General features: G+C 28.5%; 3 protein-coding genes across 4 annotated transcripts in view; 2 read left to right on the forward strand and 1 right to left on the reverse strand.

The window, feature by feature from the left end:
- Positions 1–9,227: 9,227 nt before the first annotated feature.
- LOC112682425 (sodium-dependent noradrenaline transporter-like) lies at positions 9,228–37,098 on the forward strand. Of its 2 annotated transcripts, XM_025553029.1 has the most exons (15): positions 9,228–9,381; positions 21,371–21,821; positions 21,900–22,151; positions 22,223–22,357; positions 30,571–30,898; positions 32,605–32,738; positions 32,863–33,002; positions 33,103–33,206; positions 33,309–33,433; positions 33,561–33,673; positions 33,811–33,951; positions 34,056–34,155; positions 34,213–34,313; positions 35,675–35,842; positions 35,974–36,075. In XM_025553029.1, the coding sequence occupies exons 2-15, from the start codon at positions 21,383–21,385 to the stop codon at positions 36,073–36,075; spliced, it is 2,382 nt and encodes a 793-aa protein (XP_025408814.1). In that variant the 5' UTR covers positions 9,228–9,381; positions 21,371–21,382. The 2 variants fall into 2 exon arrangements, with proteins under 2 accessions (XP_025408814.1, XP_025408820.1); XM_025553035.1 differs by lacking the exon at positions 9,228–9,381 and having other exon boundaries at positions 21,383–21,821; positions 35,974–37,098.
- A 4,574-nt stretch (positions 37,099–41,672) lies between these two features.
- On the forward strand, positions 41,673–46,230 carry LOC112682715. Its single transcript, XM_025553406.1, has 6 exons — positions 41,673–41,754; positions 43,459–43,584; positions 43,685–45,203; positions 45,278–45,358; positions 45,729–45,799; positions 45,874–46,230. Exons 1-3 carry the CDS (start codon positions 41,673–41,675, stop codon positions 44,455–44,457), a joined length of 981 nt encoding a protein of 326 aa, XP_025409191.1. The 3' UTR covers positions 44,458–45,203; positions 45,278–45,358; positions 45,729–45,799; positions 45,874–46,230.
- Positions 46,231–63,247: 17,017 nt separating this feature from the next.
- LOC112682726 overlaps positions 63,248–72,089 on the reverse strand; it is a 50,189-nt gene continuing 41,347 nt past the window's right edge. The window contains exons 11-22 of the mRNA XM_025553416.1: positions 70,441–70,791; positions 70,179–70,344; positions 69,799–70,007; positions 69,351–69,725; positions 68,579–69,073; positions 67,847–68,035; positions 67,488–67,593; positions 66,625–67,193; positions 65,964–66,085; positions 65,122–65,757; positions 63,611–64,846; positions 63,248–63,364 (exon numbers count right to left, since the gene is read on the reverse strand). Of these exons, the coding sequence (XP_025409201.1) occupies positions 63,248–63,364; positions 63,611–64,846; positions 65,122–65,757; positions 65,964–66,085; positions 66,625–67,193; positions 67,488–67,593; positions 67,847–68,035; positions 68,579–69,073; positions 69,351–69,725; positions 69,799–70,007; positions 70,179–70,344; positions 70,441–70,791 (4,571 nt within the window). The remainder of the gene's footprint in view (positions 63,365–63,610; positions 64,847–65,121; positions 65,758–65,963; positions 66,086–66,624; positions 67,194–67,487; positions 67,594–67,846; positions 68,036–68,578; positions 69,074–69,350; positions 69,726–69,798; positions 70,008–70,178; positions 70,345–70,440; positions 70,792–72,089) is intronic.

The following is a 72,089-nucleotide window of genomic DNA, read 5'->3' on the forward strand; positions in this document are numbered from 1 at the left end:
ATGCATCATCAACTCCCTTTTTCATATTAGCGCCATTATCACTAAAAACAACAATTATTTACTAGGATAATTTTTATTTTTCAATAATAAATATTAAATATCAGAGTTATCATTTATCACTGGTAATTAGTTATTACTTAGGGCCTAGTATTAGGCAAAGGATGCCATGCCCTAAGAAATTACTAAATAAGGGAAATATAAATAATAAATATGAATTTAAAACTGAAACTTTTTAATTATTGTATCCATTAGGTACTCACTCAATTGTACAGAAATAAATAAATAAACAATATTTAAATATTATGTAATAAATTATATTACATAATATTTAAATATTATAAATAATAGTTAATACTACCAAAGTATCAAACCTACAATTACTACAATTATCAAAACTAGTGTCTTATATTTAAGGTACAATGCTGTTGTTTAAAATCTTCAGAGATCCAGTGACTTGTAAAACTAATAAAACTTTCGTTGTTATAGCTATATGTCCAAATATCAGAAGTAAGTGACACAGCAGTAAACGTTTCCAGTATATTTATTACTTTTGTCTTCAACTTAGTATACATTTGAGGAATAACAGTTTCTGTGAAATATTTTCGACCTGGCATCAAAACATTTTAATTAATTTATTATTTATTAAATAATTTAGGTAATACCTAACTAATAAGTAATAATTAATATTTAATAACAATGACACTTTTCTAATATGGTATCATTGGTGTCCAAAAGTGACCAAGTCAGAATATTGGTATATTACATTAGTAAACTTAAGTAAGGTAGATATTAAACTAAGCTAACTAGGGTCATAATAATTAATATTTACTTTACTTTACCCATACCTTGTACTATGGTTTGACAAATGACATAAGTTTATTGAATCCTGAACGTTCAACCATATTGAATGGTTCATTGTCTACACAAATCATTTCACCAATAATTTTGTGAATCTCTTTTGACTGAGCATCATTAATATCCCAGAAATTCTTTTTGTTTATTCTCATAAAGAGACAACTGACGTTTTTCGCTTTGAATATTATCCTTGGCTTTAGTTTCTTTTTTTAATTCTCTAAAAAAATTAATAAGATAAACAAATAATACAATTAATTATGTCGTAGAACTTATAATATATGTTATAATTATGAATTATTAGCTAAAAATACTTACAACATATATATGTCATACAGATAAATTAGGCTGTAGGTATTAAGTAATAGGCATTTTTTTTTATTTTGAACCTACTTCAGACGTTAACAATTGGTCAAACAACTTTTTATGTTTGAACTTTAAATGTTTCCTCATTGATGAAGTAGTTGCTTTTTTTTCCAAGTCCTTTGTAAACCTTTTGTTTACAATGATTACATGTAGCTTAATTAAGTTCGTTACGATTTTCAAAAGAATCCCAAATTAAACTCGACTTGTTACTATTTGACGTTTGTAATGGCTCCATATAAGTATTATAATAATATATTAGTATGTAATAATTTATTATTAATTAATATTATTCAGTCCTGTAAAGTATTTGAGTAAAAGTATTCAAATACTTTTTTTAGACGATGAAAGATGTGAATCTGAGTAAACTTCATAAGCGATTTGAAAATGTAATAAAAAAATGAGAACCTTATTCTAGCAACATTTTTGGACCTACGATTTAAGTTAATGTTTTTTAAACCTGAAAAAAGACCACCAGTGAAGAAAAAAATTTTAAATACTATTTCAAACTTCAACAATCTTAGTTTAATAGTCACACCTGATAATATTCCTATTGATATTTCTTCAACAACAAATAACAACAATCAAACGGTTGTAAAATCATTATGGGAATTTTACAGTGATATAGCGAAACAGCACCATCGAATAATTCTATCCTAACGGTGTCCAATAATTTTACCGATTTAGATGACTATACTAATTTCAACAAAGATTTAGTAGCTAAATATGAAAAATACTGTAGTTTAGAGTCCATTTCCATTAATGGTGATCTATTAGGTTGGTAGAGTAGCCAAAATGACAAATATTCATGAATTGGAAACAGGCAGCTACTCAAAAAATATTTGTCTGCTCCTGCAACAAGTGTTTATTCAGAAAGGTCATTTTCAGAGGCCGGGTTAGTTTATGAAGCTAAATGAAGTACACTCCATTCTGAGAAGTCAGAGAAAATTTTATTCTTACATCATAACATCAATAAATTTTAAATATTAAATTATTTATCAATGGTTATGTTTTAATTTTTAATTTTATTTGAAAAAATTAAAACAATTAGTAATTATACAGGTTACAGACTTGCTGTTTATTTTTTTATTGAATATCTATAGTGAATTATCATTGTATTATAAAACTTGATGGTTAAAAAATTATGTGTGTTTGTATCTGGGATTTTTACAATAATTCAGTTTTTAGGTGAGTTATGAGCATTTTTAATTTATGCTATTACATATTATGCAAAACTTTCTAAAAAATTTAACCATCGTAAAAAAAACACCCATACAAACAGTTAATAGATAATTTCCATTAAGTTTCGACTAGGTTTTATCTTTTAACAGACATTATTATGTATTACTCAACCAGTACCTGAGACTCAGTTTAAACAAAAATTATTACTCGACCAGTAATCGAAACTGTTTTAGCAAAAATTATTACTCGACCAGTACTCGAGATTAGGTTTTAATAAAAATTATTGCTCGATTAGTACCCTGGACTCGGTTTTAACGGAAATTAGTACTCGGCCAATACTCGGTACCCGGTTTTTTTGGTAAAAAATCTACCCGAAACACTTCTATTTGAAACACCGACGCCAAAATGTGTATACCACTCTGTAAATTCGTCTATGATTAAGCAGTTGTAGATTTTTTGATGTAATGTAAATACTGTATAGATATATTTATATTCATATGAAATATGCCGACATATGGGTAACCGTAGCGTTCTCAGTTGAAAACATTAATTTTTTAAATATTAAAATCAAATATCATGATGATGATGATGATATATGATTGTATTATTACTGCAGTCGTTATCATGATCTCATCCATTTTTTATATTCTAATCCATCCGGATATTTATTTATGTGTTCACAATTCTCGCATACCTGCACATGTCTATTTTAATATAAATTTAAGAAGTATGTACGGTTAGGATACAGATAAATGATAATTTGGTGTTGTGCATTCTATAAACTCCCTATATTCGATTCGCTCGATTTACCTGAGCACGGCGAGCCAAGTATTTTAATATAAGTACGAAAGCGTTGACATCAATGAATTCGAAAAAAATTCCAAAGACAGTTTAGTCCGACCATAAATTATTAACGATTTGTTAAGACTATTGTGCTAAAATTTAAAGCTTATAGGTTTTCTTTTGTTGTGCATTTCTAAGCTAACTTTTTTCAACGATCGATTTTGTTTATATTATTTATAGTATACTTAAGTTACACGAAACTTTTACTTTTTGTTATCAATATGCAGTAACAGAATAGATTTCTTAATTATTGGATTGAATATAAAATTGGTGCAAATGAGTGCAATAAAAAAAAGAAAAATATTTAAAAAGTATATATATGTTTAAGCCTCCGCATTATAATGTTTGAAAAATCGTTTTAGTTAATTTTTATAAAATTATATTATGTTTTTTTTAAGTTATCGAAATTACTAGAAATTACCTTTTTCAAATAAAAAACATGTCTCTATAAATCGAATACAGCTTCAATTTCAAAATTAAAACAGTTAAGAAGTTATTCATAAATATTTAGAAATTATAAATACATAAAATAAAAATATCTGTTATATGATTAGTATCAAAATCCAAAGGTTTATTCCGTACTTCATTTATCAATTAAACATTTATTTTCTAAAATGTTATGTTAAAATTGTAATTTTATTTTTGTATCAACTATTATTAATATAACGTCAACATATATTATTTTACATGATAAACGGTAATTACAATATTTGATGATAAGGAAAATATAATTTTGTAATTTTCCATGTAATTACGTTGCCTATTATATTATTCTATTAAACAATAAATAATTTTCTATGAGTAAAAGAGCAATTTTCAAGTTCTAAGTTGTTTCTTAGCTGTTATTAATAAAAAATATTTTAGGTTTAAGACGGCTTTTTTTCAAAGACCTTATTTCATAATTTTTACTAACGTAGTTATGTGTATAAATATATATATACTATATAATTATATAATAATATATTTATATATATATATATAAACCTAAAATAGCATTAACTAGTACTTCAAATTTCTTTGGTTTTTAAAATGTCATTTTTCTCAAAAAACTTTTATGAGTAGCTAGTTAATATTTATAGCTCAAAAATAAAACTACAAAAATTTTATTATTCAGTAGGTTAAAATATTTTGGTTTTAATTAGATTTAAATAACTATCAATTTTATTTCTATATATTTCTAAATAAATATATTAAATCCATAATTAGATTCTTGGAATAATATTACATGGTTTCACTATAGTGAATAAAGAGAAAATACTCGTTTATTATCCGTACGTCTATGCCGGAGGGTGGAATAATAATACATCGAATTCATATTTGCAGTATTAATTTATTTTAAAAGGTTTCAGTGAGAAAATGTTTTCAAATAATAACAATAGCAATAATAATAATAATAATAATAATAATTAATAGAAGTCTATAGTTGTATAAAATAATTCACAAATAAATGATTGTATACAAATGTTATACTTATTATATTACATTTTAATAGATTCTAAATGCAATTTTGTTTTTAAGTAATAGATTAACTCGGGTAAATTGTATTTTGTATTCAGATTGGGGTATCTAAAGCTCAAGGGTTTTAGTAATACTTGATATAAGGCTTATTTTAATAATATACCTATGACCTATGTAATAGCTTGTCTAAGGCTCAATATTTTACGTATTATTTTTTTTTCTGAATAGCACTTGAATAATATGTAAGGTAAGTACAAAATATTTTTTATATTCTAGTAAATTAAAATCCAAAAGTTTTTAGTGTATAGCTTTACATGTTTTGACGTTATTTTTTCATTGAGATTAACTTTATGTAAGCAAATTGTATCTATGCAATTCTAAACGTTGTACAATGTGTTTATTCATTATTTAATATTTATAATTTTACGTAGGTAATATTAATAAAATTGGAAATAATAACAATTAACTATATTTTGTATATAATTTATTGTTACATTATATATCTTTATATTATACAATTATCTATTAATTCTATTTATTGACGGATTATCTATATAATCATTTGTAAATAGATATTTTTTTACATAGTCAATTTCGATTTATTTATCAATATCGAAGTATCAAATATATTATATATTTATAGTTCAATTAAAAATATATTGAATCAAAAAATTCAAAAAACTCTTCAAATATGTTCTGGCCTTTCAAACATTAAATAATGACAAATAATATATGACTTAACCTTATAAATGATATATGATAAATATTAACATTTAATTAAACAATAAATGTATAAAATAAAATGTTTGTACGACTTGAGGTACATTATTTTATTATTATACATTATTATTAGACAAAAATAAAAATTATAAATGTTATATACATGTTGATTTTATTTAAACAGGGTATTTTATTTTATTTTTTTATTAGAGTTTCTAGTAAAACTATTAAGCTCGACAAATGGTGTTTTTTATAGACTTAAGTCTAAATGGTTGCACACGTTTGCAGATTTACAGTAATCCAATCAATAATCGCGGATCCTTCATTTTTAGAGTCTATCTTTGAATATTAGATGTATACAATTATCCTTAAGATTATCTATATGTACTGTTGTAAATTTATTGTACTTAATTTACTTTATTACTTGTAAAAGGGCCCATGCCCGTATATTCTATAAAAATAAAAATAAAATGAAAATAATGAAAAGTGTTTTAAATGTTATTTTTTATCGAATTAATTATAAAATTATAAAAATTATGAAGTCCAATAAATGTTTTATTCACAATCACGTCTTCTATATATATATATTCATAATGAAAGTTTTTTACTGAAATAATTTGCAATCAAATATTTTTTTTGTCCATTTAAATTTTTTACAATATTCAAAATTTAGCAGTTTTGCAATAAGTAATAATATTACTGAAGTAGAAAACGCTGTCAATTATAAACAGGAAACGAATAATAAAAATTAAAAAAATATTATTTTTACGTAGGTATATGTTATGTTCTTCAGATTTCTAATGAAACTATATTAAATTTAAGAATTTAAACTCATTTACGTTTCAAAGTAAATTTTTTTTCGATCTTTGGAGACTTAAGTCAGTAATAATTTATTTGCTATATCTTATGAAAATATATAAAAATGTAATTTTATATTTCCGAACTAGAATAAATTTAATTATATTTACTAGGATTTCATGTGGCAGTCATTAAAGATTTTCTTATAATGCATCGTCACTTATTATTGCCAATTTAATGTTGAATATCTTATTTGTTCCATGTTTAGCAACCCAATAATATTTTTTCACAAAAATTCCTAACCATAGACTTAAAAAAATATTTTATGAGAGCGTTTTGTATTTTATTGCTTAAGGGAACATATTATTTTCTGTGCACTTGAAATATTTAATTTTTTTCTCGTATTAATTAAAGTATTATTCCTAATTAAATTTAATCATAAATTATGTCTCTTATATTGAAATAAATGGTAATAAAATCTTTTTTTCAAGTAAATAAATGTCGATTAAAAATTTGACGTTTAAAAAAATAACATATTTATCTTGTGTTTATTTTGTATTTCATAAATGTATTGTATTTCTATCTATCTAGTACATCTATAATGTATAATGTTCTGATATATTTGATACACGAATCTATTATATAAGTTATTCTTATTGATTTCATTATTATAAAAAAAAAAATTAATACGTTAGGTAATTAATTTGTATAATATTGATTTTATAATACGAGTATACAGTTACGCCATCCCATTGTTGGTAATGTTCACGCGGACGCAACCACTAAACATTGCTTTAATTGTTTGCATTGGTAAAAACAGGTTCTCAACAATTAAAACAGAAGAGAAAGTTCACCGTTATTGAAAACCTATTTCTAGGAAGTTGAATGGTAAATAGCGACGTCTAGCGGCTGCGTCCGTGTATGCACTACCAATTATAACAACATATTGGTTTGTCTGTATATTATAAAATCAAAGGACAAAAACTTATTTTTTATAAGTAAGGGCTCGGGACTTATTGAATTTGAATATTTTTATTGAATAGTTCAAAAAATTGCCAAGTAAGACAGAAATTTGTTTCAAGTTGTAACGAATTTAAAAAAAAAAAAAATTATATTTTTGCATATATTACAATTTTTATGAAAACATGAATACTTTTATGATAAATACATTTTTTTATGCATGTTATACCCTATATTAAGTACGACGTAGAATATATTGTGGATAATATGGACGCTTCTATTTTTCATTTAAGAAAAATAAAATAAAATAAGAGTAGTATGATTTTTCTTTTACATTCCGAGCAGCTGGAAAAATGTAATTATTCCACAATTTGTCAATTATTTGATAGATCAAAGAACTTACTTTGGTCTAACGGTATTCAGTACGATAAAGTATTAATGTTTCTAAGCGATGCTGCCTCATATATGGTAAAAACTGAGGAAGCAATTATATTATTTTATCCAAAAATTATACACGTTACGTGTTCGGCTCAAACATTTCATAGGATCGCAGAAACTGTACGAGCAGGATATCCAAAAGTTGACAAACTTATCGTAAATGTAAAAAAGGTTTTCCGCAAAGCACCTTCCCGCATTCAATATTTTAAATCAATAGCCCCATCATTATCACTACCACCTGAACCAATTTTGACAAGATGGGGTACTTGGATTAAGGCAGTTAGTTATTAATGTGAAAATTTTGAGCAAATAAAATTAATCATCAATTATTTTGATGACATTGGTGCAGTTTCAATAAAAAATTCAAAAAAGTAGAATCTATTTTATCAAAAAATAAAGGGTATCAAGCAGTTTTCAAAATATATATTAAATAGAAAAAAAGAAAACACATCTGGTTTACCTGAAGATTTTAATTTAAATTATCTCACATATTTTAAAAACTGTACAATAACATCAGTTGACGTAGAATGTTCGTTCTCAATGTACAAACATTTACTCACTTTCAATCCATCCAAGTTCGAAAATATCAAAAAATCTTTAATTATTCAATGTAATTTCCAAGGTAAAATAATTTGTAAAATAATTAGTAAAAATAATAAGTAAAGGAATTATTTTTATTTTTACAGAGCCATTAAAAGAAAACCTTGAAAAAAATTGACGACCACTTTTAATAATATAATTACAATTTTTTTAAGATTTTTAAAATTTTTATAAAAGAATAAATTATTTTCACCAATTTTTATTATACATTTAAAATAAAAAAAAGAATTGCATATTTGAGTGCATAAAACATTTTTTTGCATATTCTTTTGCATTTTTGATGATAATCTAATGCATTTTTGCATGCATATTTTCATAGATTTCCATGCAATAAGTTCTGAGCCCTAGTTATAAGTTTAATTATATTGATTTATGATAAATGTTATTTAATACATTTCTTTACCAAGCAAAAACAAAAATCAGTCAATAATTTTTTATTTTGTCATATTAATTGTTTGAACAATGAACATATTATCATTAGGTATGAAGTTAAATTATTTTAAGCTTTATTTTAAGTATTTTGTAATCAACATACTTTTTCTAGACAACATTTTAAAATACAAATAAATTTGTAATTTTCATGCTTAATTTAATATTAAACAATTCTGTCTGAAAAGTAAGTTAAAATTTCACTTTGACACTATTTGCATGGTTGTGATGATGTATAACTGTACATACATATTATGACGTCATTATAAAAAAAAAACAACAAAGGAGACTAACACAGGTGATTCTAATGTTTAAAAGGTTATTAATGTCGATAAGGTTTCAATATAAATTCAATAAAAACATGTTTTTCGTTAATGTAAAAAATTGAGTTTTTTTTAAAATCATAATAATAAATTTAAACCGTGTAAGCAGTTTTTATCATTTTTTTTTTTTTTTGTAAATTTGGAAGGCATTATAATAGTATGTACTTATGCAAGTAGTCGAGAGTCGATATAGTGGTGGCGCGTTTTTCCTCTTTTTCGACTGTTAGGGGCGCCAAGTAAACTTGGTTGCTACTGGATGGTAGGGTGTTCTTTCCGTCGCTGTGGCTCGTACGAGGCGGTCGTCTCTGGAATAATGCACTTTAATAGAAGTTTTAATTATAGTGGTGCTTATAACTTTGATTATTTTTTTTAAAAGGTGCAAAACCATTGAGAGATATTGATAACTTTCGATTAGGTAAGTTGAAACACAAACAATTATATCATTTATTTAAATGAAAGTTAACACCTGTTTTATGAAAATACATTTAAGAATTTTTAAGTGAAGCGTTTATGTATTTTTTTTTTTTTTGTTCATTGAGAGTGATAAAATTACAACCAAACAAAAAAAATATATACTCAGTTACTCAAATACGCGGTAATTAATTTTAATTGTTTTAAAACATTTAATTTCAGTTATTTAAAATAAGAAATTAATTATTTTAATCCAGGTATTATATTTAGACTTTGAAAAATTATAATTTTATTCTTTTTGAGTGTGTGATTAATTTCTTCTAAAATATTTAATGCTCTGAAATATATTTTATACTTAGGAAATAGAAATACATAAATATGCACAATTATTTTGAAATAAATATACTAAGGTAGTTGTAAATTAAAAAACTATTATATTTAATATTTTTAACAGTACATTTTTGAAGTTTTTTTTATAATTAAAGGGATACAATGTTTTGATACGTATGTCACCTTTTTTTATTTTAATGTAAAAAAAAAATATATATATATATAAATATTTATTACAAAAAGTACATTTATTTTTATTTTTTAAAAATGTCAAAAATTATTTTAATAAATTATTTTATAAAATTTAAGTAGTGCATTTATTTATTAATTTTTTTTATTAACACTTAACGTTTAAAATAAGTTTAGACAAAAGACGTATTATGAATACAATAATTCATAACTATTGTAAATAATATTAAAAACAATATAACCAGTCGCGTATTTTCAATTTTTTCTGGGGGGGGGATCCACAGTTTATACATAACTAATATAAACTATATATTATATTGTAATAGTTACATCCTTATGCAGTTTTTTGGAGGAAGTTTAACTAAATATATAATGTAATAATCGTATAGTCTTATGTAATATTATTTATATATATACCTATATATTGTATTTACATTATATATTATAAAGTATTGTTATTAAATAAATTCTAGTTGTCTCGATTTTTTTGGCCAACTCCTCTATCACTTCATCAATAGTAATTTCAACTTCCCTGTGAATTTTTAACATAGCCAATTCTGCAAATATGTAAACATTTTATTTTATTTTTTGGATAGGTTCTGGGGGGATCCAGTACTCCTGGACCCCCTCCCCGTAAATACGCCACTGAATATAACAACATTGCACTTAAAATACTTGTACTAATAGGGATAAACTTAAATAAATATTCAGTTTTTATAGTCTTCACTGAATCAATGTATATTCCCGCCAATTTTATGTATGTGTTATATCTTACAGATTTTTTTTTCATCAGAATTTTAAATAAAATGCTCTCCGTTAGTAATATTAGCTAATAATCTAATTTTCAGTAAATTAAATAAACAGGTATTATTTATTTAAAAAATGTTAAGTTTTATTGAAATTATAATGAAAATAAAATTGTATTTTATAAAAGGCATTTTACTTGTTACGTGTGGTACAAAATTGATATTTTTTGCAATTTATAGAATGCTTGGTCATAATATGAGTTAAAGTTCTTTGTAACTTTTGAATGATCAATTGGAATAGAAGTAGGAAATTATTAAAACAAATGTGAACAAATAGTGTATTAAATCACGTAAACATGTTATCTATTGCAGTTGTATTTTATCATTACCAATTTAAGTATTTAAAATATTCTACGTTATTGACACATCAAATATATTGTACTTTTAGTATGCTATATTTTGCATTTAATAAAATATTACGTAAGAGATCCCCAAACGGAAAGAGGTCAAGGGGTATTTGGACCTCAAGTATAAGTATAATAGGGTTCGGATACAGTATTATTAAATGTTTTTGTTGAAATAAGATGAAAATAAAAAAGAAGAGTGTCGACTCCATGACGGATGATTTACAATAACACAGTTGAACTATGTTAGTTTATAACTATTATGAAATGTTTGTGAATAACTATGATAGGCGTATTCGTGTATTATTATTCCGGTTATTTTAATTAAAGTTGCTGACACTCATCACACCTCCACCCCATGGTCAGTTAATCACCAATTACTGTGCACTTTACGCATTCCACTGTAGTAGGCAATAAATAATAATAATCATACCGTATGCTTGTTGGTATAACTACCTGTAATTAGTTCCAATAGGTAATCATATTTAACTATTGAAATTTGATTTGATTTAATTTTTATTTTCATAATACACCTAACTCACGGAATTATTGAATGTTTTGTGATTTGTTAGTTTTCTGGTTTATTGTCGGTTTTTTCCACCCTAAAAATGGGTCAAATCATTGTTATGATAAAACAATATAAGTGCATTTGTTTGTTTTTATAAATGGATTGGTTCATTATAAATTATTAAAAAATTTTTTTCAAAGTTATAAAACATGAATATTAACCGAATATTATGCATTACATTTAAACGACGTCCTTTCATTTCTGAAGTAAACAGATTCTTGTACTTTAGTAACCGGATATAACCTTAGTTCTTTGAAAATGTACGTTATATTGCAATGATAAATAGATACTTATTATGCACTTTATACATTATTCACTCACATAGATGCGGATGGACACGATTTCCGGTCTTGTTTATAATTATTTTGGTCTCAATCATACATTTTCTGTAAAAGTTTGTAAATATTATAAAAATTATATTTTGACACCATTTTGTTTCAATAAACTGAAAAACGTATTATTTCCGTAAATATAAATCAAATAATTTATTATTTTTTTTTTTACGTTTTAGTGCTTTAAAATTAAAAAGTCAATTTTTATTATTTAACTTTTTTTTTTGTATAATACCTTAGCTATGAAAATGTCGGTAGAATTAATCCCCTTTTCCCGGTAAATGCACATATAAATAAACGTCCTGAAAAAAATATCTAATGCAGCCTAGGCATAATCAGCTCATAAACCATTCATGCGTCTTTGTATATTGTGCTCTAGTTGGATGCTGCAGGTATCAGTTTAGATACTACCTATGTTGTCGACTATTTTACTCTTAGACAACATTAAACTGGATATTGATTAGCTGCTTGCAAATTCGGTTTGTATTCGATAAAAAAATATATAAAATTAATAATTTTAACATCAATTCAAATAATATTAATAATAATAATCGTGTAACCCACAAAACGCATTTTCCGTGCGTGGTAGTATATATGTTTTGTGAGTATTGTTTGAAAATCATTCACGGTTAGATTTTATATGATAGTATAAACCGTCATTTTATCTTTTGTATATAGTCCGGTCTGATTATTGAAATACTACAACCACTACCATAGGTAGTTACTACTGGTCTGTTGTAATAGCATGTTTGTAATTATATACCCTACGGTTGTTTTCGATTATACACGCCACCGGCGATCATGGGCTGGTGGCGGTTTATGCGAATAGCAACGCGAATAATTCGACCCGATCGTGCGTGTATGACGTATGCATACAAGTATATATTCTGATCACTGCATGTTTTATTCTACAATAATGATAATAATAATACTAATAATATGTAACAACACCCCGATGGATATAAAGTTTGTGTGTTTCATAAAATCAACCGAGTAGCACAAAATAACGTATTAATTCGTACATTTCGTACACTACGTGTATTGTTATAACTGGGAAGATAATTAAAAAAAAAAAAAAAAAAAACGATTTGTCATCTTACCCCTGCAGTTTGTAATGCGTTGTTTGATCGATATAATACGATATATATATATATATATATATATATATATAAATACGTCATAAAGGTGACAATTTAATGTAGGATAATTTTAATAATGTGTTCTTAAATGCATATCGACATATGTACAATATTTATAGTATATACACGATATATGTATGTATTTGTATTCATAAACATACACACACACAATCACATACATATATAGTTGTATGTTGTCTGCTGGTTAGTATTGTGTACTAATAACAGCGCAGTAAGTAAACGTGCTTGAATATGATTTAATAATACCTAATTTTTTTTTTTTTATTGTATAGTGAATAGAAATCATCAAATTATGACTTAAATGCTTAAACTGACTAATTGTGATTGCGCTGGAAAAAGACATAATTATTTAATCAAACATGATAAATTCTAATTAAGTTATTTGCTTTCATGTTATAGAAAAATCTAATCAATACAATATATTAGTTAATAAGTTCTATATTATATACGCTGGTAATACAATAATAACTGATATTATTGTTATAAGATTTCATGGTGGTTTTTATTATTCAGATTTCACAATTGATAAATTAAAGTTTTCTGTATTATTTCATAAATTTTCATAAATTAGTGTTAGTTAATTATTGTAAACTACAAATTTTTATTTTTAAATTTTTAATCATAATCAAATTATTTATTACGGAATTTTTTGTATGTTTTTTAATTACAATATACTTAGTGTACTGCATTTTCAGAAGTCTTTCATATCTCAGGAATCAAAAACGTATTATAAACTATCAAATCATTTCTATGTTATTGTATTTGATAATTATGTTCAGTTGAATAACATATAGTTAAATGTTGTTTTTTATGTTAAATAGCATATAATGTTATATTATATAGTTATTATATTATATAATATTACTTTATAATTGCAAAACACTACAAGTTATCAAAAAATGATTTAATACACATTATGTTTCAGTTACCTATGCATTATTTTTAATTATATTTTAAAATGTATGCAGGGGTTTCAATTCATATATATTTTTATATAATAAGTGATTAAATATGTTTGTCATTTCATTAAGTTGCAATAACAAATTATAAATGACAACAATTGTTCTACATATGTAGACGTGCGACTATTTGTGTGATATTAAACAAAGTGACTGATGCAGGGTTACTAAAATCTATACGTGTATCATTTTGAGATATTTACAAAGTATTTTTAATACTTTTGAAAAGATACATTTTTCCCGGGGGCACAATTTCTACTTTTTATATAGTAGTGTAATTAGCTCAACTTAGCTAACTATATTAAGTTAAGAAAACATAAAATATATTAATTTTTTTAAATTTTATTTTGAAATATGCAATCATTGAAACTTATTATTGCCAACTTTAAGCTTAGAATCAATTAAGGTGTATCGTATATTATGGTGTAAGGAATACAAATTATACATTTTACACTTAATTGCTTTTTTGATTAAAGTATAATCTAGTTTATTTAATGTAATAGAAATGAGTATTACTATGATATGAAAACTACCGGGAGAGTATAATATATACTAATAAGTATGGTTAGAAGTTAAATAGTTCATTATAATATAATAGTATTTTAAATCGTTTATCATTATTACTAAGACTAGGATTTATAATAAAAAAATTCAGATGATGGTTTTTAAAACTGTTAATGTTTTGAAATTTTTGATTTTTAAATTAATTTAAATTAATTTAGATTCTATGCGTTTAAGAAATAATGTTGTTGGCTTTGGGTTGTTAAAAAGCAGTCAATAATGATTTTACCTGTGAATATAATTAAACAATTGATATACGGTTCATAGATTTACTATCATTATTATCATCGTTATTAGGTGATAACATATATATCTACTTTTATGTTATAGAAAAGTATTCGCTTTTAATGAAGGCAAAAAAAAATAAAGAAAAAAAGTATTCGCCTAACTTGCACCTCACTGGAATGACAACAATGACACGTATAAACAAAAATATCACTCTGTCTTGGTTTAATTTATTTTGTTGTTTTTAATATGAATATTTTTATTACATATATTAATATTTTTAATTTTTAATTTTATTATTAAAACTTTAAAATACGATTTTTAATCTATTATATGTGTTGAATATAAGCATATAACAAAATGTATAGTTTTATAAGTCATTATTATACATACTTGCGAGTTGTAGTAAAATGGTAGTATTTAAAAAATACATGATATGCGCTTACCGACTTTATAAAATATGATGTCGTGTTGTGTTCCAAGATTGATTCCTTATTATACTATCATTGTGTGTTGATTGATTGACTAATTGTATCAGAACTTTTATGACGCAGATTGATATCTTTGGCGTCGGCTATAAAGTTTTCTTTGTAATTCATAACAGTATAATTGTGCATAAATGCATTAACGTAAACATATATAAAAGGATGGATAAAATTTGAACATTTTTGTAATTTGGTTACTGAATGGAAAATCGGTAGTTAAAAATTACTATTTTAACCATTAAATTTAATATATTTCTGTGTTTGAGTGCATTATATATTACACAAATAGGGTAATATTTCTCATTTACAAATATATTACGTCAACATCATGAAATTAACGATAAGTCAACTAAAAAACCAATGATTAATTTAAAAGTATTATACTTGATGTTCTTTTAATCTTGAAAATATACTTAATGATAAATTATTACATACATAGGACAGTTTCGAAATAACAAATAACTTAACAATATTTTAAAGAAGTAAAAAAAAATCATATAAAATGTAATTATAATGTCATAGCTAGCTAGCACCAGTGGTGCCAAATCCTATGCTTAGGTCAGGCCGTGGCCTGACCATATTTTTTTAAAATTAAGCTGAGGATCACATGGGTCGTTCTATGGGAGTTTGCACTTTGCAATATTCTGACTTTGCAGTTATTCTCGCGAGGAATTCCGGATGGATTCTGTCGGATCGGTACGTTTATGAACAGAACAGAAATGTTCAAATGTGAATTACCGAAATTAAAACATATAATAAGATATTTTACGGTACAGTACGGTGTCTGTCGGTATTTATCTGATTAGTATGAATCATGCCTGATACTTGTAATTTGAGAGCACAAATTATTTTCCTATACAAAGTAAAAATGTAGGCTTGTGGTCGTTGGAGTTGTTGAGGTCATTGTATTTATATTTGGCCTGAGTAAAATTTTAGAAGTTCCACGATACTGGATGTGATATTAAGTAATACATTACTTGATTAATTATGTCAAAGAAAGTATGTTTATTGAATATAAATATCATGTTATAAATGGGTAAGTTTATAGTATTAATAAAAAAGATAAGCATAACTTAAATCATTTATAATTTTGAATTTTATATATTATAAATATTTTTCATTCATGACATTTATAATATTAAATGTTATTAATAATGTCCATGTACAATAAAAAATTTTTTCAATTTTTATTTCTTTTTATTTTGTACTCACAAATTACATTATTTTATACGATACATTGTATACGATACTATATCGTATAATATATAATTTAAATTTATAACAATAATATTGTAATAACAAGACGATTATGAACGCAGTTATAATTGAATGAAATTAAAAAAAAAAAAAAAACATTTCAATCAGTTGAAAATGTCGAGATACAGAGACGGGTGACTGATATAGAAAATTTGTTTATACAAATTTGGAATCAATGTACTGTTAATTTCAAAAAATGTTGATGGATGAAATTCAGATTAGATGAGTGCATAGCCTTTATATGTCTAATATTAAGATATGTTACTAAATAAAGATAAATTCCTAATAACTTCATAATCAGGTTGGTGAAACAGAGTTTTATTAAAAAATAAAAATAAATCAGTTATAGGTACATGACCTTTAGATTTTGATTTTATTAAATCAATAATATTAGTTATATTAATTTATTGTAAATAGACTATAGATTTGACTAAATACATTTTTTATATTGCTACTCAAGTAAGAAAATTATATGAAAAATATTGAATTATATTTTCAAGAATTAAAGTAGAAAAAAAAAAATATTTTCGTCGGCCTTTTACGAAAATAAATTTAAAAAAATTTCATTTATCTATAAAAAATGAGATTACAATCAAAATCTTTTCAATGAATATTATTTTTTGAATTGGGTCAAAAAGAATTTAAATTTGTCGAAATTTGTAAATATTTCCATGTATTTTGTAGTTATCTAATCTTCAGTATTTTTTAAATTATTAGTTGAAAAATTCATAAAATGACCTTTTGTCAAGATCATGTCTTAAGACAAAATAAAACACACACATAAACTTGATAAAAATAGGTTTTTTTATTAAAAAAAAAAAAATGTATAATATTTGTCTTATGATAAAAACATGTTTTTATCAAGTTCAATGTAATTGATTACAATAAAGTCTTATGGTTGTATATACATAGGCACTACCAACATTGACAATAGGATGGTGTATCTGTATACCATAAAATTAATGGTATTAACCATAATTTGTTTTTTTGATTTTATAAATAATTGTTGCTCTAATTCATGTTTTCCTTGTAGGAATTCTTTAAATGCTATTCTTTATTTATTTTTTAAAATTATGATTTCAAGTACTAATAATTAAGGCTTTTTAATAAATGTTCAAATAAATATATATTCCTGGATGTTTTGATGTAAGAAAATGGTGTATGTATAATAATTAATAAATAGTACATAAAATTTAATTTAATACATTTTAGATACGAGAAATAAAGCGATAAATTAAAAATAGATGAAATATTTTACCTTTTTTTCTCTAGTCAATTTTTAAACAGCTCTAGTTAATAAATTAACGAAAATTCTGCCAGTATAAAACATTTTAAAGTAGGTACGAAAATACTTTTCTCAGAACCTTGAGAATAGAGAACAATTATTTTTCATAATAAGTAACTTTTTTCATATAAATATTGTATTTAATTTAAAAAGTAATAATAAAAACACCAATTTATAAACAAATAATAAAGCATTCATATTACATGTAATTCAAGGTAATTTACAATCAATTTTTGTTTTACACAGGTCATAATGGTAAAACGATTAAATATAATTTATGAAAATTTAATTATTAAATATACATTGGAGGGTTCAAGTAATCGGATAAACAATAAATAGTATGAAAGTTGGGAAGAACATTATTAACTATGACTACTTATACTATTACATTATATTATTATTTAATTTTTGTAGGTAATGGGTCAATTTTAACGGGTCTAGTAATGTCTAGTCTGGAATAATTTTTTTCCATATTATTGTTTTATTACAATTTTAATCAACGATCATTAGAATAAAATATAATTATTCGATCAGTTTTAATATAAATAACGTGTCAGCAAAATGATTTATTCATAAACGAGGATGGGTAAAACTATTTTAGGCCACACATGCCATTTAAGAGGAATTTATGAATAATTATAAATAAAGATGCATTATAGATTCTTAATATTGTAAGTAATAATATTTGACGGAAAAGTATTATTCGTAGCGCACTTAATTTTTGAGAACTTTGTCACGCATGTAATTAAACATTATTTTTATGGTTTCATGTATCAAAAAAATCGTTATCGGCGTGTTCATTATAATGTAATTTATGCTATAAACAGTATATGATGATACAATATGAATACTATATTAATATAGGTGTAAACAAACTATTAGTGTATTAAACGTAACTTCATGTTTCGAATATACATAATTATAGTGGTATCCAGGAGATGTACTGTAGGGGGGGAGAAGATTTGAGCTTTTTTTATAGATATTTTTATATTTTTTTGGTAAATAGGATAAAATAAAATTTAAAAATGTTATTGAATTCAACTGATTATAACTTATAATTAGATTTAAATTTTAAAACAAATTAATGAATGTTCTTTAAACATGAAAATATGTATTTATAAATTGTCAAAAATGCCTTAAAGAATTAATTTTAATCGCAATAATGCTCTTAATAATAGTCTACAAAAGTATTAACAAAGTTTCTAACCGCTTCATTAAAAATAAAGATTTAAATAATTTACAACAGCTGAAATTCATTTTCTTAGAACTATGCCTTCTAAAGTTTTGAGTACACTAAAATATTATAAAATAATTATATTATACTAATCGTTCGTACTTTTGATACAAAAATTTGTTAAGTACGTTTTTTTTTTTTTTATTTATTATCATGTTTAATAAATTCATAATTGAAATAATTGGTTTTATTTTACTTACATTTTTTTTAATTATGTATATGCATACGCTAAAAGTATATAAAATTATCTATAAATAATAAATAAGTTTCATTTAAAACTTTTAGCCGAAAAGCTATGTCTTAGGATTGCAGCATTTAAATGTGAAACCTTTTTTTTTTTTTTTTCATTAAGAAAGACGAATATTTTCAATGTACACTATGAGTAATGTATAAAATATTTACAGAGCTGACAGATTTATTTAAGGCCCCATCTAGTAATGCTACTTCAAAAATTTAACACTTATATTTATTAACCATTATTATACTTATTACGGATAAGTTGTTAGTTATAATTTATACATTTTATATTTCATTTTATTTTATCGGATTTCTATATTAACTGTATGAAAATATTTATAGAACTTCAGTTTGCATAGAATTAGTTCTTTCCGCTTTAAAGATGCATTAATTTGCAGTTAATTTGTATTAATGTTAGGTACTTGTATTTAAAAATCATTCCTCTCAAATAAAATAATGTATTGTTTCGCTATTGCTGTTTTAAACTGGGATAAGTATTGAAGAAATAGCGATCTACCGAGTTCTTTTTGAATAAATCATTTTTTTTTTTTTTATTGCAAAAAATAAGTTCAATAGGTCATTCATTCATATGGTTTTAAATAAATAGATACCTAAACCGCGTGTATCATAAATTATCACAGGTAATGCATACATAATATTCAAAATATAATGATATTCCAGAAACGTTTACGTTCTTCAGTCGCCGAGGTGTCACACGTATATGTGTGTTTTATGAATACCTAAACCGTAGAGGTTATTTACTTTTTTATTTTATTTTTTATTTTTTCGATATGATAGGCTCGATGACTTGGATATAGACGGCGGTCGTCCGTCGTTGTCAATGACGGCGTGTATGCGTATTTAATATAAGACGTCTCCGTTACCCGTTGGCGAATATAAAAATGCCAAGGACACACACACCGTGGTCTTGTTAGTCACCGTCGAAGGGGGAACATACTACTACTATATACGGCATCACATTTTAGTTAGTAGAGAAAGCACTAATAATAATATATAGCACTCTCGTGTACAGCCGCGTAGAATTACGGGTTTCGCGGTAGTCGGGTGGTCGGGGAATGGTAGGGACTTAGTAAGGAGCGTGAAGTATATATAGTGAGGGATATATTATATAGAAGGGAATGGACGGTAATCATCGCTGGTGATGATTCGCACACGTTTAGGTATTCGACTTGCCTGCGCGACGCTCGTGATGCCCTCGTGTCGTCGATACCATCGTCTTAGCCGCCGCATTCTTCTACTTATTTTTTTCCTTTCCCCGCCGCACTCACATCTCCTCGGGCTCAGTACTCAACTTTTGTCCTGCCACCTCTTCGCTACGTCCCGCTTTCAAAGCCAATATATCTCGTTGAACAATCATTAGCGGGCCACTGCTGAGAAGCAATAAATGCCGCCGGGTCGTCTCCTTGACTCACTTATATATATATATATATATGTGTGTGTGTATGTGTGTGTGTATGTGTGTGTGTGTGTGTGTGTGTGTGTGTGTGTGTGTGTGTATGAGTAAAAGGTACCCGCAGAGGAGTGCACATACCTTTTAAGGGATATCGATGGAAGTGGAAAGGGGTATATTCCTTCTATATCGATGATGATCGTAACTGTGGAATCTCAGGAATCCGTCACCGCAACCGCAGCCGTCGACACCACCAACGACGACCGGAATAATAAAATTTAAAAAATATTTAAGTCATATTATACTCTCTACCACCAGTTCAACCCCCGTTAGGGAAGTAGGATGTTCTCGCGTTCCTATTATTAAATTATAATATATAATCATCAGTGTTCGGTTTCAACATCAATAGCCAATCGTTACGCGAAATTACAATTCATCGTGTTATAAATAAATATGTATATTAATAAATATAATATATAATATATATAATATCATAATAAATAAATACATATGCATATAAATACCTGTAATAGCGATGATTCGATGGTTGTGACATCGTCTGCAATAAATATCGTCGAATATTTTAATATTGTTTATAACTATTTAACAGTAAACTCCAAGAATGGCCGGTGTAGCAGCGAAAACGTCAGCAATGTTCAACAACGGCGTAACCAGCGTCGAGGTCGTAGACAGTGATAATGATGATATTGGTGTTACTAGGAGTGGGATTAAGAGGTTTTTGGTTCCATCAGTGAATAGATTTCGGCAACTTTTCACTTCGTCTCCAACCAGCATGGCTAGTAGCACTAAACGTTATTGGCGTCGGCGTCAAAACAAACAGGACACCGAGAACGACCAATATTATGACCAGGTCGACGAACAAGACGAATATAGTGACAAACAGGAGCTACACCAACAAATAAACGACGGGAACGGTAGCAAAAATCACGATGTGGAAGAAGCTGACGATGATGACGAAGAGGATCAAGACGAAGATAGGCAAGTACGAAAAAAAATGCTCAGAAAACAAAATAAAAAGGAGGTTGAAGTAAAGAAAAAAAGTAAGTATTTTTAAACTTTCAATTACATTTAATTTTAATATTTCGATAACATTTGACACTGGAAATTACGATGTTTAGAAAACACTGAAATACGATTATTGCTGGCTAAATCTACCGATGATACTAAAAATAACGCAAAAATGATGTCTGAATCAACGGCAGTTGTCACAATAATGGACGAACTCGACTTTAAAGAAAATTCAAATGCTAATGATAGCGAGAGGGAGACTTGGGAGAGGAATGCAGATTTTTTGTTATCAATTATTGGGTTTGCTGTTGATTTGGCGAATATATGGCGATTTCCATACTTGTGTTACAGAAATGGAGGAGGTTTGAATAAATATAATAAGACGATTCGGTCGAGTATTTAATTTATGTTTTATGGAATTATTGTGTTACAGGTGCATTTTTGATACCATATTTTCTAATGTTGATATTTGGTGCAGTACCTCTATTTTATATGGAACTAATACTAGGCCAGTTTAATAGACAAGGACCGATAAGTGTGTGGAAGAACGTGTGTCCTCTTTTTAAAGGTATGCATAAAATCAACTATTATATAACACCTATTAAGTCAGTATTTATTTTAAATTTAAATTTTAACGTTAAGGTAAAATTATAAATATTTGGAAATTTATTATTATTAATTTTTTTTTTTTAAAAATTAGTTTTCTGAAAATTTCAATTCAAAGTATTTATCAATATTTAATAAGAAGTAAACGATTATTGTTAAATAGTTAATCATGAATAACTTATAGATACTACTCGTAAAATCTGTTTTAAAATAATTATGTGTAATTATTCTAATACTAGTATTTATGAATTAAATCTTAATTTTAAAATTTCTAATTTATCTTAACCATTAAGATTTAATTTTTGATACATTCGTAATTTAGATTATAATAATTTTAAAAATTATGGAATTTATTAATGCGTATTTGATAGAATTATCAAATGTTAAATGAATAAAGTAAATTTTATTATTTACCTATTAAATTAATAGAATGAATTAAAAATATAGTAATATAGATAAATTTTATACTTCAATTTTTGTGTTGTATAAGGTTTTAAAAAATTATTGTTTTTTAAAAAATGAAGGTGATTCAATTTTTTTTATAAAAGATCATCCTAGAAGTAATATTTTTTTAAATATTGATGATATTTATATTAATGAAGTATAATTTTTAGGTGACTATGATATTGTTGAATTATTTTTAATATGTTTTCATCTTTTATAACCTTTGTTGGAATAAATTATAATAGTATTTATAAATAAATAAATAAATAAATGATTATCATGGAGTATAAGGTAACCGGCATTTTCAGCTAAAGTCATTTCGACGAAAAATGTTTCGGCAAAACTTTTTCGGAGTAAAGACATTTTGCCAAACGGTCATTTTGACGAATGGATTTATGTTAATGTGACACACGTTAATGTGAATACTGTTTTGGTCCGAGATTAATTTAACAATGAATGTTATGATAGTGTATACGTTTGGTACATTATAAACGTGAAATAAAAACCAAAGAAAAAAATGCTTAACAATATTTGTCAATAATTGGTTATTTCTACAAATAAAAATGATCTGATTTTAATACAGTCATAAAGCATCTGTTAATGTGCAAAAATGTACAAGTTTAGGGCAGAATAATCGATAACTTAATTTTAGCTGTAAAGTATAACGTGATTCAATTTTGCAATAAAAATCAAACAAGTAACGACACTAGTATTTCAGTAGATATTTTTAACTGTTTTATATACAATGAATATGTCAACGAACTAATCAAAACCAAAACTGGTTAATGGTGGATATTTCTGCACATAAGATATTTCTATATTTAAGACAAATATCACAAAGAAAAATTAAATTAAAATAAAATAATAAACATTAGACAGCATTAAAAAAAAGATGGTAAACTAATTAAATAAAAACAATATCGGTTACTTGAACAATTTGGCATTCAATATTAACCTTACATTTTTAATTTTGTTTTTTTTTAAATAATAAAAATATTTTTTATTCGCGAATTATATTTATTTGCACTTTCGCCGAAATATCCTAGTGCCATAATATTATTATATTTGTAAAATACGACCGATTTCAAATTAAAATTGAATTATTAGGTATATATAAAGTCAATAAAATCGTCACTTTTATTTTTTTTATTTTGTATGAGTATTAACCATTAATTAGTTTTTAATTTTAATTTAATTTTTATTATTTTATTGTAATTTGTATATTAAGAGATTAAAAAAGGATATTGTGTTTATAAATTTAAAAGGCCGATTTGAGTATTTTATAATGTAAACTGATGGTACACAATTCGCCTTATTACTTTTTTTTTGTACCGTAATAGCTTATGGTTTGAATACTGGTTTAGGAAATGAAAATATTCAAATTTACAATATAATATCTTAAAGTTTGATTTGAATATTATATTTATTAGTATATAATAAAAAATGTAATGAAAGTGTAATGTAAATTCCAGGACTTAATGGGATAGAATAAAAATTCAGCACGACGATGTATTATTATCAGACATTTAATGTTAAAATTAAACTGTGCTATTCTTTATTGAATTTAAACATGGAATATTATAGTATTTTCGTTTGAGTATGCATGCTGAATATAAAATTACTATTTTTTTTTCGGAAAAAATAAGATAAAGATATAAACAATGTTTATTAAACATACATTGTACTATAGCGTTTATGATTCAATTAGATTTACATGTGCATTTAGGATATAATATTATACCATAGTGTTTATGTTTCAATTAGATTTACATATACATTTAGAATATTCAAAGAATACTAGAATACCCATAGTTAACATTTGCAATAAATAATTTATTTAAATAATAAAAAGTACAGGTGCAATCGAATAAATACATAAACAAATTTCAACAAATCAATAAATGAGTATAATATCGAAATGATAGAGACTGTTTATTAAAATATATGTTTCGCAGCATTAGGATAGACCAGCGGTTCCCAAAATTTTTTTTCCGCGACACCTTTTTTTCGCTGCAACTCGTTTGCGCACATTCAAAATTTTTTACCTGAAAATCGACGACTCGTTTACGCATAACAAAATCAGTCGTTTACCTGAAAATAGATAACTCGTTTGCGCACGACACATTCACACACATGACACGTGTATATATATATATATCGTCACAGACTGCAGTACAAATTATCATATATATCATTTTAATATTATCTTATAATCGACTGTGTAGACTGTAGATTATATAAATTTGGACTTTCCAAACAACTTTTAATAAAGTTTCGGTAGGTATGGACTATGGATATGGACGGTACAGTGGTGATTAGTGTATTGACGACGCAAACTTTAATATAGCGAAGAAATTTCTAATATTTTTGAATCTCGGTGAGGAAAACGATGTTTTAATATTGATAATTATAAATTTAGTGAATACTGTGTTTTAATGAGTGGATGTTCAAATTTTAGATGCAACAATAAAAAATGTCCAGAGAGTGTTATTGTTAATAAATCAAACAAAATAATAAAAGTAAACAACTCTCATAATCATGAGGAGTATAATAGTCAATGATAATAAGCTAACGAGTTCGTCACAGGTAGCCAAAATATATGTGCGCAATCGGGCTGCATCACGATTGCGTAATTTTTCCTTTTTTGACCCGACTAATTACACCACGGTTGCGCAAAAATTTGTAACACGATTGCGCCCCGATCCCTTTTTACCTGATAAAATCTCAACACCATTGCGTACCAAATAATAATATGTGTATATACTATGTATAATAATTTAAGTATAATATAAAATAATATACAATACATACTTTTTACATATAATTTACATATACATGCACTCAAATTTATTACCTATTAATTCACAATTTTTCTTCCCAATTATTACAGACTTAGGACTGTCAACAAATTATCATCGTTGGCTTAGTTAAAAATTGTTTTCTTTCTAAATTACATGTATGCTAAATGTATAGTCAGTTGTCATTCGGCAAGTGTACTGAACGGACGACTATTGTTCGTATTGCGAGTTTGTGCCTTATTCTTTTATTTATAATTAAAACGTAAAATTTGAATTAATTATGACTACCGATATAAATTGTGGCGTATGTAATACTCAGTTTGCCGATTTAGACATACCCATAAAATGCGATGGATGTGCTATTTTCGCTCATAATAAGTGTTCTGGACTTACTACTTCAGAAATCAAATGAATTGCTTCAAAAAACATAACTTTGAAATACTTCTGTGCTAGTTGTGATCGTGGTCTCAAGGACTTGCCGAACTTAAAAGTGTTGTTAAATAAACTGCTCTTGGAAGTAGAAGGGTTAAAAAATTTAAGCTATTCGAGTTCCAGTCATTCCGTTGATAGTGAGTTTATTATAAATTAAATAAATGATCGTAATAGTCGAGTTACAAATTAAATTTTTTACAATGTTGATGAATGTGACTCAAATCGTCCTGAAGATCGCATTGCACATGATTTTAATCAGATTAAAAGTGTAATTAATTCTATTGGTCTAGACTTTGATATCGTACCATTAAAAGTTATTCGTTTGGATAGTTTTCTAAGTAATACATTTCGTCCAATTAAAGCTGTATTTTCGACTTCATCTCATATTTATGATATTCTTAACAATAAACGGAAAGTTTCTTAACACGTTCCTCCTTCTCGGATTAATATTAGTTCGGATCGGACTATTTATCAAAGAGATTTAATGAAGAAGCTGCGTGAAGAATTGGTTGCCCGTACATTAAATAGTGAAATTGGATTAGTCATAAAGTTCATAAAAGGCATTCCGAAAATAGTCAAAAATACGGAGGTATCAAGGTCCAAACCTCAACATTTTTTAATTTTGAAATAGGCCTTTGTAATTACAATGTATTTAGAAATGATAGGGATTCTTTAGTTAATAGTAAAGGTGGTCGAGTTTTATTGACAATTAAAAATATTTATGATTGTTCTGTAATTAATGTTAATGATATCCCTGGTATACAAAAGATTTTTGTTAAGATTAGGTATGATGGTATACTTTTATATACTCTTAGGTTGCGTGTATATACCTCCATCAACCCACATAAATTTTTATATGAAGCATTGTGAGACAGTTGAAAATATTATACATAATTATTCTTTTGTTCATGTACTTATAATTGGTGATTTTGATTTATCTGGCTTCCCGTGGTCTGATTATGCATTATGTAATGATAAAATTGAAAATATCATAAGACAATCGTATTTAAATTATCTAGGTTTAAAACAAATTAATAATGTTGTAAATACACGCAACGATATTCTAGAGCTAATTTTAACTAAATCTGCAATTGATAAAATATGTGTAGGCTGTTATCTTACTCCTCTTATTGATTCTTATCATCCTCCACTCGACTTTCTATTTTCTAGTACAGTTTCTAATGATGTTCCTGAGCCTTATAACCCTACTGTTTATAATTTTAATAGCTGTAATTATAGTGATATTATTTCATTTTTATCCAGTATTGATATAAATTCAAATCTCATAGGTCTAAATACAGAAAATTCTGTTTTGAAATTTCATGATATTTTAGATCATTGTATTGATATTTTTATTCCTAAAATTAAATTAAAACTAAAATAAAACTTTCGAAATTTGTAACGTGGTCAAACTCAACTCTTAGAAACTTGATTAATTTAAAAAAAACAGGCTCATAAGAAATATTGTATTTCTAATTTGCAAAGTGATTATTTGGCTTTTTCAAATTTACGGAAAAAAATGCAAAGCTTTATCTAATAGTGTCCATGCTAATCATATTTGTAAATTTGAAAACAATATCAATATTGACGTAAAATTTGTTTGGTATTATGTTAATTCGTTAAGGTCAAATCGTTCAAATATCCCACTCTCTGTTTCTTATGATAATAGTGATGCAGATAACATTAATGATATTACAAATTTATTCGCGAATTATTTTTCTTCTGTCTACGTCACTCATAATAATATTAATCAGTGAATATTTTAATGTTTGCAGATGATGTTAAACTTTATTGTCAAATTAAATCCTCTGATGACTATAAATTTTTACAATCTAACTCAAATAAACTGGTTCTATGGAGTAAACGTAACTAACTTTCTTTAAATTATGATAAATGTAAAATTATAACTTTCTCATGTAGTAAAAGTGCTTTATTTCATAATTATTTCATTAATGAATATCATTTCAAAAGATGTTTTTCAATTAAAGATTTGGTTATTTATTTTGAATTTAATTTATCATTTAAATTAAATGATAATATGATAATCAATAAATCCTATAGAATGTTAGGTTTTATAAATAGAAATACCAAAGACATTAGAAATCCCTTATGTCTTAAAAGCTTGTATTTTTCACTAGTAAAATCAAATCTTGAATGTGGTTCTTTAATTTGGTCTAATCATTATTCTACTTATATTAATAATGTAAATAATATTCAATTTAAATTTTTAAAAAAAATTGCTTACTTAATTCACGGTCAAATATCAAGAGATTCTTTCCATTTGGTTCAAGATTCTATAAATATTGATTCTCTTCAAATAAGACGCAATATATTGGATATAATGTTCATTTATGATATTTTAAATGGTTCGTAATCTGTCCAGATATTTTAAGTTTGATTGGTTTCAAAATACCAGGTAAAAACATATGAAATTTAGATTTGTTCTATATACCCAAATTTATTACTAATAGTGGCAAAAATTTATTTATTTTCCAGAGCACTTTTAATTGCTAATAAAATCCACGCGGTTCTAGATTTTTTCGTTTTATTTTGCTAGGTTTTTAAAGATAATATACTGTTATTTTTGAAACATGGTGCTTAATTTGTTATTCTATATTTTTAATATTTTGTTATATTTATCTCTTATTGTTTGTGTTATCTTAAAAGTATTTGTATTATTATTTTATTTCATTATTCATTACTCATAGATCTTTTTAGTTCTTATTACTCTTTATACTTGTGTCATTACCTTTTTTCTTTTCACATAAACTTTCTTGTTTTGTTAAAGGGCTTACGCCCGTTGAATATTCAAATAAATAAATAAATATACTGATATGGTCAATAGTCGAAATATTTTTTATTAAAAATTGTTTTTTTTTCTTATCTGATAGTCATTAGTCGATATTATTATTTCAACTATCATTAGCTCAATCAACTTTTCATTTCTATTTGAAAAAGTGCATTTTGTGAATTAATAGTTTTAATGCATGTATATGCAAATAATAGAAATGATGTATTATATACATTATTTTATGTTGTACATAAATTATTATACATAGTATATACACATAATTTGATGCGCAATCGTGGTGTAATTAATTGGGTCAAAAAGGAAAAATTGCGCAATCGTGATGTGCCGGCGCAATCGAGCCTTTAGAAAGTGGTCGTGGTGCCCCTAGGGAACCACTGGGATAGACTATGTATGAGAGGGTGTAATTATTACATAAAATCATTTTACAGTGCTTCCTTTCAGACAATATTAGCTAATATAAGTAATAATATTAGTATTGTTTGTGAGTTATTTTTTGTTATGTCACTGAGTAAGGGCCAATGAGAATGCAGTAATTGGAAAAAATTGAAAGTAAAGTTGATTGTGCACACATAAATTTTTTAAACTCAAAGAATTTAAGCAGTTAATAGCTCAAAAGAAATAGCATGATCCACTGAGTGTTCTTAGACTTGTGTCAATAGTCTACGTTAGTTATAACTCTAGTTATAGACGTTTGATTGAAAAAAAATCTTGAAAAAATTGAATGTAAAGTTGACTGTGCAAGCGTAATTTTCCTCGAACTCAAGGAATTTAAGTAAATAATAGCCCAAAAGAAAGAGCTTGATCCACTGAGTGTTCTGAGAGTAAAACGATCAAGATCTACTCATTAAAAGAGGAGTTATGAGAATTCGAATGTTGCTTGAGTGAATGTGACCCATAAGAAATGTACAGGGGAGAATCGCATTGGTGGGAGTTGAGTAAATTTCAATGATTGATGACATATGTGCGTCTAAACACCTTTCATTAAAAAAAAAAAAAAATGAAGGAAGTCGGCCGGATAGAATGGCCAGACGGATTTTAACTGACTAACTTTGTTTTCATATATTTTTTTAATATATAAGATGGCTTATGTTTACATTATTTTAAAAATAAGTATTTTTTCAATTATATTTCTTTTTTTGAAAATTGAATTAATTTCTAAGGTCTATGATGTATAATTAAGTGAGAACCAATGAAATGAATAATGTATTTAGAAATTAGTTACATATTGTTGTATCAAACGTTTTTGTGTCTGAAATAACTGTTATTTGTTTTATTATGAGTCATAAAATCATAGTATTCTTATTACAGCAACAAAGTTTCGTTAAATATATTTGAGTTTGTGAGCTATTTTCCTTTAAAAATTGGATTATTGAAGTTGAATAGTAAGATTTGGAACGAATTAATTGAGGTAAAGATTTTTTTAACAACTGCACAAATTTTTAATATGTTACTCAATATTTCAGTACTGCCATATAGTGATACTTTTCCAGTAATTACCTACTGAATTTATTAGAATATTTTTCTCTATTTCATATGTATATACTATTAGAGTTATCACAAATCTTATGTATTATTTTTTAAAATTATTGTTTTTAGTTTTAAAAAAAAAATATTGAAATATCTATTTTCTTTAATTTTGTTGTTTTTATATTATTTTTGGTTCACGTGATTTTATTTTTATTTTTTTAGGTGTTGGATTTTGTGCTGTGCTAGTAGCATTTTACGTTTCATTTTACTACAATGTTATCATTGGTTGGTCACTGTATTTTCTCGCAATGAGTACTACAAGCAGTTCGGGACAGTTACCGTGGGTGCACTGCAATAATACCTGGAACACAAATTCATGCGTTGAACAAAAAGATGACGATTGGGCAGCAGTCATCAATGGTTCAAACCAAAATTATAATTATTTACCAAGGATGCACGCAAACGGAAGTTTACTTGTAATGTTAGATGGTACATCTGATACAGGCAGTAATTTTAACGACCAGAGTTCACCAGCAGCCGAATATTTTCAGTAAACAAAATTTCAATAATAATTAATATTGTATTTTTATCCGTAGGTTATAGATTCTAACGATTAGTACAGTTAAAAGCATACATTTATTTATTTAACAATCGAATGCATTTCATTACAGTTTTTATTACATATACCAATATAGAATAAATTTAAATTTTTTATTTTTTAATTTTGGTAAATATAGAAGATGTAATGCGATTATGATTTGTTTTCTGGAGATAAAAATAGGGCTTTTAAACAATTAATTTCGACGAATTTACAATATAATTTAAATATTATATTTCAACATAATATACGATCGACCAATTTACCCTAAATAAATGTGTGGTCTGTATGTTTATATCCATCCCTAGCTTTAAATTATTATTAAATAATGGTAACTAGTAACTTTGTTACTTGTTTTCCTTATAAATAACACGATAAATAATTACGAAAAAATGAATAAACAATATTCTCTGAAATGTTATAAAAATGGAATTACAGGGTGATTTGTTTTGATTTCCCAAATAGATTTCTCGGCATCATTATGATATGGGAGTATGGTTTTAGTTGTTTTATTTTAGTTAGGTCACCGAGGAATTGTTACATAGTAAGTGGCGCGTCATGTGTATTGACGTATTCACGCGAAAAATTCCATGGACTATGAACCAGACATTCTCTCTAGGTTTTTCTAAATATTAAAATAATAAAATCTAATGATTGAAATGCAGGTTTCAGTTCGAATGAATAAACAAATTACACACAAAGGCTACTATGTATAAGAAACTTTTAGAGTAGTCAAAAGTTTTAAACATTTTACAAACTATAAAGAATGAGTAGTAGTTTTATGAGCTGGTCATAAAGATTTGATGCTCTAAAATGCTTGGCTCTAAGCGAGAACGATTGGTCAAAAATCGGATTTATTTCTACGAATTGCGATGAAATATATACAGTTCCGGATTTAGCAGGGATACTAGGAATACAATATACAAGGGCTTTAAGACCTAAGGGTCTAAATCCAAAATTTTAAATTTAAATTGTCTGTTTCGTTATTTTGTTTGTTTCTTTGTACTTTTTTTTTATATTTATTCATTGTATTTCATTCCAAAACTTCTGATATAAAATTTATAAATCAAAATATCTGAACCTATATTTTAAAGTTCTGCGTAAAATCAAAAAAAAAGTTACTTTTATAAACTTTTTTTTTATGTTTCTAATTGGTATTTATAACCCGGATTTCTGAAACTTAGATCCAGCACTGAATATATAATAATATATTAATTGAAAATATAATAATATTTACGTTTATCCATGTAAATTACAAAAAGTATTATTATTCAGAGAATATTTGTTTTAAAAGAAGTATAAGAAATATGAATATTTTAAATAATAATTCATCTAACTGATAATTAAATGTTTCGTTACACATAAGTAATAAATATATATATATGTAAAAAAAAAGCTTCTTTAAAATACCAACAGTCATTATAGGTGAATAAATAAATAAATCATTAAATACTTAATCAAAATGTAACTGAATAAAATATAAATTCGATTAATATTAGTAGATAATAAATCGTGCGGAGTATTCTATTAGCGAATTAATTCAAAAATAATAAAAACTTGCAATTTATCACGCTACGTCACAATTTATCATTGATTTTTTTATAATTCGAAATATATTTTAAGTCATAATTTAAAATTTTTATTTTTCCTTTTCAAAGCCGAGGCGTACTTGGCATGCAGATGAGCGATGGTCTTAACGAACTAGGGTATCCGAAGTGGCAATTGGCGTTGTGTGTATTCATCGTATACGTTATGCTGTACTTGAGTTTATTTAAAGGTGTAAAGTCATCTGGTAAGTACTTAATTTGTAAAATGATAAACGACTCGCACAATGAGCCCAGTGCACGTATTCATTCACATCAATCATTCAATACACCGAATTTAGTGAATGTTGAGTGGGGTATATAAACTTTCAGGTATCGTCGTTTGGGGCACAGCCACACTGCCTTATTTGGTATTGACAATATTGTTGATCAGAGGACTCATGTTGCCAGGCTCTTTAACTGGCATCACCTATTATTTACAACCGGAACTGTACCGACTTTTAGATACACAAGTAACGTTTAAATATATTGCTTGGATAGTATAATCCCACGTTTAGAGCGCTATTCAAATTGTGCGTGACGTATATATTAATATATTTCTCCCGTCCGCAGGTGTGGGTGGACGCAGCCGTTCAAATATTTTATTCAGTAGGAGCCGGGTTTGGTGTTCACCTGTCGTACGCGTCATACAATAACATAAAAAACAATTGCTACACGTATGTACAGCGCATCTATAAATTGTAGATAATACGACTGCGTGTGGTGTTCTTGGAGTATAATATAATTACGTAAATGTATAAATTATGTTAATTATTTAGCGATTGTTTGATTACGACGGCTGTCAATTGCTTTACCAGTTTCTTTTCGGGTTTTGTGATATTCACTTATTTGGGTTTCATGTCGCACAAACAACATAAGCCTATAAGTTCTGTGGCCACCGAGGGTGAGTTCTGATATTTACCTGCGCCATCCTGTGGCCCTGCGGTTTCGATCTATAACGGAACGTTCCATTTGTTATTTTACAATTATTGTTATTATCATTTACCACGTTTTCGATTCATATTATTTAGGTCCCGGTCTAGTATTCCAAGTGTATCCTGAGGCTGTGGCAACGTTACCAGGATCCAATATTTGGGCTATGCTGTTCTTTTTCATGTCCATCACGTTGGGCATAGATTCTGCGGTAAAATTATTTAAACCGTTTTCTACCGAAATAAATTAATTTTCATAATAATAATAATAATTAAAATAAATGCTAAAACCGAACAAACAATGCAATTCAGTATGGTTAGTACATATTTTATCTATTTTTTTTTTTAGATGGGTGGATTAGAGTGCGTCATTACTGGACTGATGGACGAATTTAATGGTTTTTTCAAAAAACAGAAGTGGCCACGCGAACGTTTTACGTTCGCAGTCATAGGTATTTCGTTTTGTGTGGCTCTGATAAATGTAACACCGGTAAATTATGAAAATTATATATGCATATTATATCTATATACATTTTAATGTTTAATTTTTATTTCACAAACCATCCGTTTACTTTACTCACGTGTTAACTTTAGGGTGGCATATATATGCTTCATTTGTTGGACACATATGCTGCTGGTATATCTCTGTTGTGTTCAGCACTGTTCGAATGTTTAGCTGTATCATGGTTTTACGGTAAACGAGTTAATCATTTTTCTCTTTTTGGATGTTCAAATGTATTATTGTTTTTAGGATTGGAGAAATTTTGTGATGACGTGGAAAACATGATTGGGCACCGTCCAGGGTTATATTGGCGAATATGTTGGAAATTTATTAGTCCAATGTTTATCATAGTAAGTTGGCCAACAATCTTTAAATTTAAATGTCTACTATTTGTAAGCATTTTTTCTTCTCACATGTAATTTTTCAATTTATAAAATAACCGGAAAATTCCGAAATTATTAAGACAATAGGAACTAGTTGTTGAGAAACGTGTTCGTGTATGGAAAATAGATCAATTGATTGACACGTGAATTTTAAAAAATGTTTTATTTATTTGGCAAGTAATTCATTAAGATTGCTAAATAATACTGTTAAAGTTACATTCAGTACAGAGTCCTTAAGTATATTTAGTTATATTATAAGAAGTTCATAATAACTTGATGTGCCTTAAAGGCTTTAATATTGAAAATACGTAAATTTACATAGTTTTAACAAGAATTAATGAATAGTAATCAATACAAATGTATGATTTCATATCACTCTTTAACCATATAATTAGTGACACAAGTAATATTTGTTTTAATTACAAAGAATACATAATGTGAACAATGAAAAATATTTTACAAAAAACTTCATGTACTAAAAATGAATATATATCACAAATTAGAGTATAAATGTTCATTTTTATAATATAAAATATTTTATGTAATATCCATTGACAAAAAGACTAAAATAATTATTCGTATAGTTATTTATTATCTTATGATAGGTAGATTTATACGATAATTGCGGTGAATTATTTATGATAAAACTGATTTATATTAAAACATATCCCTCTATAACTGACTATAACAATATAAATATAGTTAAAAAGTAATTTTGTCTTTAAAAGTTATAAGAAATTTAAAAAGTAATTAAATTTAACCAAATATTGATAAAACACAAAACAAAGAAAAACATTAATTGAGTATACTATAAATAATTTTATTTTCTATATGTATTTTATAAAAATCCAAAAACGAAAATGTTATTACTACAACTCATTAAGCGAACTACTGAGGAACTAAAAAAAAAAAATTAAAAAAATATTTCATCGTCTTTAAACAATTAATTTAATTGAATCGAGTATCTTCATTTTCTTTATTTTTTTAGTGCACAAAATATTATACAAATTCGCAAAATGTGTAACACAGATGTTTTATTATTATTAACTATGTATTTTTAAATAAAAAAAAAGTAAGTACAGTAACTTTGTATAAAAACAGCCTCTATAGCAATCGAACAAATAACAATATTTATAATATTAAACCATTTGAAATATATAAAATTAATGACATGAAATTAATTTATCAATATCAATATCTAAAAATTAAATGTTTTATAACTTTACTAATTGCATGAGAGTGATTTTATCGGTAAATTAATTTGATTCGAAAATCAAAATCTTATTATTATTTTACGTAATAATTATTCAATTGTTTTTTATTTACAGGGTGTTGTGACTTTTGCTTTGATTTATCACCAACCTCTGACTTACAACGGTTACGTGTATCCAGAATGGGCTGAATGGCTAGGTTGGACTTTAGCCTTTTCATCAATACTAATGATACCAGGAATGGCTATAGTGCAAATGTGTAGAGCCAATGGCTCGTTTAAAAAGGTAATTAAAATGCACAAAAAAATTGACTTGCGTATTACTATAATGTTATACACGAATGTTAAGTACAAGTAATACACAGTAATATAATTTTATTTTTATAAGGATTTAATATTAAGTTTATATTCCTACAGAGATTGGCTTATAATATTACGCCAGCCAGTGAACACGAGTCTATGGAAAAGAACAAGGGCGAGTGCACAAGATTCCGTTTAAAGCACTGGCTATACATTTAATGTTATTACTATTTTAAATGTAAATCAAATGTATTGTTCGATATTACTTTGTATTTAATTTTTAATTTTTTTCCTCCTATAACTACACGAGGAAGTAGGTATACTTTTTACCAACACAATTTATATTAAAACCTTAAAATATAATATACAAATATTTATAAATTCATTTAATCAAATTGATAATATTAATATTCAGAGCCGGATTAAGAGGGGGGGGCTAAGTGGGCTATAACCGAGGACCCCCAAAAAAATAATATGGGCTTACAGCTTTTCTACTTACTACTCTTTTTTTTTTTTTAAAAAAAATATAATTTTAACAATATTTATTTAAAGATACAATCATATTAATAATTTGAAATAATTGTCTATGACAATATGCATGTTATTGAATTAGATAGGTACATACAACACGCAATATACTGTGTTATTTCGTTTTATTTTATGGCTTTCAAAAAAAAGTTTGAAGTCGATACTTTCTTTGTTATTATAGATAAATTGATTTCTGAACTTAACAGAAGATTAAATTCTTATTATCTTTTTCTTACTCAATTCAAATTTTTAGTAAACTTTAAAACTGTCAATGACCCAGACATTGATTCATTAAATAATAGTATTCAGTTTTACATAATGATCTCGATGATAACTTGAAAACAGAATATCACATTTTTATCATTATATCAAAACAGTTTCTTCAAATATTGACAGTTGTGGTGCTATAACAAAAATTCTATATGAACGACAGCTTATTGATGTTTTTTCAAATGTATATATTGCACTGAGATTATACCTGACAATACCGTTGACAAATTTTGAAGCAGAACGTTCATTCTTAAAGTTGGCTATAATTAAAAATTGACTAAGATCTACACAGATTGAAGATAGGTTGAACGCATTAACAGTTATATCAATTGAAAATGGCATATGCAAAAAACTTTCATTTGATGACGTTTTAGATATTTTTGCATCAAGTAAATCTAGAAAAAAATATTTTAAATAATCATTTGTTTGTATTTTTGTGTTATTACCAAGGCTCGGGAGTTAAAGCATTTGCTTATTTTTATGGATTGATTTAAAATGTAGCAGAGTACTATAAAAGTGTATGTCAAGTTATAACACGTACAATTATGAAATTTGAAAGAGCCTTTTTTCAGCAATTTTAAAAAAAAAAAAAATGTTTATTTCCAGTTTTTCTGATTATTTTTGCTTATTTGACCAGTTGTTTTTATGTTTTTATAGTTTTCTCCTGCAAAGTCGTTTTTGATAGAATTAAAATTAAAAATAATTCTTATTTTATTAATTTGTCACGTTGTTCGTCGTCGTCCAAGGCATCATTGTAGAGTTAACAAAGATATTCAAACGCTGAAAAATAGAACTGAGTGTCAAACGTCAGAAAGATCGAGAACAGTTTACATTTTATAGTTCAGAAAATCCCCTTAGAAAATCCATAAAATCCTTGAAAAGTCTTGAAATTGAAGTTTTTAATTTTTTAGTTAGAATTTTATAGTTTTTTTTTTTCTTATAACAATTTTCGCTTAATTTTAAATTTTTTAAATGCTTATTTTAGTACTTATAATGATATTTTTAAGCACTTTTTTAAGCGCTAATTTTAATGATTTTAAGTGCTAAAAGTCCCGAACTCTGGTTATTATCATATATTTTAACTTTTAACTAAATTGTATTTTTTAATAAATTAACTATGTAATGTAAATTGGCTACCTGAAAAAAAATATTTTTCTTATTTAACTAATAAATATCAATTGGCATATTATTATAAAAATACTTTTTTTTGTAAATTTAGGGCCCCAAAAATAAATTAGCCCAGAGCCACTAATTCTATTAATCCGTCTCTGTTAATATTACAATTAGGTAAACAACTACTAAAATTAAGCTTATTAATCAATTATTCTGTAGGCATTTATAGTTTTTATACTAAAACTATTTATTTTTTTTTTGTAGTTTATTATTATGAAAAGTAATTTCATATATTATAGCTAGTAAGTAAGAAGTATTTGTAAAATTTAAAATTGAGTATCAGTTGCTACTTTAATATTACGTTTATATAATTATGTATGCTTGTATGCAGTATGATCCAAGATGTTTTAAACTTAATTTTGTAACTTTTATAAAGAATTTTCTATCATCAAGATAAAATTATACAACTTAATTGGATACTGTATATATTGTTATGCAAAACTGCCAAATTTTGAGTTCTAAAATGTCCTACTGTATATGTTTTAAACATATTAATAACCTTTAAAGTAGGTTTACTGTATAACATATGATAATAAATGTTTTTAATTCAAGTAAGTTATTTTTTATACACTATAAAAAATGTGTTTTTACTTAATATTATAATGCTATTGTAGTTTATAATCACTTCAAAAACATGCGGTAATCTTATTAGCGATAAATTCAACATACACACACACATTGACATACACGTGCATAAACACAGTGTATAATTCACTCATATATATACTGTTTTATATAACTGTCATATATACACAAGTATTTATAAGAGTATGTGTATTAATAATGTGTGGCAAATTAATTATATATGTAATTGCCATACAATAACTCAAAAAAAAAAAAATAAATAAGGAACAATTAAATGTAAGAAAATTAAAAAGTAAATATAATTATCTATAACCTTTATGTTATCATATTTATTGTATTGACTTTATAAACATTGATTTAAATTTTTCAAGTGATTATGCAATTATACATTTTTTTATTTGCAATATGTTTAAGACAAAACTATTAAATTTTATAGTATCAATATTAATTTAATACCTTAAGTAGTAATTCTATTAATTTGTTTTTATTAGATGCTTTAATCATTTAATATCTAATTAAAAATATTCGCATCAATTTTAGACAAGATATAATTATATAATATAATAATTATATAAGATTCTATAATTAAATAGTCTTTAAATCGCTCATTAATTATAACTGTAGTACATAATGTTTAATATCAAATAATTATTTTATTTTTGTTAGTTCATTTTTATTTTATGCTTAAAATAGTAATTTATTATCAATAAGTTAAATAAGAATAATCGAAATAATTAAATATTTTTTATAAGAATAATTAAAATTTTTATTTATTTCAAACAAAAAGTGTACTCACAATATTTATAATACTTTCCAAGATCAAACATTTGTTACATTTAATATTATGCGTGCGTTATATATTATTAAGTTTTTATCATGCATTAACATTTGTAGGATAATGTTACTATTAATATACGATAAAAATACATTACAGTAGATATTCAATTTGAATTTATGTTAAACAAATGAATTTTTGGGTATAGAAATGTTTTGAAGAAACAATTATTTTCTGGTCTATTATCTCATTTAAATCGTATAATTTATAGTTATACTTCAAATTAAAAATTATGAAATTAAACAAAATGTATAAATAATGTAATACATATTAAATATGTATAATATATACCATTAATTCATTTTCATACAATTATAATAATCTATTAAAAGTCTTTAAATATAAGTTATAAAAATTATCATGTATTTACTCTAATATTATATTAAGTAGATTGTTATGATTAAAATAAATATACATTAATGAACGTCACACATTTTTTTTTGTAATATATATTATGTTGTGCCCTGAACAAATATTTAAATTAATGAATTTGTTGGTTTATTAATTACAGGAAAAATATTTGAAACGGAATGAAGAAGTTAACGATTTTACAACAACCTATTTTTTATGAAATCATTTTTTTTTTTTTTTTTTTGTAATTAAAATAGTGACCAAAAAGTTTTATTTAAGTAACGTATTTGATACAGGGAAATTTAAAAAAGTTTATATTATTTTTTTCTACAGTTTTTTCGGCCTTATTGGATGTTTGTGTTTGAGTTAGGGAGCATTTAAAATACTTATAAAACACTTGATTTTTTTTTTTTTTTAAGATGGTTTATAAATTATAGAAAACATTTCCATTAATATTTACCGACTATATTATAATATGTTCATAATATATTTCAATAACTGTAAAAATAATTCTTATCAAATAATACTTTAAATTGTTTTTATTAATTCAAAAAAAATCTCAAAGATAGATAGGAATTTTTTTTTAATATAATAGATTATCATACCAATGTTTATATTCTTTCTCCGTTGGGATAACTTCAAATGCCATTTGCTTTACTGCAGGTATCTAACCAACTTTGAAATAATAATATTTATAATTCCTCGAAAAATTTAAAATAATTATATTATGTCTTCTATCAATTCCAAAAATGTTATTTCTCATACAAGGTATACTGTATACGTTATCTATAAGATATATAAGGTAGCGGATTAAGGTAAAAAACGTGTTGAAGGAAAAAAGCGTATTAAAGGAAAAAGTGTGTTTAGGTAAAAATATATAAATCCTGGTTAGAAATTCATAATTATTTAACTTGGTAAGTATAATTTATATATTAACCATACCTTTTTAAGTTTTATCAAAATTAGTAGTAGGTATTATTTAAATTTATTTTAGAGTATTTACATATCTCTTAAATCTTTAAATTATATTAATTAATTATTTAAATTTTATATTATATTTTATTAATAATTAAACCAATTATTTCACCTTAGTAATTTTATGTTAAAATTGTCTTTTTAATAATAAAATAAACAATTAAATTTGTTGTTAATAAAACAATTTTATAGGTATACTTAAAGTAATCAATTTTTGATTTTTTTTCTTTTTTAAAATAAATATATTTAACATTTAAAACATTAAATATTTAGTAATTGCTATACTTATATATCGATTTGGAAATGAAACAAAAGTTTAGTGCCTCAAATATTATTATATTATTATAAATTATCATTGTCTATACGAGTATTATATAGTGGGAGTGAGGTCTGCGACTCGTGTGATCTCTGATCAACTGTTTTTTTGGGGCACTGACAACAGTAGTTATTTTTTTTAATTTCTAAGAATACTAAGTAAATTATTGTGTTTAATTTATTTCAGATCGAGATATTTTCGATACTTCACTAAAATTTGATAGTTTACCATTACGTTCTACAGGTAATTAATGATTTATACCTGTTTTTTATTACACATGTGTAACTAGGTCTTTAACTTATTGGTGGATTTTATGCAGATGATGAACTTAAAATAGGTAAAACTATTCAAGGATCTTCTAAGTGTAGTAAATATGATGATAATGATATGACTGAGAAAAATCATTTAATTTATAAAAAACCGATAAATGGATGGTCTCCCAATGAGTTAAAAAAAAAAAAAAAAAAAATTAATTAATTATTATAATGTTGAAAATAAGAATTAAAAGCTTAATAAATCTTAAAATTGATTGACTTACAATAGATTTAATATAAAGTAATGTAGGTTGAATCTAGTATGAACATAATTCCAACCAAGAAGTAAGGTTTAATAGATATTTACTTAACAAGGTACAGATAACATTACAGAATAAGCATTCATTCAATCTATTTTTTTGGTTCAAATGAGATTTATGCAAGGTTTATTCTACACTTAAACGATCATAATTCAATCAAAGCTAAACATTTATTTAACTATGAACATCAGAATTACAATATTTATGAAATGCTAAATAAAAGTTTGTATGTTATGTGGGTTCATGTGACCACTATACCCCGGTTAGAACTTTGTGGTGCTGTATTACTCAGTGAGTTAACTAAAGAAGTCATTTATGAATTCAAAAAATTGAATATAAGCCTATATCAACGTGATGTTGTACTATGGTCTGATTCAACTGTTATCATCATCTGGATAAACAGCACTCAGCCACTCAAGTCTTATGTATCAAATAGAATTGCTCAAATTTTAGACAACACTGATTGTTGTTCACCTCGATGAAAAGTGGGGAAACTAAAACCATTCACGAACGCTTATTTGGCAAAATCAAGAAAAATCAGTGGGTCTAAATGTGCCGACTGGTATAGGAGGTCAGATCATTTTATATCACACAAGATGTGCTCGCGACGGATTCATTGAAAGGTCAAAATTAATATTTCGTAGTAACAGCGGAAACGCAATCAATTATCACGATCAAATGAATGGCGAGATGTTCAAACAGTGGTTTATTCAGTTGTTGAATAACCTTGAAGGGCTATCCATTATCGTAATGCATAATATACCATACCATTCTACTCTCAACAAAACTTACTCAAAAACTAATTAGAAAAAACCGACGTTCAACAATGGTTAACGGATAAAAACGTTAAATTTCATCCATTGAAACATTACCAGAACTTCGCCAAAAAGTTAACAACCTAGTTAAAAAAAAAATATAAGCTGGATGAAATCTCATTAGAAAAGGGTCATGAGGTAATCCGTCCATCACTTTACCATTGTAAATGTAACTATCTAAAAACTAGTCTGAACAGAATGTTGCCGCCGTAATAGAGATAATTACAACCGATCGACACTCACGAGCATTCGAGCAATCGGCGGTTGTTTTCGTATTTATTTTTCTTTTAATTATATTTGTCCTGTGAATTATATAATATGATAATGAGTTATCGGAGCGTTATCTGCGCAGCCGGTTCGACGGTATGCGTAGTGTTTAACACGGTCGCCGCAATTTTTTTCTTTTACAGTACTTTCCAGTAAAAAAACCGTGTGTGCGTGCAAATTATTACCATTATTATATTCGTTTTTCTTTTATGTTTTGTATCAATTTTTATTGTTATTTTTTATTGTAAGGCTACAGGAGTACCAGTTGACCAGTTTGCTCTCCACAAACTGTAAGTTCTTATTAAATTTTTTATTTATAATTATTTAATTGTTGGGCCAAAAGAGTCGTACATTTATTATTTAGTCGTGTCATAAAGACCACATACTATTTATATTTAGATTTTTGTCTGTTTGGCTATAAGGGCCGAGCATTTAAGTATTATAATTTATTCTGCTTGGTCATAAAGACCGCACATTAATTGCACACATTAAGCTTATTTTATACCTTCCTTCTATTTGGCCATAAGGGCCGAGCACTTATAAATAATTATTTTTACCTGTTGTGCCAAAAGAGCCGTAATATTATTATTACTATATTTTTTATATATTCTTTGTACCAGTATACGAAAATATTATTTAATTTGTGTTTTATACAGCAACTCATTTTTACCTCAAACGTGTTACCATTTTTTATCGTTAATTATTTGTTAAAACACTAACCATTGTGCAAAGGTTCATACAAGTCGGTCGGTGTGTTAGTAAACCACAGAGTAAGTCGGTAACCGGGCGTAGGGCCTATAATTGTACGTACCCAGTCCACACATATTGGTGATCTCGACGTGATTTTATTTGGTTATTTTATAAAATAATAATAATTATAAACTTATAAATTGTTTATCTTCGGGTTATATAGCAAATAATTGTAGATCCACTTACAGGTGTCGAACATGCAACGGTAACCATCATTCATTATTATATTTTGAAAAAAAGAAGAGAACAGAAGAGAAGGAACAGTTCAAAGGACAACAACCGGATAAAGGTCAAACACCGTCTACCTTCGGAATCCTAGTATCTGCACCTGTACCAGCAGAAATCGCCACGGGAAATCCTCACGTGTTTCTTGCAATAGCTTTAGTAAGATAAAAACGGTGGACGTCGCCAGTGCAGAGCTATCTTGGATAGTGGTTCCCAAGTAAACTTTGTATCAAAAAGATATGCAAATTTACTACAGCTAACATGTAAGAAGTCTTTATTACCAATAAGTTGCATTGAAGACAATTGGTTAAGAGCAAAGTCATGTAGTGAGTTGAAGGTCGAATCAAGAACGAATGAATTTAGCATTAAGATTTCTTGCTACGTTTTGCCTAACATTGTCGGAGAATTAGCGCCTTGTTCAGAGCCGGCAGGTGGATGGAGAATACAAGGGGCTGTATCTCCATTTTTAGCTGATCCGGATTTCCATCGTCCTCAAGCTATCGATCTTCTTATTGGAGGTGGTTCGTTCTTTGATGTTTTGGAAACAAAGAAAATAACACTAAATACAGGTTCAGTAACTCTACATGAAAGTTGCTTCGAATGGCTCGTAACGGGAGAACTTTCCAACCAGCATTTACTAACACCTATCTCGATAGGTCAAACTATAGAGGAAGATTGGAAGGCTCTCAGCAGCATTGAAAATGGAAGCTATGGCCGAGTATCAAAAGCGAATAAGAGATGTCAAGAAGAGCAAGAGACAATCCAACATTTTAAGCAATACACAATGCGTGATGAGGAGGGACGTTTTATCGTACGGCTTCCCACCAAGCAGGTGATCAGCGAAATAGGCACAACATTACCTAAGGTGACCGCACGCTTCTTGAATGTTGAGAAAAGATTACAACATGATGAGCATCTGAAGGCTGAGTACATATGATTTATGAATGAATATATTGAAATGGGACACATGGTTCAAGTAATGGATGATTCAACTCAGATGCAGAATCCCTTTTATCTACCACACCATTCGGTAAAAAAAGCATCAAGTTTAACTACAAAAGTCCGAGTAGTTTTCGTTGCCTCTGCTAAAAGTACATCAGGCATATCTCTTAATGATGCCTTAAAGTGTGGTCTAGTTGTTCAGCAAGATTTATTTTCAATTCTCGTTCGCTTCCACAAGCATCAATTTGTCTTATTTTCGGATATAGAAAAAATGTTTCGGTAAATAAAGGTGGCAAAGGAAGACTGGGACCTATAAAGAATTGTTTGGAAATCCAGCCCTGAAGAGTTACTACGTTCATACCAGCTAACTACAGTCACGTATGGAACAACTTCTGCCTCATTTCTATCAACCTATTGTCTTATAGCATTCGCAAAGAGTGTTGAAAAGGAATACCCGAAAGCTTCAAAGGTGTTTGCCGAAGATTTTTATATGGACGATCTAATGACGGGGGTCGATACAGAGGATGATTGCTATCGGTTACAAATAGATGTTAGTTCAGTGTTAAACTCAGCAAATCTACCATTAAGGAAATGGTGTTCCAACTCCGAGATTGTTTTGCAAAACATATCCAAGTCTGTTGACGATCCTTTGTTCGTATTAGATATAGAAAACGATCAAAGACGGTCAAGTCACTAAAGTTACAGTAGAAACCAGTCGCAGACCATTTTCAATATGACATCGTAACTTTAAAATTATAAATATATATACATATTTCACCTATCTTAATTTTAATATTTTTATACAATTATTTTAGTTGATTCTTCTCAAATAAAATCCCAGATTGTTAAGAATTCAGGCGTGCAACAATATCATAAACAAAAATTCTATAGTGAAAGTTAGTATTGTATCATATATTTCAAATAATAGATGTTAAAAAAATACTTAATTTTATAAATTATTATTATATTAACTATACTTTTGTTTTATACTTATTACAGTATAATAATATATATTTATAATAAAATAAACTTTTAAATTGTATGTTATTATTTGTATTAATAGATAAAGTATATAATGAAAAATTGAAAAAACTCCATACAAATACTTCAGTTAAAAGAAAACTCTTTGGCAATATTGATACTGATAATGTTTCTACCGAAGGCAAATAATATTTTATTTAAAAAAAAAACCTATTGTTCTATTCTAAGAGTAATTATAATACTTTTAATACAATATCAATAAAATTATTTATTTATATATTTTAGATGATACAATCCATACTTAAGCATCTCCTTTTACAGTTACTCTGATGTCATCTATAAATTATCGAAAAAAAGTAAATTATATTTCATAATAAATTGTGTCTATAATTGATAAAAAATATTCAATTAAAAAATATTATTATTATAGATGATCTATTCTTATCAAAATTACCACGGCCAGAATCAACTATTTTGAAAAAAACTAAAAGTTATGAAAATCACAACATGGATCATAATAAATGGATCTTCAAATGTAAAGACATTCTATGTAAATTTAAACTGTATATACTTTGAAAATATGTTATAGAATCAACGAGCACACGACTAGATGACCAGACGAAAGATATATTTTGTAAGTATTCCATAGTTATATTTTTTTACACTCGATTTTTTTAGTTCTCGTAAGGTAGAGTATCAGCAATGTATATTACATTCGTTATTTACTCGTCATAAGGATCAAAAAATTAAAAACGTCAAACAATACAAAAAAAAGCAAAAAAGCCTGGTCAGGGCCAATTTAAGTAATAAAATATAATAAAATAAATAAATAATTATAAATATATAGAATAATTAGAATAATTAATTATTAGAATATATATAATGCTATTACTTTTCCTTCGTGTTTGTGCGTATGGTGTCCTCCTGCTTTTTCTTCGGGTACTATACCCGAATCAGTAATATCCTTGCCAATATTCATTGTCGGTCAACTGTTATGATTAAAACAATAAAAAATAAATACTTGAACGGAATCCGTGCGTGGTGCGAGCAACCAAACTCAATTAAAAATGTGTTCGAAAAGTTACTAAATAATATTAATACGAGAATAGTGGGTCACGACTGTCATTTTATCTTAATAAGTACATAATAATTATAGTGGTGTTGTCGCGTTTGGCGCATGGAGAGAAAGTCCACGGTACGTCGTTATTGATACGATGGAATCGGGAAAGCCCCTAACTATCGAAATCATCAAAAATTTTTCATTTCTATACTCCTTTTACTTCAGTTTGTGCATGCAGAACATAGGCGGACATTTAGTTGAATTTTCGGGGGGGGGGGGGGCTATAATAATTCAATGTAAAATGATCCGCAGGGGCTTCGCCCCCACACCTTCCCATACACAAGTAAAACTTATTACCATTAAAAATATAGATAAGTTTAAATTGTATTAAAAAAACACTAAATAACATATATTTAAAAATAATTAATATTTTATTTTAATGACAAATAACTATTTGTATTAGTAAAGATACTCAAAATATCATCGCTTTTTATATTTTTCGATATATCTTTTTCAATATATAGTATTGAAAAATTGCTGAACCTATCTTGAACCAACAATGTCCTTAGCCAAATATTTATTTTTTTCATTGCACTGAAACTTCTTTCGCAAGTAACCAAACTATGTAATTGGTATTGTTAGTGCTATTATAAATAGTTTTTTATTATTTCTTATATTACGATTTTCAAAAAAAATGAACACATAATTATAAATAAATTATAAAAACAACGAATAAAATTTCTAACAAAGTTTCGATTTTAGGGGACTATTAAAATATTTGGGGGTCTTATCCCCCCAATCCCCCCCTGATATCCGCCTATGATGCAGGACTAATCATTGATTAACTTTGTTGTATAGTAAGGGAACTTTCATTCTAAGACACAAATTGAAGAGACTTATACATTTGTACATAATGACTAAAGTTATCGCGGACCTCGAAAATGTTGAACAATAATAACATAAACGTTTATATGTATACGGACCTAATCTTGTGACGACGATATGACGGAATGACTATTCTGTATGAATTGTGAATAATATGGATACAGTATAAAACGAAAATAACAAACTCTTATATCATAATATCACCTTTGGGTAATTTTTTTTCTTATTTTTGCATCCGATTATTTTACTTGGACCGAATATATATCGATCATAGATTAAATTTAATAATTGGTATTATTTTGTTTACGTACTTTTGGAAACATGGGAAATTGTCTTTATTGAATTATTAATAAATCGAAAGTGGACAAATGGTCAAAATATATAAAAAAAATAGACTTATTGAGAAATATGTACAAATATTTAAAATAAAATATAGTTAATTTCATTGGAAATTTCTTGAAACGAATTTATCACTTACCTAAATTCATTTATCAAGTCACAGTAAAAATATGTGTAATGAGCCGCTCAGTTATTGCGACCGATTGGTTAAATCCGTCGATCACAAGTAACGTTATGAGTTCGCACTTTCGGAAGTCAATGAGGAATTTGTTGATTTACACAATTATTATATAAATTAATATACTATTTTTTCGTTGTTTAAAATGCGCGTATTTGGATTAGGCAACGAAGTTTGTACTTAAACATACAAAAAAATTGAAATGGACGTAAATTATGCATTAAATAAACGTAAATATCGTTTCGGTATTTTAAATTAATAATAAAATATTATTATGATCCTACATTGCTAAGATTTGAACTGTAAAACACTCATGATTTATCATGATGTTACATAACCATAATGTGGTAAATCGTTATATGATATTTATAAAGAATCTTGCGGTAAATCACGAAGTTATTAAATTAATTGTTGTAAAACTGAAAAAATGTATGAAAGTTAGCATAGAATATAGCTTTGGTAATTTAAATTAATATGGCGTATATAATTTAATTATATTATATTACCTTAAAAATGATTTTTTAAAACAGCTCTGCTGTTCAAATGTCTACAGTCGTAGGAAAAGTAAATTTCAATCCGATGGTATTACCACTAGTGATGGGCGCAATCGAGATATCTCGATTATCAAAATAATAATTCGATTATATACCCGAGATATTATTTTGAGTGATACTCGTTTATTTTAAAAACAATGAATTCTTGATTTCGAAATGCGTTTCGAATGAAAAAATATTTCTAATGATTTTCGTGGAACGAAGGAGTGAGGAAGGAATACTATTTTTAATCTTCATAGTCGAATTAGTAAATACTAGTTGTTCACTTTGATTTAGTATTTTCGACTCGTACTACTCGTGGGAATGGTTGTTGGACAAATATTTATATGTATTCGGTTATTCTTAGTTATTTATATTATCTATAGCTATAATTTTTGAATTACTCAACCACAAAACAACAAATATTTCTCAGAACGTTTATAAATAAAACTATGTATTTCAATTGAACATTTCGAATGATTATTTCAAGACATCTCGTGATCATAAAAATGTCTCGATTACTTATATTTTAGTAGTATGTATTCGTATGTTCTGGCTCCATTTTTTACAGGGAGATTCAAAATATTTGACCGACAGTCCCACGGTAAACTTTTTTTAGTTACTGTGCTCACGATTTTTTCAAAAACCTATATGTATGTTCTGGCTCCATTTTGTACAAAGAGATTCAAAATATTTGACCGACAGACACACGGTAAACTTTTTTTAGTTACCGTGCTCACGATTTTTTCAAAAACCTATATGTATGTTCTGGCTCCATTTTTTACAAAATATATGATCGACAGACACACGGTAAAATATTTTAAGATACCGTATAAAAATGTACATTAAATATTTTTTTCACATTTTTTTGTTTGACTAAAATAATTTTCACATTTATTTTTACACATTTTGATTTAACATTTGAATAGACTGTAAAATAATCCACGAACGTCACAACCATCGAATATTCGGATTCAGATTCGACTATAGAGGCATAAAAGAGTCGTTATAACGGCACACGTCGGATACCTAATAGTAAGCTGATATACTCGCGACGTCGAACTCTAAAGAGTCACTGGAACTTTGCCATCTGCACGCTAGACTCATCTTACCCATAACCGATCGTTTTTGTGGAACATGATCACAAATGATATTTTACGATTATACTAAAAGTCTATTGTAGGAAAATATTTTTTATATCATAGTGTAGCACTGTTTTATTTTCATTTTTTCATATATTATTTATTTATAACAAATATTTTTTTATATTAGAGTCAGTTCGCAAAAATCGTGAGCACGGTTACTAAAAAAAGTTTACCGTGGGACTGTCGGTCAAATATTTTGAATCTCCCTGTAAAAAATGGAGCCAGAACATACAAATACATACTACTTATTTTGATTATTGAAATCATTCGATTATGCCCATCACTAATCACGTATCCCGATTATTAATATTTTGAATGATTATTTCGAGACATCTCTCGATTATAAAAATGTCTCGAATACTAATAATTCGATTATTGAAATCATTCGATTATACCCATCACTAATTACCAGCGTACGCTGAAGCTTGCAACGCATTTTGACGGGGAAATACGCGGTCGTCAGTGGGGCAGCGCCAAAAAAACCCAAATGCAATCGCAAACGAAAACGCAAATAGACGGTGAAACAGAGATAGTAAATGCTATCGCAACAATAACGATCGGTGGTAAGACGTCGAAATACAAATAGTTATCACACTACTACACCTCGTTTACATCAGTGTTTACATTGCCCTACTAATAATAACAATATAGCCAGCAGCGTGAGCGCGATTGCGTGTTTACATTTTGCTTTATCAGTCAAAGAACTACGCTGACGTACTTTTTACATTTTATTGTTTTAAATTTTGGTGCTCAAATAGTTTGTTAAAATTTTCAATATGCAAGCTGATTGGAGCAATGAAACAACAATAAAATTTTTAGAATTTTATGAAGGTGAAAGAATTATATGGGATACAAAAGATAAAAACCATAAATTAAAGCACAAGGTACATGATGCATGGAAAAGAATTAGTTTTGACATGTCTATTCCGATTAATGAATTAAAAGCCAAAAAAAAGTCACTAATGACTACATTTAGCCCTCTAATAAAAAAGAAATAAGCATCAATAAGATCTGGAAAGGGTGCTGACGACGTGTTTCAGCCAATATGGTTTGCATATGATGTTATAGAGAGATTTTTAGGAACGAATTATGATGTCGAAGAAACAATAAATACCGAGATAAATACGGAAGATGAGGTAAGTGAAAATACATTTATTTTAGCAAACATAAGTGATAAAATATTATTATATTATACAGATAAAATATTATTAATTTTACATCAATAAATAAAAGTAAAAATTATGTGGAGTGCTTAATAATTAGTAATAATTCTGATTGAATTTCCATAATATTGCTTGATGTTCGTCTAGCCACATTTGGCCTTATACCTAACGATTCGGTGTGGTCTTGTCTCCAAGTGCCATTAACAAGTTGTTCGTCCGTTATGTAATCGAAAGTTCCTGGAGGTGTGTAAATGTTCCGAGAGGGTTCACTTTTTCTTAAAACATTATGCAGCAAAATACAAGTCATAGTTAAAATTGGTACATTTTTTATATTGATTTCTATCGGTTTCTTAAAAATTCGGTAAACAGTACCCCAATAATAATGTCAGTACCCCAAAAACATTTTTTACAATAACAGGAGTAGGTATTTGAAAGTTTTTGATTGAAAGTACGTTTAGCCGTGCTAATATCTTGGTTACCAGGAAAAGGTTTCATAATATGTTTATGTAATGTGAAAGCACCATCACTAAGAAGGCACATTAATTTGTCTTCCAGGTAACAACAGAGTATCTGGTGGTAAATTAATATTATTGGAGACAATTTTTTGCCAAAGTAAAGAGTTTTTCAAAATTCCACCATCACTAATTCGTCCCTGGCCACCGATATTAGCAAAAATAAAACGATAATCGCTATCAACCAAAGCCATTAGTACAATACTATATGTACCCTTATAATTATAAAATTCGAAACCACTGCGGGCTGGACATTGCACTACGATGTGCTTTTCATCTATAGCCCCAACACAATGGGAAAACTTTCTTCTAAAAACCCTCTTCAATGATTAACCACTCCTCTGGTGTTTGTAGTAACTGAAATTATTAAATTATTTGTATCACAAGAATGTTTCATTCGAATGATTTTATTCGAATAATTATTTCATTCGATTAATTCGTTCGAATGATTTTATTCGAATGATTCATTCGATTATTTTATCAATCGAATGATTTTTAAAATAATCGAATTGATTCGATTATTTCATTCGATTATTCACATCACTACCGTCATGGGTTTTATAAAAATAAAATTACAAAATAATTAATAAGTAATCCAAATGTGATCACACACTGCAGTCGGTAATTTGGCATATTATTCCGTATTATTATAATATTATAATTTAAATACAAAGTATACATATACATATCAAATATATAGTAATAAGAAGTAATTAATTCATTTTTTTATTGATTAATATTTGATTTTTGTTTTTATTATTAATATGTAATATTAAATTTGATTTAGGTACAACATTATTTAATTATATTTTAAATAATAAATATATTTTACCTTTTACCTATAATATATAATATTTATAATTTGTATTCTAGAGATTGTAAATGAAACTCTAAAAGTGGTATTAAAAACAAAATATGATATAGAAACAATAGTTCAAAACCAAGACCAGTTAGATACGACAATCAAAAATTCAATTTTTCAAAAAGAAATAAATTTACAAAATGTAAGTAATATCATCAGTGAACAAGAAAATTATATTGATATGCTCCCAATAACAAATGAAGATGCTTTTACTAAATTTGAAGAAAAATTGTCCACAGATAAAACTTTTAAGTCAAATTTAGTATGTTTTACTAACACAATAAATTATAGCACATCATACAAATATACTTATCTTTCAGATTTCAGAATTGAAAAGAAATTTAACTGCAACTGTACGCCAGTTATTAACAACTGTATTTGATAATTCTTTATTGAAAGAGTATAGTTTTAAAGGGCAAAAATCTAAAAATGTTTTTCTTACTCTCACCATGGCTAGCAGAAAATCTGGTTAGTTGACCTACGATTTGTCACATGTGGAGTTCGAAATCAGTGAAGATGTCGTACTATCTATCATAGTACTATCTACATTTGATAGCATGCATCTACGCGAAGACCTCGAAATATACTTTTAAATTGTAATTTTTAGAATATATTAAAAATTACAGAACACCATTTCTTATTTGTTGAATAATATTTTGAAAATATGTTATAGAATCAACGAGCACACGACTAGATGACCAAATGAAAGATGTATTTCGTTAGTATTCCATAGTTATATTTGTTTACACTCGATTTATTTATTTCTCATATGGTAGAGTATCAGAAATGTATATTACATTCGATATTAACTCGTCATAACAACCAAAAAATTAAAAACGTCAAACAATACAAAAAAAAAAAAGTCTGGTCAGGGCCAATTTAAGTAATAAAATATAATAAAATAATTAAATATGTATATATATATATATATATATATAAAGCTATTACTTTTTTTTCATGTTTGTGCGTATGGTGTCTTCCTGCCAAGACCGTATATGGGGAGGGATCCAGGGTGTCTGGACCCCCCCCCCCCGAAATTTCTTCAATATTTTACGAATGTTTAAAATAATTATTTATTTTAAAATCAATAAAAATATTTTCAGTCAAAAATGACTTAAGCTCCAATTAATCATTGACGGCTTTTAGTCTTATATCATAATATTATATGAAAATATGATATTAATTTTAATAAAAGAAGATTAAATCTTTTTCTATCTTATTTTTAACCAAATATCAAAAGTTAAAATCTAAATTCAATAATATTACAATATGCATATTTTAGACCCCTCCCGAAAAATATTCCTAGATACGGTCTGGCCTTCTGCTTCTTCTTGGGGTACTACACCCGAAACAGTAATGGCCTTGCCAATATTCATTGTCGATCAACTGTTATGAATAAAACAATAAAAAATAAATACTTGATAACGGAATCCGTGCATGTTGCGAGCAACCAGTCTCAATCAAAAGTGACTTTGTTTTTAAAGAATAGTTACTAAATAATATTAATACAAGAATAATGGATCACGACTGTTATTTTATCTTAATACATAATAATTATTGTAGTGTTTTTGCGTTCAGCGCTGGAAGAGAAAGTCCGCGGTACGTCGTTATTGATACGAGAACTTTATACACGGAGGACCTCGAAATATACTTTTAAAATATGTTACGTTTACGAGGATTACCACGTAGAGTGCCTGCGTTTAATCGACATACGTTGCCCGTGTATCCGTGTCTAATCGAAATGTCAGTCGACTGCTCGTCAACATCGGCTTTCCGCATAAAATCGTTATTTTTTATGTACATAATCGTTATAATTGTATACTATTAAAATAATAAATTCAATATAATATAATTGTATTGGACATATGTGCGAAATTTTATGAAATAGAGAGAGATGAAATAATATTATTATATAAAATGGGTGTTTTATTTTATGTACCATCATATTATAAAATTCGAATAATAATTCGTATAATAATAAATAATGAAAATATGAATTATTGTTCTGAAAAGTTTATTGATGTACATTATCTCGCGCGTATTCGTATAAATGCGTACACGATAAACGATAAAACGCACAACACGGCTGTATTAATCACAATTAATCTGTAAACGTTATCCCTTCGTTTCTCCACCCGTACAATATTTTGTGTACGGTGCACCGATTGCACAACACTTTCAAATTACAAATTTTATTACGATCGCCATTCGCTGGGAACGCAGACGTTCGTCTATTTATACTCCGTACTTTCAGGCTACCAGCACTTCTGACAAACGTGACTCGTCGCCCGTTCTGCTGTGCTGTACTAATAATTTTCATTGAAATTGTTTTCAAAAATCGTTTTTTTCATTATGTACTTCGTTCTCACTCACATTTTATTTATTGTTTTACACATATAATTTTGACTGAGACTCGCATGGCATTGATTGAATGGTGTACGATAAACCAGAGAAAAAAAAAATCGATATAAGAAAACTCGACATTCGTTGATCGAATTTTGAACTGTGGCTATGATATCCTGTCAAGGTCTGTTTTATCATGATAATAAACACAGCGCCAAGGGTAGTGTTTGAAAATGGCAGGAATGGATTTAAGGAATGACTATTTCTTTTATATCCAATTTTACGTTGCCTGTTCGTATGTAAGCTCTTCTGACATTCTGATTATACTGCAGCTTGAAGAACCAAAAAATTTGTACACAAGGAGGTACTAGGAAAAAAGCATAAAATACTGACTAGGCATACACACAAAATTAAAAAATTTAATATAATTAATGTAACATAAGAGATTCAGTTGGGCTCAATATTCTTTACGAAAAACAAAATTGAAAAAACGAATAAAAATATATTTAAAAAAAAAAAATGCAAATAATTCTCACTCATTGATAATCACAACACCTCAAATAAACTTGAAATTTGACATATTCTCCAATATTCTAGACGTGCAATAAGAAGGGATTTTAAAACATATAAAACATATAACACCACCACCGGCAAAGATGGTTTTAAATGCAATGGTACTGGAGCAGATGTTAGAAAGTCGTGTTTTAGAATGTCAAGTTATAGAATACCAAGTTTTAGAAAATCGATGTTTAAGAATATAAAAGTTTAAGAAAATCAATATTTTAGAATATAATAGTTTTAAGATTAGAATGCAACATTTTTAAACATTTTTATGAAATAAAACAATATAAAATTACAATACTGTTATTCTTCATTATATAATTTATAGTTTTGAAATGTATAAAATAATTTTTTAATACTACATTTCTTACTTTTTATGCATATAATTAAAAACAAAATTAAAAATAATAAAAATGTATTTTTCTGAGTAGGTAATTACATTAGTGTTTAATATAAAGTATGGAGTTTACTTTGTTAAAAGTTAATTTTATCAACATATATTCATATAGCTGTTTAAATAACAATCATATATAAACCTCAGTAACAACATAATTTTCATCTAAACAGTATTTGCATTTTATTGAAATTTATTTAAGATGATTCAGCAAGCTAAGTTCACTTATGACTTTGAAAGTGGTATAACTAAATATTTTTAAACATTTTAACAATCTGTTCGCCATAGAATAACCTTCACTTAATTATTAATTCGTAAATCATGGTTAATGTTATACATCAGTTTATGGCTAAAATACCACTTTTCTAAGTCAAATTTTGCTATTGACTCACGAAAGTGCAATTACTGTAAATTATCTAACGGCTGTTAAATATAAAACAATCTCAAATAGTAGTTACACTGTATGTTGTTATACAGATAATTCGCTGTATTGATACATTTTCATTTACATTTATGTTTAAACATCGAAAAAATGTCTCCAGAATAATGTGATTTTAAATGATAACAGTAATAAAGTTATCTTGTATATCTTGCAAACATTTATTATTTTATTATAAACGAGCATTTTTCACAAAAGCATATTGAAGATGATTTTAATTTTAATTTCGCTTTATTAATCATTAAGTAACTTTTATACAATCCTTTATAAGTCGTTACCTTTGCATGCCTTCTTAAGAAAGTTTTTAGAACTTTGTAAATCGATTAAAAATTTCTCAAAGTTTTTACCACGCACTTTGTCATAGACGTCTTTTTCGAATTCACTTTGATATTTTTCATCATTAAGCCTAGTTTCACAAAAACAATTAATAATATTTTGTTGTTTGTTTAATACTTTTCCAAGTTAGATCACAAATCTGAACCGTAAATTAATTTCTTTACGACGACCTCATAATCTAATGAACATTACAACATATATGCCGATAAAGTGATTTAAAATATTTAAAATACTGGTATGTGTGTAAATGATAATAATTGTAATAATTTTACGGATCAAATTTTATTAACTTTTTTCGACAAGTCACTATGGAATACTCAGGATGGATTACATTGCCTTAAATCTGTGCCGTTTTTGATATTATTAAGTTTTCGTTTAATATTGTAAATTATAACGCACCATACCAATCACGGAAATTCGTGTACGAACATTATCCGTGTGCATCCGATAACACAATGCTCCGGCTGTAGGCGACCCTCCGGATGGCGAACTTCGTTCCACCGGATATAGCCACTGAACGCTCGAGTGACGAGGGGATATTTTGAACGGGATTTGTCATCTCGTTCGCAGCGAGGTTCTCGCGAACTAAGGGTGATCCAGGTTCTCTCTCGTCAATGATTTCACGTTAGATACAATATTATAGGGATATCGGCTTTTCGAGAACGAAACGGTCCATAATCTATGCGACATCTCACACGGTCACCGCCATAATGTTTACCGAGATGGGGGTGGTCTGATGGCACATTGAGCCTCAATAACACGACGTGTTCAATGTGTTAACATCAACACACGAATCAAATAATCCGTCGAAGCACTGCGTAGTAATACTAGAGATCACAATACGTAAATAAATACATTTCTTTTATTATTTTTTTTTTTTTTTTTTTAACAGGAAAAATCTACCTAACCTCCGAATGCAACCTGATACAAACTGCGTATATTTGTTAATGTTACTGTAAACGCCTGACCAACGAGTAAAGTTAAGCCTTACTAATTAATGTTAGGATTTCATACTTATACTCGGTAAAACATAATATGTTTGGGCTTTTACTGAAAACGATGAGAACATCCTATGCTAATAGGATTTATGGTAAATACTATGTTTATAATAACTGATCAATACACGACGTTATTGTTTATTTCTCAGACACTTTTTCTTCAATATTGATCATCTTTAAATCAAATTTAAAAATAATGATTGCGAAAAATGAAAAAATTTCATACATTAAACACAATTCAATACAATATACTTTACGCGTGCGCAACACGTTTTACAGTAACACAAATCGATAAGTACGTAAAATTCAAATGACCAGAAAAACCCAATCATTAATAGTTATCTGTGCGTCAATGCAACTAATCAATTATGATTTATAATGTTTAGAATACTATTCAGATATGTCATCTTACTGCTTAAATGTATAGCACCTGTATAGCTACATAAACACAGCCAATGGACGTTGCAGTTATAGGTTGTATACAAGAAAAATATTTTTTATTTCTATTATTTCTATTGTTAAAAACCTGTTTTTATCAAATTGAATGCAAGCAATTACACGACGTCCCAGTGGTTGCGTTCAAGCAGGCGCTACCAAATTTCTACAATAAAACAACGTAAATTTTTTTTTTTGTAAAATCAATAGTCATGTATTAAGGGGGCTGGAGCAACCATTTTCTTTCATATTGTTAAGAGCCCCTATACAATTAAATGCTGAATACACATTCACGACAATCATCGTACGACCGACCGGAGTAATGTGCAGTCAGTCGTGTTTCGATCTAGCTACAAAACAATGTTTAATTCTTAAGTTAAATAGTGTTAAGTTATTCATTGACATTAATTAATAAACAAACTCAATAAACGAAATAGTATTTAATTGTGTATTTAACGTCCACACGTTAGATAACAATTCTTCCTCGAACTCCACACTACCAAATAACCGTCACGGCGGCATTATTCAAGTGAACGAGACGTAACTCAGAAACTCATAACAACTGGTGGCAGCGATGTCACAGTTCAAAAGGAAGTTGATTATTATCCAGGTATTATTTTCGTTTCATACGAAGTAATAGATACATTACATAGATATTATTTTATCATTGTATTTGAATATTACTTCGTCGTAGTATACACTCGACAATTAGCTCAATAAGCGAAAGAAAATTTATCATACTTCCAGTAACTTGATTTAAATTTTGAAAACTAAATTTGATTTGTATTTCTCTTTTCTAAGTTTGCTCGGAAGTTAATTCTTATATTATTCATTTTATTCCTAATTAAAATTAAGTCAAGTATAAGTTTATTTTGAAAAAAATATAAACTTACTATGTATCATATTTTATTAACTAAAAATAAAGTCGTAAATCTATTTCCGAGCAAACCTAGAAAATAGACCAACGAATACAATCATCTTTTTAAAATTAATATGTCGATCGAAATAAGGTAAATTTTTATTTCTCTTTTGGTACTATTTGTATCAAAATTCTGCCCTACAGCCGGAGCAAAAGTACTTTCTTTGTGTTCGATGACTTGTGAATACGCGTATGGGCGTTAGATCATTTCAAAGAATTTTAGTACCTAGCCGTAACATATATATTAAATACTAGCCGCATTTCGAACGCTTATCAGTCAATGAGAATTCATCTAGTTGGTACTTTGGGGCAAGGCCGTATCTAGAAACTTTTTCGGGAGGGGTCCAAAACATGAAAATTGTAATTTTATTGAATTTAAATTTTAACTTTTGATATTTGGTTAAAATTAAGACAGAAAAAGGAATTACAAACTGATACACCTCTTTCACTCAAAATCGTTTTTTCGAGAGTACCGAGCATAGGTGGACATTTGGTTAAATTTTTAGGGGGGGCTATAATAATTCAATGTAAAATAACCCGCAGTGGCTTCGCCCCCACACCCCTTCTCATACAAAAGTAAAATTTATTACCATTAAAAATATAGATATGTTTAAATTGTATTAAAAAGAACACTAAATAACGTATATTTAAAAATAATTAATATTTTATTTTAATGACAAATAACTATTTGTATTAGCAAAGATACTCAAAATATCATCGCTTTTTATATTTTTCGATATATCATTTTCAATATATAATATTGAAAGATTGCTGAACCTATCTTGAACCAATAATGTCCTTAATCAAGTTTTTATTTTTTTCATTGCACTGAAACTTCTTTTGCAAGTAGCCAAACTATTTAATTGGTATTGTTAATGCTATTGTAAATAGTTTTGTATTATTTCTAATTTTACGATTTTCAAAAAAAATGAACAGACAATTATAAATGAATTATAAAAACAACGAATAAAATTTCTAACAGTTTCGATTTTGGGGGGGACTATTAAAATATTTGGGGGTCTACCCCCCCCCCCCAAGTCCCCCTGATATCCGCCTATAGTACCGAGACATTTATTTCAAGTTAAAAATACCTATACAACAAGCACTCATTCAACCATCATTGTATCTCACCCAACTCAGAAGTTTCGCATTTTTTGCTTTTGAAACTCGTACATGAAAATAAAAATTGAATTTGATATTGTTTTGTGTTAAAATATTAAAATCAAAAAAAAAAAAAACAAAAAAAATGTTATAATATTCTAATTTTTATTCAAGCTATGATAGTTGATTAGAAATATATAATATTAGAATATATAATTTAAGATTTTTAAACTAAACTTTTTAACGCAAGATTAATTTATACTCTGTTATTATGAATGATATACCTATACCTAAAATATTGTAACATCTCCCTCTTTAAATCCTTTCGAATCTACTTACTAATCGGATTGAACTCCTTTAAAGGTATGTTTATTTTTACGAGGTCTCAGGGACTCGACCTCGGTGTGTGATACTTAATATCTATGGAATAGTGTTACCTCATATAAAAGTACAAGGTGAATGTGTTACTAATTAAAATATATTATTAATATTGTATTTTACGTGGTAGATGTTGATGCTAGGAATAAATGAGGACCGTAGTGGACTTGATGTTGATGATCTTCTAGTGTCCCTCTTTGTACGGTAAAGCTAGCTGACTTCCTTCTCTACTGATTGTCCACTACTACTCGTTGTCCTTACATATCCACGCCAAAATTCAGCATGACCTCATTCCTTTTCCACACACTCAACACATTAGCCGGGTTATTTTTAAGAAATAATGTAAGATATTGATATACAATAATCGTTACAATAACTTGGACCAAGTGAATTATTTTTTGTAAGTATCTTTTACGTGCAGTATTATATAAAAATGTAATTTACATACTTGCGTTTATAGAAACTTGAGTTTCGTTAGAAACGAAGGTTTGTCATTACTTTTAAATTTTCAGACTCTAAAACTTTTGATTCAATTTTTGTTTTTGTTTTAAAGGATAGCACATACCAACTACAGTTATGTAACATTGTACACAATATTTGTATACTCAATATATGTTTCAATACTTAGTGAGGATTTTTCATAAATATATGGTAAAGAGAGTTATATTATGAAAATTGTATTATCTGTCTCTCACACTTCTTTATTATCTTCCAAACAACAATTATCATCATCATAACCAATAATGTTATTATATACATTACACATATTATAAAAAATGTTTTTATGATAACAATTCTAAACTAAAAAAATCGTTTTAAATGTATATAGATATACTACTTAAAATTATTACAATTATTATATTTATTTAAAACACTTTAAGTCGTTTTATCGTAAACTTCAATGCCGTCGGGGGATAAACAGGATATAATAATATATATTTATTAAATAATGACTAGAATACGGCGGAGTTTCCACCACCCTTCATTTACCGCAATACGAATACAATAATATAAAAACATTAATCGTAAATGCCGAGTGTTAATGTAAAAATGCAAAATAATACAATAGTAAAATAATAATAATAATAATAATAATAATAATAATAATAATAATAATTACAATTATAATAATTAGGTAGAGGTGTAATTTCATACTTAAAGATACATAAATAATAAAAACAAATAAAAATACAACAATATTTAACGAAATAAGTCTAAGTTATTTTGTTAGTCCGAAGGGAAAATGTATCGATTACGATAATATATACATATGCGTATACATACATATATATGTATAGTAAAGAAGTTAATATAATAAAATAAATATATGTAATAATGACAATAGGGACCTACATTTGGTCGGACGAAACGTAAAAAGTGTATAAGAAGGGATTGATGGCAACCGTAACCAACGCTGAAGAAACACAGGGCACCGTTCATATGTATAACAATACGATATTATAATCTTGAGTTCTAGGGTGATAAATAAATATATGTATATATATGTAAGCATATATACATGTATTATATTTATATTGTTAAATACTTTGATAAAAATAAGTTAACATAAGTTTTAATTGATTGTCAACAAAATTAATAATATCTTTACGTGATACCGTAGCCATGGTGGTGGTAACTAGTATTCTCTACTATTTAACACATAATAAGGTTTACAAATTGCATGTTTGCGTACATATGCAGTAAAATAATACATTCACTTGTAAATACATAAAGATAATCATAAATTGGTTAAATATATTTTTATATAATATTTATTAGAACGACAGACGGTCTTATAGTGTGTGATGTGTATAAACATTGTGATGTATTTTATCAATACTCGTGTGTATAATAACAGTATTACAATCGACTTATCTTACTATATTATTCGAAAACCGTCCAAAAAAACATACTTCTATTTAATATTATTATTTCTATTTAACTATGTACGACTACTATCACTACGATAATTCGCTACTAAAACGCTATAATTCATAATAATAAATCTTATTGGTATTACAAACACAATATTACAATACCATTAAACACTTAAATTGGATGCGTTGGTGTGGTATCGGCTATTTGGCAGAGTTATACAGAAATGACGACGACTACTATAATGCGATATAATGTAAACCGACAATAATCGAACGTAACGATAGATAAACACGATCGTCGATTACGATTATTGATCACAGTGGTCGCAATGACTAACAAAAAAAAAAAAAAAAAAAAGTAACAATGATAAATGGCACCCTTTTTATTATTATTATTATTCTTTTCTAAATTGAAATTAAAGGAAAACCATGACTGTACAGAAAATTGACAGATTATTAAATGAATTATAGGTAATGCGGAAATAGTTTACACGGATACGAAATTCATCGACAATATTATAGATTATAATATGATATAAACGATGATCGATACACGTTTTTAATAATTTTAATAATTTGTATACAAATACGAAAACACCCAGTAAAATAATATCTATTGCAGATTCGCGTGTTTGAATTTAATGTGATTTTTTTTTTTTTTTGAAATAAAGGTCTCAACCCGTAGAACAAAATTTGTATTAAACGATAGTGGAATAACTGGTAATAAGGATATACGATGTCCACCCTAAGATTCCTGGAGGTGATTTAGTCGAATTTCACAAAAACTAGTATTATATGTTTTGAAAACTAACCGTACAGCCTCTCGGGGCGTTAAACGTCGATCGGTATTACTCGAAATGTGTTTTTAAAACAGTTCTTGACGAGACATCGTTAAACAAACACACGGCACACGCGTTCGCATCACGTAACACAATATACAACGCGAGCGTGTTGTGTTATTCGGTTGTTAGTTAATATTTGTACACGATCCGCGCGGGTGTGCGAGAGAAAAAGTGTACGATTTATCACTGTTCCGGATAGAGGTTACCGGGCTGTGCGGCGTACCGATATAAGAAAGTATGTGCCATCGCTCGAACGCAGTACTAACAACGCGGAAAATCCGGAGCTATCGTACGACGCGGAGCGAGGTATCGTACAGTTGTTTTTTTAAAAAAAAAAAGGGGGGGGGGGTTAACATAGAAACAGAAAAAAAAAAAAAAACAAAAACCAGCAGTTCGCGAGAAGGACGCACGCGTGTAAAAGTGTTGCCCGTCGTGCGGGCAGTGTACCTTAAGCGTTTGGTTCTCGTTTACCGACGAAGATGGCGCGCGGGGAGAGGATCGGGTTCAAGACGACTGTTTGTAGTTGATCGGGCCGTAGTACATCGTGCGGTAGTCCACGTCCGCGTATTCCATGTCGCCGCCGCCTTCCGCGTAACCGCTAGCCGCCGGCGGTTTGTATGGCTAAAAATAATCGATACACAGCACACGTTATTACACGGAAATGACAGACGTTCGTATAGGGTTTTCGCGGGACCGGTTAGTGGCGCCGGCGTGCGCGTGGGGACGAATCGTTACGGAGTCGACGGTGGGCGGTGGTGCGGAGGATTCGTGTGCCGCGTTCGTCCGGCACGTTGGGGACGGCCACTACTGCCGTGACGCGAGACCGAGGGAAAGTGTTAAGGGTACGGGGCGGGGTGGTGTCTAAACGTCTATTTCGCGGCCCACGTCGTGGAACTTGACCAGGTTCTTGTTGGCGCCGCCGTTACCGTTGTTGCTACCGCCTCCTCCTCCTCCTCCTCCTCCTCCTCCGCCGCCGTCGCCGCTGCCGATTTGTTGATGTTCGGCGGCCGACGCGACCGCTGCGGACGGTACGCGCGCCAGGTCGTTTTTCTGCCGCGCCCGGTGGTGGTGGTCCGCGACCACGGCGGCGGTGTCGGTGCCCGCGGTGCCGTTGACCGAGCCCGGCCCGACACTCCGGTACCGGTCCGGCACCGGATCGTCCGCGGCCGGACCGACGGCGTCGACCGCGTAGTCGGACACCGGTTCCGGTTCCATGTCGCACTCGACGGGGTCCGTCGCGATCGCACCGGCCCGGCGCCGGCGGTTGTGTTGCCGACGCCATGACCGTTTGGCCGTCAGCGCCTGCTCGTCGGGAACGTTGCCGGCGGCGCTCCCGGCAGTGACGTACGACCGTTGTTGCTGCTGCTGCTGCTGTTGGCGCTTCGCTTGGTGTTGACGCGATTCCATACTGGCGTACACGTCGCCCGCGTAGTAGCCCACCGTGCCGCCGCCGCCGCCTGACGCGGTACCGTAGCCGTTGCTGTTGGTCGGTGCGGACGGACCGTCACCGGCGGTGGTGGTCGCATTGCCACGTCTCCTGGTGCCGTACTGATGACCGCCGACGCCGTTGCTGTTCTTGTCGTTGTTACTGATGTAGTAGTTGTCGGCCGCGGTCGGCGCGCCGTTGCCGTCGACCACTTGCTGACCGCCGCGACGGCGTCTGCCCATGGTCGTCGACCTCATGACGCCGCCGCCGCCGCCGTCGTCGTCGTCCAGAGCCTGCGCGATGCTGTTGCTGTTGTAACGGCTAACAATGGTCGGCACGTGCGGCTTTTGTGACTTTTGATACGATTCGCTTACTGCTGCTGGCCCTCTTCCCATTCCCCCAACGGTCGTCCTGCCGGGAGTGATCTCGAACTGAGTCATTTCGATGGACTGCGGTTGCTGCTGTTGCTGCTGCTGCTGCTGCTGTTGCAGTTGATGTTGCTGATGATTGCGATGATGCAGTCCACCGCCACCGCCGCCCACTGACGAGTATCCGCTGGTCAGCACCGCCGCCGCGTCGTCGGCCGTCACCCGGTGGTACAACAGTTGGTGTTGTTGTTGTATTTGCATGCGGTAAAACTCGTCCAAACTCCGAGCTCCGATCCCGACTCCAGTTAGCTGTTAATCACACCCACACACACACACACACACACACACACCCAATCGCGTTGTTAGTATTTTTAATTTATGTTAATCGATAAATCGTAAAAGCATTGAAAAAACAAAACACACAAAACGAAAATAAAATTCTACGAAAAATAAAAATTAAATTAAGACGACGGAAAATAATGCGTGACGAGGGGGTGGACAACCGGACGAGGGTCATTATATTTATATGGGATCGTCACACGCTCTAAGTGATCTTAGTACGCGTGCAGTCCGTCGTTACGTACCTTGTTGACACCGTCACCGGTTAACAGTTGCTGCAGGTTCTCGTAGGTGCCGTGGCTGGCTAAAGACGGTGGTGCCGCTGAAGCCGAAGGCACCCTTGTCCTGGGCGCCGGTTTAGGAAACATTTTCGTGGACGTCAACGATCCGTTCGCATCTCGTCGTTTGCTTTCGTCGTCGTCGTCGTCGTCGTCGTCGTTACGTTTGTGCTCGTTTTTATCGCATTCCGCTGCTGTCGCTTTGCCGTTCGACCACCTGCTATGAATGTACTTCTCATTTTTATTCTTGTCTTGATCCGCGACGACGGATCGCGAACGATCGACGATCCGTTTGATGCTGTTGTTGCTGCTAATGCTCCGCATGGATCGGAATTGGTGGTCGCGGCGCTGTGACGTGGATATCGGTCCGCGGTTCGGCCTCTGCAGCGAATTAAATCGAACGGTCGAACTGTCGCCTTCCGCGTTATTCAACGTTGAAATGGCCTGGCGTAATAATGACACGTATCCGCCGTTCGGGGACCGATGGATCAACGACGACGATGCCGACAATGGTGATGACGTATTCAGCACCGTGGAATGTGGCAGTGGAAGATGTGGTTTACAGGTACTATCATTGCTATACACTTGTCGATGCGTAGGTGACTTTTTTTTTTTTATATTTTTTAATTTTTTTTTTTTTATTATGACGGTGATTGAAAAGGACAAATCATAATGGAGAACGCATACACGAAACAAAACAAAAAAAAAAAGAAAAACAAATGAAAACCAAGCAAAACAAGTCGTAAATCCATGCATTTAAAAATAATAACTAAAGAACTATTTCTATATTAAAAATCAAACTGACTAACCTGATTGGGCGGTGGTCGCATACCATGGAAAGGTAGATTTTCGTAGAACGCGGCTTTTGAATCACCCGTTGCTCCTAAGTTCGAATCGTTGTCTTGCTGTTGTCCACCTCCACTTCGTGAATCTGAAAAACGGACGATTTATGTTAGACTGCTATTTACTGCGATCCACGTTAAAATATTAAACGTGAATATTTATTGTTTTGATTTGTATATCCGTCTTCTGTACTAAATTTTTTATAATTAGTATGTCTTAACCTAGGACTTTCGTGCAAGTTAGTCTTAATGTTATAACTCGCATACTATACTTGCGTGTTTGTTGTTGTTGAACGGAATACCTACCAGTATAGTTTATAATTTATTATTCTAGTTTTTTTTTTTTTCACACTCAAAAGTCGTATCTACACAACAAAATAATAATATACTCTACCTGACTACATTTTTAAAATGTACAATACTTTATATTATTGTAGTAGAAAATTGCTTGGAAACATTAGGAAATTGAGGCAGATAATTGAACAAATTCATATAGCAAGATGTACCGACCATAAAGACAATCTTTTTTTGTATTTATAAATCAAGCATCATGAACATAATATATCAAGTTTTATTTTAGATCCATACCAAAAAGTAATCGTAATATCTCATTTAGTTGTTTGTCTACCTGTTACAGAAGGATATTTCTCATCGATATTATTTGACGTGCTGTTATCTTTGTTTGCTCGAAGAGGAGGCGCAGGAGGAGGTGACATAGGTGACGGTTTCTTCTGTAAGTTATTATTAGATCCAATCATCATACGACGTATACGTGCCGTGCGTGCAGATTGTGTTTCGTTGTTTAATACTATACATTCGGCTGCCGATTTTATTTTACATGTGTTGTTAATTTTTTTCGATTTGAACTTATCGTTTTCATTAGGAACTATTTTTTCCATTGGGCTACTACCATTTTCGGCCATGTTGTTGTCCGATTGAGAATTATTAGACGACTGTAGCTTAAGAAGTTGTTGTTTTGAATGCACCAATACGCCAGGTTTGAGTGGCCATTTACCTATGACGCCTGAGGAGACAGAAGTATTTTGTTGATTAGACAGTGATTCAGCCAGACTGCTATTGAAATCATCGCCGTATCCGGGTGGTGGTTTCGGGGTGGGTATACTTGATGATTGATCAGTACACAGTACGGTTGCTGGATTGGCTCCGGAAATTGATGACGTAGCACTGCCTTCAGGACTACAATAGAATATTGTTATAATGAACAAATATCTTTTGAAACGTTTAAGCAGTCAGCTGATTGTAGCGAGTATAATATACATCCTATCTTCCAGTGGGTACATGAATCGTATATAATACATAAGAAAAGTGAGTAACAAGTCGTTTGATAAGAAAATAGAAGGCACGTAACCACCACCAAAATAAGTTCCAAGAAAGGAGAAAGATAGAAAAAAAGAAGAGTGCATTTGAGTGCTTAGCGCGCGTACCAAAAATAATTACGTCAACATCAATGTCCAAAACCGCAGTACTCACTTTTGTCGCACTTTCGATATGTTTAATAGCAAGCTACGGCCTCGGTGCCGGCGCCAAACGATTGGTACCCTATACGCCGTCAGTGTAGGATATTTTTGTTTAACATCTATATATTGAAAACAAAAACGAATCACACAATAAAGCTGTACTTACTACAAATTCGGAACAATATTCTACGTTAACGAATACAGACAGAACAATACGCACTATAACGACATTACCACATCGATATAATATAATATATAGTTGTGTATACCTATTGTGTTCGAATGCAATAATTTAAGTCTTCCGTTGTTATTGTGTTACATATAATTACGTTTGTAATAATAATAATAATGTGTTTGATATTGAAAACTTACATTTTTGTCGTCCTCCTGTACCGTTGCCTGGTTTGAAGTAACGGTTCTTACAGACGAACAGCATTAAAATAATAATGACGATGATGACGATCAGTAGTAAAATCACGACCAGACCCACCAAGACGACCATCACTGGCAATCCACCCAAACCTACGGTCGCCAATAACTGTTTCCACCACGGAGCGTCACCTAATATTTACATAAGTGGATATAAATCAATAAGTTATTTAATTGTTCAAATTACAAGTAAAAATAATAGTTATAAAAAAAACGTAATGAAAATATTTTGAAAATAATTCAAAAAATTTAAATTTTTTTTATTTTTCTACTGACTATAAAAAGAGACACTCACTTTCCCTGAGAGCTAATAATAAAAATATAACGTGGTATTAGTATATTATTATAATTTTTAAGTGCAAATATGATTTTTTTATTACGATTATTTATGTTAGAATATTAAATCAATATATAAATTAGTCTATTATATATTTTTTAAATTATACTAAACTAAAATAAATGAATAAAATGTTGATCGTTTTTTAATAACTGTCTTTAACTACTTTTCACCATTTTGATTCATTACTTTAATGTTATGTATTATTACATTTATAATTATATATTGTTAGGTTTATAATTATATATTATAATGTATTATAAATATATTTGCACTTGATAATAATTGAAATTAAATAATGAATATTGTTCATCGTTAGTTTCAAAAGTTATTCTTACCTTGTACTTGAATGCTACACTGGTCCGAGCCTACGGTGTTGTTGACGGTACACACATATGTTCTGACGCCTTCTGCTGCTCCGTTGTTGGGTGCGTTATCATTACCTCTTCCATCATCATCTTCACTGCTGCTCACTTCTAGTCTATCTTGCAGGATAAGTATGCTTCGGTTAAAACCTCCATTTCCATCCGATTCCATTGGTCCACTATTAGCCGTTGATCCAATCGCTACGGTTATGATCCTTTCCGTAGCGGGAGAGTCAGATGTCGAGGCTGACGTATCGTTTGAGCGAGCCGAGTTTCTTATAGTCCACGTGTATTGTACTTGACCCGGGTTCGCAGTTGCTGTGCATACTAGTATTCTCTTTTCACCAGCCGATGAAGATAAAAACTCGTCCAATTCCCCAGTAGATTCCGAAAATTGATCAGTTATACTAGCTGTTTCTTGTTTCAGTTGGTCCACAGTCAACATTCTAAGTTGACAACTAGGTTTGTCTACAAAAAATAATTTTTCTTATCAATAACTATGTTTAATGATAAGTATATTTACTATAGTATATTTACTTATCACTAAACTATAATAAAAAATTATCTTTGATATCTTATATGTATAATTGTAACATGAATATTTAATTATTTAAAGCATTTTTTTTTAAAAGTAATAATCACTAATTAGTCATATAGTTTAGTACGATATTCTACATATTTTACTTACATTTAACATGCACATGGGTTGTTGCGATACTTTAATATTAATGTTCTTATTACTTACACATCACATCCAGATAAGTGTACACAGTGCCATTTCCATGAGTGTTGCGTGCAATGCAAGCATAAAAACCTGCATGTTGCCTGTTCACAGCCGAGTTCAATACTAATTGTTGGTTGTTTATTTGACCGCCTATAGGGCTGCTTCCAATGCTGCCACTAACGCCACCATTTCCACTGATTCCTATGGGCAAAAGTCTTTGCTGCGAAGACGATTGAGAAGAATTTCCAGGAGCAATCCAGCTGTTAGTACTCGCAGTGTAGCGCCATTCGAATGTCGGTTGAGGGCGACCTTCTGCGTGACAAAATACCTTTTCCGGTATGTTACCTTCACTGACGTGCACAACCGTTTTAGAGACCGTCATGTTTCCAGGCGGGTCTGTAAAAAAAAAACAATAAAATTATAATATTAATTTACTATCGCAGAATTGACGATTAATAGTTAGACTTACATTCAACAGAAAAATTCATTATTGATTCGGATACGGGTGGGCCAACGTCATTGCCACTACTGCGGCAACTATATTCCGTCGAATCTGTAATAGGATCTAAACCTCGACCACCGGGCCAATTATCCATACGCCATATTAAAGTACTACGAACTGCTTCAAAATCATTTTTCAATCTTTCTGCTGGTAAAGTTTCCGTTAAAATGGAGTATCTTTAAAAAAAAAAAAAACCTTATTCCACAAGTTCAAAAATATACTTTTATGTTATACTCAATATAATAAACAGACACATTTATAAATAATTTCAAATAATTTAGTTTCGTAACATTTTCATAAAACGATATAACATATTATGTGTGTGTATAAATATATATATTATATACCTTTCTTTATCTTCCGGATTATGAATCGGATCAATTGGGATACCTCGACGAAACCAATTTACAGAACAAAGAGGATAACATTCTACAGTACAAGATGCATTCACATGTGTTGCGTTATAAGCAACACCTAAGTATTGCGGAGGACCAGTGATATAATTCGGTGGAGCTGCAAATAATCAAAAGTAAAATGTATAATTTTTTTATTTATTTATTTTTTCGTCTGTTTGCAATCAAGGTTGATTGCAAATTAAATTAGTCTTACCATAAACCTCGATGTATACTGATTCAGAATAAGTGGTACCGCCTTCATTGTAAGCTGAACATGTGAAATTAGCACGAGTTTCTAATGAAACGTGATCCACAAACCATTCAGGATTGAAATTCCCTCCGCCATTATTTCCATTAGTACCAGTATTAATTCCGGTTCCAGAATTAATACTAGGATTTAATAGTCCTTGGTTTTGATGATAGATTTGATGTCCATCGCGAAACCATGAGTAACGGGTAGGATGTTGCGGCCGACCAAGATATTGTGCATTGCAGCGTAAAGTGACATTTCTTCCTTTTATGACCCGTCGTGGACTATATTCCAACGTTACTGGTCCAGGAGCAACTATATATTAAAAAAAAAAAAATTTAATTTATTGTTAAAATAGTATATGTTATTAAATTGTTATAAGCTTGAATCTATGATAGAAAAACAATAAATATTAATTTTAAAAATGCTAAATATACTACAACGAAGTTTAGTTTTGTATAAATTTTTTAAGTCATAGAGTACGAAATTAATTATTTAATGAAAATAAATATAAATGCTCGTTTGATAAAATTCTTCATCATTTCATGTTTACTTGATGCTGGAATAATAACTGAGAACGAAATATTACCGTTGAATAATACAAATCAAATTTGTAAACTAATGAGAAACGTAAAAACTTGTGCTACCTACTCAAAAAATAAATACAAGTACATTTATTGCATAGCTCCGGATATAAAATGGCACTACAATTGTTAAACGTATACATCTTAGATTAGAAAATGAATAGTTAAAGACTTTGGATCAAATAATTTTAGATTTTCTTAAATGGGATTAAAAATTAAATATTTATTGAAAACCACATAACTTTAAACATATTTTGTTTGAATTATCATTTTCCACTATATTTTAATTTACTTATGAATAAGTATTAAATATACTATCGTTGATTTTAGAACATATACTATCTTACTGGAAAAATTGGTATGGATAGTGATTTCATAATAATTGAAACTCTAATCACTTTCTATCAAAGAAAACAGTTTACACGTATGTGTGTGTAAGTTGTATTAACGATAAAATACCGTATCCAGATAAAATATATAATAATTATTTAATAATAACAGACGTCAATGTATTATTATATAATATGAATACGTGTATAAATAGTATTTGATTTTTCGTGGTGTCTGCATATGTTATAGAAAATCTTCTAATTATAAATATTTTATTATATTGTTTATTTATGAAAAATGATTAATATTATAACTATATATTATTTTATATTACAGGTAAGAGAGGAAATTGTTACAAAATGTTTTTATGTATAAAATATCACGTTCATATAATAATTATATTTATATTATTATATTGCTTTAACATATTATGTTATGATGTCACACTCAGATTCCGCATGACGGCGAAAGTGTATGCAATTTAACATCACATGAGCATGCTACACATAATTGTATTTTTTTCTGTTGTGCTCACTACTACTTTTATCAAAATCCAACTTTCGATCAAATAAGACACTATATGATATGATATAATAATATAATGAATAAATGTTACAAGGTACGCAAATTCACCAATCATAAATATGTTTTAAGAAATAAAATAATTGTCATTATTTGTGAAAATAATTGTTTTATCGT

The sequence above is a fragment of the Sipha flava genome, unplaced genomic scaffold (genome assembly GCF_003268045.1).
Source record: "Sipha flava isolate LNK unplaced genomic scaffold, YSA_version1 103_pilon_pilon, whole genome shotgun sequence".
NCBI lineage: Eukaryota > Metazoa > Arthropoda > Insecta > Hemiptera > Aphididae > Sipha > Sipha flava.

Coding starts and splice junctions, on each gene's coding strand:
- LOC112682715 (XM_025553406.1), top strand. CDS start 41,673: ATGCTAAATAAAAGTTTGTATGTTATGTGGGTTCATGTGACCACTATA. Junction 41,755..43,458: donor TTGTGGTGCTGTATTACTCA/GTGAGTTAACTA, acceptor CGGGTTATATAG/CAAATAATTGTAGATCCACT. Junction 43,585..43,684: donor AGGACAACAACCGGATAAAG/GTCAAACACCGT, acceptor AGCTTTAGTAAG/ATAAAAACGGTGGACGTCGC.
- LOC112682425 (XM_025553029.1), top strand. CDS start 21,383: ATGGCCGGTGTAGCAGCGAAAACGTCAGCAATGTTCAACAACGGCGTA. Junction 22,152..22,222: donor GTGTTACAGAAATGGAGGAG/GTTTGAATAAAT, acceptor ATTGTGTTACAG/GTGCATTTTTGATACCATAT. Junction 34,314..35,674: donor TTAGTCCAATGTTTATCATA/GTAAGTTGGCCA, acceptor TTTTATTTACAG/GGTGTTGTGACTTTTGCTTT.